Raw genomic sequence first — 72,089 nt, 5'->3', positions numbered from 1 at the left:
TTCTCAATTTATTTTCTAAACCTCACAAACTTAATGACAAAATTTTATCAATTACCAATATATTACCTAATATACACCAAAACTCATTTATTAAATAAAATATTGGCAAATAGAATATATCAAAAGAATAATATATTATTATTAAGAGGCTACTCAGAAATTCGAATGTGATTCAGTATCAGTATAATCTATTGTGATATCAATAAATCTAAGAAGAAAAAAGCATGTGATTGTATGTTGTATGTGTGCATGCTCAGTTGTGTCCTGCTCTATGCGACCCCATGACTGTAGCCCGCCAGGCCCCTCTGTCCATGGAATCCTCCAGGCAAGAATACTGGAGTAGGTTGCCATTTCCTCCTTCAAGGGATCGTCCTGACTCAGGGATTGAACCCACATCTCTTGTGTCTCCTGCAAATAGATGCTAAAAGGCATTTAATAAAATACAGCAGTTTTTCCTAATAACTCAAACTAGAAAGGAAACTACTTAAAAGTACTACTAAATTAAAAGCTTCTGCACAATAAAGGAAAATATAAGCAAGGTGAAAAGACAGCCTTCTGAATGGGAGAAAATAATAGCAAATGAAGCAACTGACAAACAACTAATCTCAAAAATATACAAGCAACTTATGTAGCTTAAGTCCAGAAAAATAAACGACCCAATCAAAAAATGAGCCAAAGAACTAAATAGACATTTCTCCAAAGAAGACATACAGATGGCTAACAAACACATGAAAAGATGCTCAACATCACTCATTATTAGAGAAATGCAAATCAAGACCACAATGAGGTACCACTTCACACCAGTCAGAATGGCTGTGATCCAAAAGTCTGCAAGCAATAAATGCTGGAGAGGGTATGGAGAAAAGGGAACCCTCTTACACTGTTGGTGGGAATGCAAACTAGTACAGCCACTATGGAGAACAGTGTGGAGATTCCTTAAAAAACTACAAATAGAACTGCCTTATGACCCAGCAATCCCACTGCTGGGCATACACACTGAGGAAACCAGAATAGAAAGAGACACATGTACCCCAATCTTCATCACAGCACTGTTTATAATAGCCAGGACATGGAAACACCCTAGATGTCCATCAGCAGATGAATGGATAAGAAAGCTGTGGTACATATACACAATGGAGTATTACTCAGCCATTAAAAAGAATACATTTGAATCAGTTCTAATGAGATGGATGAAACTGGAGCCTATTATACAGAGTGAAGTAAGCCAGAAAGAAAAACACCAATACAGTATACTAACACATATATGTGGAATTTAGAAAGATGACAATGATGACCCTGTATGCAAGACAGCAAAAAAGACACAGATGTGTAGAGCGGACTTTTGGACTCTGAGGGAGAGGGAGAGGGTGGGATGATTTGGGAGAATGGCATTGAAACATGTATACTATCATGTAAGAAACGAATCACCAGTCTATGTCCGAGGCAGGATACAGGATGCTTGGGGTTGGTGCATGGGGATGACCCAGAGAGATGATGTGGGGAGGGAGGTGGGAGGGGGGTTCATTTTTGGGAACTCATGTGCACCCGTGGTGGATTCATGTCAATGTATGGCAAAACCAATACAGTATTGTAAAGTAAAATAAAGTAAAAATAAAAATAAAAAGTACCACTAAGTTTTACCATATTCCTATAGCACAACCCACTCTAAACAGCAAAACACTAAAACTTTCAATTAAGTCAAGAAGAAAATAGCTAGCAGTTTTGTAGTGCTCACTATCTGTGAGGATGGCTTTAGGTACTTTACATATAATATTTTCAAAATCATATATGAGAGATATTATTATATTCCCCATGTTAAAGATGGGCAAACTGAGGCATAGAGAGATTAAATAACTTGCCTAGGAACACAAAAACAGCAAGTAGTGAACTTATGATTCAGAGTTAGACAGCTGTGCTCTAGAGACCATGCTCTTAACACTGTGTTAATCTCTAGATAAAGATTCTTATTTTCATTATTACTATTCAATACATTTTGAAGTAGCAGCGACTGTAATACAACAAGAAAATGACAGAAACCTCAGTGTTGGAAGAGATAAGTAGACATTTTGTAGATTGTGTTCAGTGAAAAATCAACATAAGTTACTATTAATATTAATAAGGATATTTGATAAGGTAGCTGGACAAAAAAAATGTTTTCCTCATTCTTGCAATAAAGACCTAGAAATGGAAACAGGGGGAAGTATTTCACTTGCAATAGTCATACATATGAACAGATACACATATACATGAAGGACACTTAAAATCTGGCAAAAGTTGGATAAGGAAACCCCATGATATACAGAGAAAACTATGTACACACTATAACCATATTAAAAGACATACAAAGAAGCTTTGAACAAATGGAAAAAATATTTAACATCTCAATTCTCTGAAATTAATATGTAATGAAATTCCACTAACAAAATTTTCTAGGCATTAGATAAAATCATCTTGAAGTACAGACCAAAAAATAAATACCTCAGAAATAGCCAGGAAAATATATGAAATGAAAAATGATGGGGAAATTTCCTTACCAGGCATTCAGCATACAATAATCAATGTAAGTTCATGGCATCTGGTCCCATCACTCCATGGGAAATAGATGGGGAAACGTGGAAACAGTGTCAGACTTTATTTTGGGGGGCTCCCAAATCACTGCAGATGGTGATTGCAGCCATGAAATTAAAAGACGCTTGCTCCTTGGAAGAAAAGTTCTGGCCAACCTAGACAGCATATTCAAAAGCAGAGACATTACTTTGTCAACAAAGGTCTGTCTAGTCAAGGCTATGGTTTTTCCAGTAGTCATGTATGGATGTGAGAGTTGGACTGTGAAGAAGGCTGAGCACCGAAGAATTGATGCTTTTGAACTGTGGTGTTGGAGAAGACTCTTGAGAGTCCCTTGGACTGCAAGGAGATCCAACCAGTCCATTCTGAAGGAGATCAGCCCTGGGATTTCTTTGGAAGGAATGATGCTAAAGCTGAAACTCCAGTACTTTGGCCACCTCATGTGAAGAGTTGACTCATTGGAAAAGACTCTGATGCTGGGAGGGATTGGGGGCAGAGGATGGGGACAACAGAGGATGAGATGGTTAGATGGCATCATCAACTCAATGGACATGGGTTTGGGTGAACTCTGGGAAGTTGGTGATGGACAGGGAAGCCTGGTGTGCTGCAGTTCATGAGATTCCAGGGAGTCGGACACAACTGAGTGACTGAACTAAACAGAATCAATGTAAATGTAGGGAGAGACAAATATTTTGAAATCTCAGGGTACAACAAAATTTAATATTTTATGAGTAGGGATTCAATTCAGTGGAGAAAGGATGCATCATTCAATAAATGGTAGTGACCCTATTCAACAGGAGTGGAAAATACAGGGCTGTCTTTGATCAAGCAGTTTGTTTTTTTTTTTTTTTTTTCCAAGTGGTAGACCAAATAGCCAGGCCATTGGCAATAGCCCAAGCATTAGTAAAAATAGAAGAAAGTTCATCAAAAGAGATGTTGCCTCAAGTTATGAGAATAGCCTTGCGTTCTATCTGCTAGTGGAGCAACTGTGTTCCTTTTGTGTTTGCATAGCAGCTGTTGAGGTTGAGAAGCTATGCAGCCCAGCAGACACTACTAGATTTCAGCCTATCCATGCCATTAGTGAATTGGGCTCAGGCACTTAAGTCACTTAAGTGACTTCCCTGGTGGCTCAGACAGTAAAGCGTCTGTCTACAATGCGGGAGACCCGGGTTCGATCCCTGGGTTGGGAAGATCCTCTGGAGACGGAAATGGCAATCGACTTCAGTACTATTGCCTGGAAAATCTCATGGACAGAGGAGCTTGGTAAGCTACAGTCCATGGGGTCACAAAGAGTTGGACACGACTGAGCAGTTTCACTTCAGTTCACTTAAGTGAACCTCTGTGAACTGAGAATCCAATGAGCCAGCACTTTCCTTCAGGTGTTAGAATGAGGGGATAAAGTTTTTCCCAGAGAGACAGCTGTAATTTTCTTTCATGTGAAACTGAGGTATCACTCAGGTCATGATAGATACATTCTTGAATATTTCATTTCCACATGACAATCATACTTAAAACTACAGGGGGCACCTTTGGGTGGTGACTGTCTCTCCTTACCAGAGGCTTCAATTGAGAAAGTCATCCATTCCAGAGACTGGTAGCTCAAAAGAGTTACTAGTGCTGTGGGACCACAAACCTTGAGAGCCTGCCACAGCTTACTGGACTGCTTCCCATGCCCCTTGTTGATTTGGACCTCCCACTCACAGAATACTAATCTGTTAGTTAGCTGATATAAATACCAAGCAGAACGCACAAGTGAGATACATACTGTTTCCAACACCAAATTAGAAGTTGATCTTCTTTTTGGTTGCTTCCCACATTGCACTAGTGGTAAAGAACCAGCCTGCCAATGCAGGAGACATGAGATGTGGGTTTGATCCCTGAGTTGGGAAGATAGCCTGGAAGAGGACATGGCAACCTGCTCCAGTATTCTTGCCTGGAAAATTCCAGGGACAGAGGAGCCTGGTGGGCTACAGTCCATGGGGTCGCACAGATTCTGACACAACTGAGCACACCGTTCATTTTGGTGGTGTGTGGCCATCCTTGACTGCTGAAGGGATGAACATTGTGATTCCACCTCCATAGTCCCAAGAAACTTTATTAAGAAAGCAGACTCTGAATTTCATCACAGTTTATCAGCCACCCTGCTGGCTGAAGTGTGATAACACTGCAGTTAGAATAACTGAAACTGCATCTTCTCATTTATTAACCAAAAGTTATCACCTACATAGTAAAAGCTTTGAATGTCAGAGCATAGAGGCATTTTTAATAACCTTGACTCACCAACTAGTGACAAATGGTAGGGAAATTTAAGTCCTTGGGAATAGTGCAACTGCATATTAGAGCCTTTGCTATATGAATGTGAATCGGTTTTGGTCGTAGGGTGCCAGTGTCCAAGACATCATACCAAGTGCCATACTTTTGTACAGTTGTTGTTCAGTTGCTAAGTTGTGTCTGATTCTGTGACCCCATGAACTGCATCATGCCATGCTTCACTGTCTCCCAAAATTTGCTCAAATTTATATTCATTGAGTTGGTGATGCCACCCAATCATCTCATCCTCTGTTGTCCCCTTCTCCTCCAGCATTCAGTCTTTCCCAACATTAGGCTCTTATCCAATGAGTCAGCTCTTTACATCAGGTGGTCCAAGTATTGGAGCTTCAGCTTCAGCATCAGTCCTTCCAATGAATATTCAGGGTTGATTTCCTTTATGACTAACTGGTTTGATCTCCTTGCAGTCCAAGGGACTCTAAAGAGTCTTCTCCAGCACCACAGTTGTGAAGCATCAATTCTTCAGTGCTCAACCTTCTTTATGGTCCAACCCCCTTATCCACACATGACTACTGCAAAAACCATAGGTTTGACTATAGCTTTGACTAGATGGACCTTTGTTGGCAAAGTGATGTCTCTGCTTTTTAATATGCTGTCTAGCTTTGTCATAGCTTGTTTCCCAAGTGTAAAGCATCTTTTAATTTCATGACTGGAGTCACTGCCCACAATGATTTTGGAGCCCGTGAAAATAAAATCTGTCACTGTTTCCATTTTTCCCCTTCTATTTGCCATGAGGTGATGGAACTGGGTGCCATGATCTTAGAGTTTTGAATGTTGAGTTTTAAGCCAGCTTTTTCACTCCCCTCTTTCACTCTTATCAAGAGGCTTCTTTAGTTCCTCTTAGCTTTCTTCCATTAGAGTGGTACCATCTGTATATCTGAGGTTGTTGATAACTTCTCCAGGCAGTCTTGATTCCAGCTTGTGAGTCATCCAGCCCAGCATTTCGCATGATGGACTCTATATATAGGTTAAATAAGCAGGTGACAATATGCAGCCTTGATGTACTCCTTTTCCAATTTTGATCCAGTCCATTGTTGCATGTTGGGTTTTCTACAGTGATTTCAGTTAGAGTCACAACACAAGGGCTTTGGGAACAATTGAATTCAGTACATCTCAAGCTCTCATTAGCCTTTTTTACTGCCCATAAAGTGCAATACATTGAGATATTGCATCTCTTGCTACCCCTCCTACCTCTAAATCAAGGCTTCAGGGCTGTGGTTTCCCTTTTTCCTTCTGGGACACTATACGTTATCTGTTGAACCACCTAGGAGGGGCTGAGGAGATGATTTGAGGACCTATTTACAGATCTCTTTATCACTTCTTTCTTAGGGCACTTCCCAGTTGGGAGACTTCCTTCTGGCATTTATGGATAGGAAAATACATCCATGCATGAGTGCTTGCCAAGTCTCTTCAGTTGTGTCCAGCTCTTCGCAACCCTATGGACTGCCAGGCTCCTCTGTCCATGGAATTCTCCAGGCAACCCAATACTGGAGTGGGTTGCCATGCCTTTCTCCAGGGGGTCTTCCCAACCCAGAGATTGAACCCACATCCCCTGGGGCTCCTGCATTGCAGGTTGACCACTGAGCCACCAAGTACATGTATATAACACCTCAATTCTTACTGTATATTCAGAGGTAGAAGAAATAGTAGTACACTGAATTGGCCTAAGGTTGCCCAGGTGTCACAAAGTCTTTCCCTCCCCAGATTGACTGACAAGGTGACACTGGCCTTGAGGACACTTTGACTTAGCAGCCACCAGCCATACTGATTTTTGGCTAGTGCTGTGGGGTTTTTGTACCCTTTGGTGACTTGTGCTTGACTTACACAATACTTGTTTAGAAAGAACTCCTCTTTAACCTGGATCAATTCCTCTCCCATCATATGATTACACCTCTTAAGTTTTTGCCAGTTTTAACATAAGGACTAGGGGAGCTTTCCAGGTAAGAGGGGCTAACACTAAGAAAATATCTAGAATCCCTTGGTTAGTTTCTCATTCTCCATTGATTCACCTTCATCAGCATCAGCATCAGAGACCCCACCTGGGCCATGAGAGCCTGAATAATAGTGATTCAGTTATGGTTTCCGCTGAGTTTGTCTCTTCCAGGAAAATCTCTCCAAGAGGGTTTAAGGTTCCCCATTGCAGCCAAAGCTCACTGCAAAAACTCTGAAACCTTCTCTTATCATCTCTGAATGTATTTAAATATAGCTGAGTAGGTTAAAAGGGGGCCTCAGAAATAAGATGTCCCTGCTGTGGCCATTCTTCCTTAACAATTGTAGGGTATACACCACCCTCATCTTCCAGATGACCCAGGCAGAGAACTAACAATCAGTCCAGTTTCTGCCCCACTGGTTGCAAATTTGCCTGCTTTCACTCCATATAGAGGCTCATCTCTGTAACTATTGGGATGGAAACTTTTTCATATCCATCATGAGTTGTAATACTTTTATTCACAATATAGAGGATTTAAGGTCAACATCCCAACTGGTTTAAAAAAAAAGAAACAAAAGCCCACCCTGGACAGAGTTAGCAACCGCCGGCAGCTTTCAGGCAACTGTCTTTGAACTGATTTCCCAGTATTCATCCACAACCACCACCTCACTTCTGTCTCATTTACAGGCAGTAAACCAGTGGACCATTCATTGCCTAGTTAACCAATCAATTCAGTCACATAGTCACTATCACTACAAACAAAGCTAGTGGAGGTGATGGAATTCCAGTTGAGCTATTTCAAATCCTAAAAGATGATGCTTTGAAAGTGCTACACTCAATATGTCAGCAAACTTGGAAAATTCAGCAGTGGCCACAGGACTGAAAAAGGTTAGTTTTCATTCTAATCCCAAAGAAAGGCAATGCCAAAGAACATTCAAACTACTGCACAATTGCACTCATCTCACACGCTAGTAAAGTAATGCTCAAAATTCTCCAAGCCAGGCTTCAGTAATACATGAACTGTGAACTTCCAGATGTTCAAGTTGGTTTTAGAAAAGGCAGAGGAACCAGGGATCAAATTGTCAACATCCACTGGATCATGGAAAAAGCAAGAGAGTTTCAGAAAAACATATATTTCTGCTTTATTGGCTACGTCAAAGCCTTTGACTGTGTGGATCACAATAAACTGTGGAAAATTCTGAAGGAGATGGGAATACCAGACCAGCTGACCTGTCTCTTGAGAAATCTGTATGCAGGTCAGGAAGCAACAGTTAGAACTGGACGTGGAACAACAAACTGGTTCCAAATAGGAAAAGGGGTACATCAAGGCTGTATATTGTCATCCTGCTTATTTAACTTCTATGCAGAGTACATCATGAGAAATGCTGGGCTGGAAGAAACACAAGCTGGAATCAAGATTGCCAGGAGAAATATCAATAACCTCAGATATGCAGATGACACCACTCTTATTGCAGAAAGTGAAGACGAACTAAAGAGCCTCTTGATGAAAGTGAAAGTGGAGAGTGCAAAAGTTGGCTTAAAGCTCAACATTCAGAAAACGAAGGTCATGGCATCTAGTCCCTTCACTTCATGGGAAATAGATGGGGAAACAGTGTCAGACTTTATTTTTCTGAGCTCCAAAATCACTGCAGATGGTGATTGCAGCCATGAAATTAAAAGACACTTGCTCCTTGGAAGGAAAGTTATGACCAACCTAGACAGCATATTCAAAAGCAGAGACATTACTTTGTCAACAAAGGTCTGTCTAGTCAAGGCTATGATTTTTCCTGTGGTCATGTATGGATGTGAGAGTTGGACTGTGAAGAAAGCTGAGCACTGAAGCATTGATGCTTTTGAACTGTGGTGTTGGAGAAGACTCTTGAGAGTCCCTTGGACTGCAAGGAGATCCAACCAGTCCATCTGAAAGGAGATCAGTCCTGGGTGTTCATTGGAAGGACTGATGTTGAAGCTGAAACTCCAATACTTTGGCCACCTAATACGAAGAGCTAACTCATTTGAAAAAATCCTGATGTTGGGAAAGATTGAGGGCAGGAGGAGAATGGGACAACAGAGGATGAGATGGTTAGATGGCATCACTGACTCAATGGACATGAGTTTGGGTAAACTCTGGGTGTTAGTGATGGACAGGGACGCCTGATGTGCTGCAGTTCATGGGATCACAGGGAGTTGGACATGACTGAGTGAACTGAACTGATTCACTATCAATATTGTGGACTTCCTTCAAAGGCCTTTAATTGTCCCAAAAGGTCCTCCCTGTTTCTCTTGCACAAAGTCATGCCTCTGTCAATATGCCGTTCTCATCACAGAAGCTGGGAAGAATTGTGACCTTATTTTCAAGCTCATATGTTAGCCTTCTAGAGTTTCATGGATGGTGTCAAAAGACATGAAACTCCTGGGTTAGAGATAAAGGACAGTTTAGCACATGCAGTGATAGTCGTAGCCAGAGAATCAGCATTTTTAGCATTGACTTCTTGAGTCCCATTTACCTTATCTGATGCACAGAGCACCAGCTGATACCTCACAGGCAGTGAGCTGTGTTACAGGAGAGAAGCCTTGACCTCAAGGGACCTGATTCTTTTATAAGGGGGCAGTAAGTAGGCCTGAACTTTGCTCCAGAGGGAAAAACTATCTTTATCTTCTGAGACTGTACACCAGCATGTCCCTTGCTCTAGAGGAGGCATTCTTTCTCTCTTCCCAGGCTGTTTGCTCTATAAGCATACTTTAAAAGACAGTCTAGAACAAAACAGTCAGTCTGAAGTCATGCAGTAATGTGTGAGGTCCATGGAGAATAGTCTACTAACAATGAATGTATACTCTTCTGCCAGAATGGAATAAAACTGAGGAAGACTAAAATGTTGCAGCATCTAACTCAAGGGAAACTTTAAGGAATCGTAAAATTAGACAATTGTGAAAACCATTAAAATTGACAGTCAATTGAAAATGTGAAAATTTTCAAATACATAAACTGTGAATAAATTTTGTGCATCTTGAAGAATTCCAGGCAATTTCATGGCAAAGAAGTTATGCGATATTGAATTTTTAAAGAAAAATATTAATAATGTAGTATTTGAAAAGATATACTCATTATTCTGCTTACATTAGTTGTAATAATCAGAAATATTCAATATAAAGATGTTTTAAGATTTTATTTTTAAATATACATGTCGTTTTTATTTTCAAAATAATTTTAATTCTGAAAACAACTTCTAAGTAGAACCATTTAGAAATCTGCCAATATAATTTAAAAAATGATTTATAGTCAATAAATAAATGCTTTCCAGACAATTTCAGTTACAGAGCCCTCTTTGTACCAAAACTGGTGTTGATAACAAGTTATCTGTTCATCTGACAATGAATGAAAGTTAGCTAATGAGAGGAAGAAATTCTGAGTGATTATAGGAGGCTAATGGGAAGTGAAGAAACTTCAAAAAGCTCCATGAGAAATGTGAAAGTGATATTATATCATATATACATAGAGAAGTTCTGTTTAATTCATTTATATTTTCACTGATCATTCAGAGAATTATTGAACTTTTGAGATAGAAGGAAACTTAGAATTCATCTACTTTAATGTTCAATTTAATGTAATATCTTTTTAAACACCCTTTACAGATTTAAATCTTATTTAAAAGCCTTAATTATATTTTTAAATAATTTAGGGTACAAAAGTAATATGTTGAAAAAGTAATATGTTGGACATATTTTATATAAAAGTATATTCATACTGCTACTACTCAATTGGAAGAATCAGCTGGATTCTCTCCCGGGGTTGATTTTCCTCCTTTTACTGTATAGGTTTATTTGAATCTTTTAATTAAAAAGCTTCTTTAATTTGGGGACATTTTCTACATCTGCAGTATCAGCTACTTGACATCCTCTTCCTTTCTGTAATTGCATTAAATTTTAACACCACTTTTGGCTGCTGAGTAATTTAGTCATGAAGATTAGCAGGATGGGGATATAGCAAGGTGATTAAAACCTGAGCTTCTGGGGTCATTTCAAACCAAGTCTGAACTCTAGTTACAGCACTTCCAAGTCATGTGACTTCAAATTATTTGAGCTCTGTAAACCTCAGCTGCCTTATCAGTAAAATGGGAATAACAGTGACAATACTCGGTGAATTGTGAGAGTTAAATCAGACAGTCCACGTGAAAAAGCTTAGCACAGCGTCTGGCACCTAGTTTGTGGGCATGTGTGCTCAGTTGCTTTAGTCGTCTCCAGCTCTGTGTGATCCTATGGATTGCCAGCCAGGCTCCTCTGTCCATGCGATTCTCCAGGCAGGAACACTGGAGTGGGTTGTCGCGCCCACCTCCAGAGGATCTTCCCAACCCAGGGATCAGACCTGAGTCTCTTACGTCTCCTGCATTGACAGTTGGGTTCTTCAGCACCAGTTAGAACCGGACATGAAACAACAGACTGGTTCCAAATAGGAAAAGGAGTACGTCAAGGCTGTATATTGTCACCCTGCTTATTGAACTTCTATGCAGAGTACATCATGAGAAATGCTGGGCTGGAAGAAGCACAAGCTGGAATCAAGATTGCCGGGAGAAAGATCAGTAACCTCAGATATGCAGATGACACCACCCTTATGGCAGAAAGTGAAGAGGAACTAAAAGCCTCTCGATGGAAGTGAAAGAGGAGAGTGAAAAAGTTGGCTTAAAGCTCAACATTCAGAAAACGAAGATCATGGCATCTGGTCCCATCACTTCATGGGAAGTAGATGGGCAAACAGTGTCAGACTTCATTTTTCTGGGCTCCAAAATCACTGCAGATGGTGACTGCAGCCATGAAATTAAAAGATGCTTACTCCTTGGAAGAAAAGTTATGACCAACCTAGATAGATATTGAAAAGCAGAGACATTACTTTGCCAGCAAAGATCCATCTAGTCAAGGCTATGGTTTTTCCTGTGGTCATGTGTGGATGTGAGAGTCGGACTGTGAAGAAAGCTGAATGCCAAAGAATTGATATTTTTGAACTGTGGTGTTGGAGAAGACTCTTGAGAGTCCCTTGGACTGCAAGGAGATCCAACCAGTCCATTCTGAAGGAGATTTCTTTGGAAGGAATGATGCTAAAGCTGAAACTCCAGTACTTTGGCCACCTCATGCGAAGAGTTGACTCACTGGAAAAGACTTTCATGCTGGGAGGGATTGGGGACAGGAGAAGAAGGGGACGACAGAGGATGAGATGGCTGGATGGCATCATGGACTCAATGGACGTGAGTCTGAGTGAACTCCGGGAGTTGGTGATGGACAGGGAGGCCTGGCGTGCTGCGATTCATGGGGTCGCAAAGAGTCGGACACGACTAAGCAACTGAACTGAACTGAACTGAACCACTAGCGCCACGTGGGAAGCCCCTGGCAACTAGTTTATTGACATTCATAGACATTTATGATGATGACAAAGATGACAGTATTGACATAATATAAAAACGAGAATAAAATTGTTAGTGAAAAATTCAGTGTACTCTTTAAAAAAAAAAAAAAAACAGGCTATGAGTATCAGAATCTAATTAAAACTTTATACTAGGTATTAAGGGCTTCCCAGGTGGCACAGTGGTAAGAAACTGCCTGCCAGTGCAAGAGATGTGGGTCTGATCCCTGGACTAAGATCCCCTGGAGAAGGAAATGAAAACTCACTCTAGTATTCTTGCTAGGGAAATCCCATGGACAGAGGAGCCTGGCAGGCTACAGTCCATGGGGTCAAAGAGTCAGACACGACTGAGTGTGCACATATACCCAGTGGCGCTAGGTAATAAATTATGTATTGCTTCACATTTCATGAGCTTATTTCAGAAGGAGTGCCTGGTGATATCTACCATTAGTTCATTTTCTCACCCAAGAGGCTCTGAAATGTGGGAGAAGGAAATGAATGATTTGAATGGGAAAGGGTAGTATGTGTAAGGATGTGCAGAATAAATATATCTTTTGCTTACTGTGATTTTTGCAGCCTGATGACTTTTTTTGCAAGCAGTTTTGCAAAGCTAGGATAACTAATCTGAACCATAGCCTTATTAGTAAAGTCAATATTTTGGTCCTTGTTTTACAGATAGAGGAACTGAGCCAAGACACAGTAAATGTCTCTGTCAAGGTTACGTAGACACTCAGGGGCAAAAGTACACATTTATTTCAGGGTCCTGATTCCAAGCCATAGGCTGTTTAATTCTGGTGATATACAAAACAGCTGAAAACACACTGTATGTAGTAGTTGTTTCTAAAATAGAATAATGCAAATATCATTTTCAGAATCTCCAAATCAAGGTCACACCTGTGTAATCACATATCTCTAACATTATTATTTATGCTGGCAGTAGTTGAAGCATGCAAGAAATGTATTTGTGAAAAGAAACTACCAGTTATATTGATAAAGCAGCCTTTGGAATGGAACTGGTGCTAGAGGGAGAAATAAGAAGGAAATAACTTAATACACTGAACAAATTTTTACCTGGTACATTTTAATATTGAACTGAAATTCATGGAAGAAAAAAAAAAAGTATGGCTGGTATTTCCCACTGACATGTTGGTGGTTCTGCATTTCTTCTTCGTTCTGCAGCCCCAGCTCATCTGGATGTCTGTGACTGAGTCAAAGAAAGAGCCAGCCAGCAAGAGTGAATTCATCACAAAATATCCTAAACCTTGGACAGCAGAAAAGAACTATTTATTGCTTCTGTAAAGTAGGGGCGTGTTTCGGCACTTTAATTAGAAGCAGATTTAGATGTAGGAAATAACTATATTTCCATTTTCTATTTTAGCCTTCAGTCTCTGGCTGAACTGTGTGATCAAGCAGCTCCTGGAAACCATTTGAAATTGGCATAGATGGATCTGCCTTGACTAAATTTAGCAGGAGAGTCAAAATTTTAGTAGTCTGTCTCTCCCACTCTGAGTTAATTTACCAGTTAGCATTTGTGGCCGCGAACTGGCTGCTGTTTGTGTGGAAGTGTACGGGTCTGCTTTCCAGAAGAAAAGAGTTGATGGTGGGGTGTAGTCAGTCCTGAAACTGTTGTGATTCCAGGATTAGACATTATTTTCCTCTTCCAGGGGAAGATAAGCGGGACATGTCCAGACGTGCCTTCTATAAAAGGCTGGCTCAGAAAAGCCCTCCATAGAACATATTCACTTTCACGATTGCTATTTCAGGTAGATTGCATCCCTAAGTACTTTACATAAAAATCTTCCAGTTGCTAAATTTGGTTGAAAAGTAATGTTTCATTTGGATGATAGATAAACTGGTATCATCCTTGTGACATCTGATATAATTTTAAAAAATAGTCTGCTGTGGATTTAGAGTCTCACAGCTAAAGAAAGAAAAACCTATCATGCTTTGGGGCTAGTTTCGTATACTGCTTTTGTGCTAAACAATAGCCATATCAACAAGCCTGGTTCTACCACCACCTGCAGTAAGAATTGGACATGTACATGGCCGGCAAGTCTACTGTGGCTGTTGTTTATTACATCGGCGTCCATTCAGTGCACTGATCTTTTTTTCCCATTAACAGATGATTTAATGGCATGAGAACTACCCGAACCCCAGCTCCATTACCAGACTCCCGCACAGTCTGGATCTGACCTCCCCATCAGCATCCACCTTCCACAGCTGTGTTTATCACGCCCTCTGCTGCAGCTCACAAGTGAATCTCATCACATCTGCCTTTGCAAGAGCCTGGAAAGGAGCTTTCTTCCTTCCTCTGAGAAAATTCCTTTGGTCAGATCTCTGGGCTGCATCCTCATAGCCCCTGTTTCCACCCTGGCTCCTTTTTATCTGTGTGTCCTTATATCCTCTTTGGTAGGAGGATATAATGATATTTGATGACTTTCCTCCCTGCCCCTGCCCATGACTATAATCTCTTTAAAAGCAGAAACTATCATAGTATACCCACCACTTATTTCAGTGTCTAACAGCTACAAAGAGGAAACTCAATAAGGATTTGTTGAATGAATGATATGAGTAAATGAATGTTAGGAGAACTTCCTCCAAATGAAGTAAATGGAACGTAGAGGAGCTGGCCATATCTGAGGCAAGGATTAGTGGCCTCACTGAGATAATGTGAAACATAGAACAAGATAAAACCTTGGAGACAGACTTTTCCAACCTTGCAATTTTTCTGGAGGGTTCACTCTGTTACTGAGTGGCCTGGTGCCCTGGAACAAGTTTACATCATTAGTGTCAGATGTTGAAAACCCCGATATATAAAAGAACTGTTTCCACAGGAACTTCTCAGATAATGGAAGTAATTTTTTTTTTTTTCCAGGAGTGCTTGATAAACTTGACTACAACCCTGAGTTAGAATTGAAAGGAGACTCAAGAGAAAAATTGCTGGAAATAGAGTGGGGTGTGAGAAGATGGTCACATCCCAGGTTATGTCCCTGGGATGGCTGCCAAGTGTGGGTTCTTGGCTTCACACAGGAGAGGATTCAAGAGGGAGCCACAGTAAAGTGAAGGAAGCTTTATTCAGAGAGGAAACACATTCTATACGCAGAGCGTTGGCCATCTCAGAAGGCAAGAGAGGCACCAGGGTTTGGGGATTGTCAGTTTTTATAGGGGTGAGTAATTTCATGGGCTTAGTGGGAGGAGTATTCCAGCTCTTATGGGAGAAGGGTGGGATTTCCAGGAATTCGGCCACTGCCACTTTTTGACCTTTATGATGGGCCTGGGAACTGTCAAGGTGCCTGTGGGTGTGCCATTTAGGTTGTTGATATGTTACAGTGAGCATATATTGAGGTTCAAGACCCAGTGGAAGTCAACTAGTCTGCCGTCTTGGACCTAGTCTTTTCTAATCAGTTTATGTCATGTCCTCGGGCTATATCATTCTTTTAAAGGTTGTGCCTTGCCCCTTTCCTGACTCAGAAGCACAGCCACATAGAAATAACTTTGAAACATCCATGAATGCATAAATGAGACTTGAATTCCAGAGTCACAGCTTCAGAGGATGCCTGTTCTGATAGACGGGGGCCTAGGTAGGCTTCCTGTTCCCTCCCTCTTCTCCATTTGTGTGATGACTGGAGTCCAGTATGAGTAGACATCTTTGGTCCCAGACCTCTGCCAACCAAAGCAGAGGCAGCAGTGGTTGAATCCCATGCAGAAGACAGGTGAAGATATTCAGCAGGAAGGTGACCCCACTGGCAAAACATGGATAGTTCTTGGTAGCTGTGTTTTTCAAGGTGTCATCCTAGGAGTCCTGGCATCAGATTCATATGTGTGCTTTTTAAAAATTCAGATTTGTGCCTGCCCAGCCCCAACTAAATCAGTATTTTCTATTGGTTGGGAGGGTGGGTGGGGGTGACTGGGGACTTGTGTTAGTTGACTCAGGCTGCAAAATACTTCAGACTGTGTGACTTGAACAACAGAAATGGTCTATTCTAGTCATTCTGGGGTCTAGAAGTCCAAGGTGATGGTGCTGGCAGGTCTGGCTTCTTTTGAGGCCTCTCTCCTTGACTTGTAGATGGCTGCACTTTTGCTCACTCTCCACAGGGTCCTCCCTCCATACTCCTGAGCCCCTCATGTCTCTCAGTATGTCCTAATTTTTTCTGATAAGACCACACAGTCTGACTGAGTAGGACCCACCATGTGGGGCCTTCAGTTCAACTCAGTCGCTCCGTCATGTCAGATTCTTTGTGACCGCAAGGACAGCAGCACGCCAGGCTTCCCTGTCTATCACCAACTCCCCGAGCTTGCTCAAACTCATGTCCATCGAGTCAGTGATGCCATCCAACCATCTCATCCTCTGTCATCCCCTTTTCCTCCTTCCTTCAATCTTTCCCAGCATCAGGGTCTTTTCCAATAAGTTAGCTTTTCCCGTCAAGTGGCCAAAGTATTGGCGTTTCAGCTTTAGCATCGGTCCTTCCAGTGAATATTCAGGACTGATTTCCTTTAGGATGGACTGGTTAGATCTCCTTTCAGTCCAGGGACTCCCAAGAGTTTTCTCCAACACCACAGTTTTGAAGCATCAATTCTTCAGTGCTCAGCCTTCTTTATGGGCCAACTCTCACATCCATACACGACTACTGGAAAAACCATAGCTTTGACTAGACAGCGCTTTGTTGGCAAAGTGATGTCTCTGCTTTTTATTATGCTGTCTAGTTTGGTAATAGTGTGGGGCCTTATTTTAACTTAATCACCTCTTTAGAGGTCCTATCTCCAAATTCAGCCATATTCTGAGGTATTGGTGGTTATGGCTTCAGCATATGAATCTTTCACACAATTCAGTACATTAAAGTACATTCATTAAAAAAAAAATTTAAAAACCAGATGATTCAGAAGCACAAATTTAAAAAGCAGTGATTGTTCTTCCCTCCTTCCCTTACAGAGAACTGTAGGGCTGTAGCTAGTCCTTGGCAAGACCAATAGCTTTCTGACTCTTGCTGCTCTAAACTCATTAGGCACATCTGTGAGCATCATAACCATCAAGGCCGAGGAATGCTATGTACTTTTTAACCTAATGTGATGACTCTTTCCTTCTAAACTGAACTGTCCTCATTAGGAACTCTCAGGACATTAAAAACAATTTACCTCTTAGGCTAAGGAGTATGTGTAAGCATAAGTTTTATTTTGCCAGGCTCAACAGACATTGTTTTTATGAATAACAACCTCTAATGGGAACATCAACCTGCATCCATTCATTAACCCAGTCCACTGAGCTGCCATATGCTAAGCTTATATGCGAAGTCATATGCTAAGAGCTTGAATAACTTGTCATCAGCACAGCCTGGCAACCAGTTAGCCCAGCAGCCATGACACACAGGACGCAGTGTGCCTGTCAAACTTTGCAATTATGGGAGATTTGTCTGTACCTACTAATGTCATCTACCAAATTATATTATATCATGCCTTTTTTTTGCCAGCTGGTAAGTTTCTTGAGAGTGGAGGCAAGCATTATACCTTATCCAGCTTTATTTCTCTAAAATAGTGCCAGGCATAAATATTTTTTGAATGAATGTGAATAATGAATTTACTTAAATGCCTTTAGGTATGAGATTTGCCTGAAGAGGTAGGGGCAGACCGTTGCAGATGCTGCATTTTTATTTTATTTTATTTTACAAGTTGAAGGTTTATAGCAATCCTGCATCAAGCAAGTCTACTGGGGCCATTTCTCCAATAGCATTTGCTCACTTCCTGTCTCTGTGTCACACTGCGGTAATTCTCACAATATCTCAAACTTCTTCTATATATAATCATGTTTATTATGGTGACCAGTGATCTTTGATGTTACTACTACAACTCACGGAAGGCTCAGATGATTGTTAGTGTTTTTTGGGGGGGCCAATAGAATATTTTTAAATTAAGGTAGGTACATTTTTTTAGACATAATGCTATTGAACACTAAATAGACTATAGAACAGTGTAAATGTAACTTTTCTATTTACTGGGGAACCAAAAAATTCGTGCTTTATTGCAGTTGTCTGGAACTGAACCCACCACCTGTCTGAGGTCTGCCTGCCTGTACTTCCTTTAACCCTCATCAAATTTCACAAAATTAAACATACTTGTTATTTTAAATCTTTGCCTATGGAAGTGAAAGAAAACCTCAATATTTCTCTGTATAACCTCAAGAACAACAATGCCAAAAAAAGAGTAAAATTCAAATATATATCTTTAATAGAAAAATTTAATAATATGCCAGTAAGTGATGAACGAAGGAGTAATTCTGTTATAGAAAGCACATTATGGTGGTATTGTGCGTTTACCTTGTTGCTCTGGGCTGAGCAGAAATAAAGTGGCCCTGGAATGAAATGAATCAGGTCTTTGAGAGAGAGGATGCAAAACTCTCCCCCTCGTCCCCTCTGCCCCCTGCCACGCACGAACGCACGCACGCACGCACGCAGCAGCAGCAGCAGCAGCAGCAGCATGATTTGTGTGTAAAGAGAGGACTGCTCCTAGAAAAGTCCCTTAAAAAAAAAAAAAGCATCTGTCACAAGTGCTATGGCTAAGATCTGGTTCCTGAGCATTTCCAGGCCATAAGCATGGTCTTTCCCTGAGCTGCCAAGAAGAACCAAGTGTTCATTTAGGACTTAGACTTTTTCTTGCTTTCTGAGAGTTTGTCCTTTGATTCATTAGAGTAGGACGAAAGTGGTAATTGGGTATATTATTTGCATGAGGGAGAATCTTTAAAAAATCATTTCATTATTCTCTCAAAACAATGCCATTTGTTAAAACATTTCTAGCTTAAGACTAAAATGTGAGGTGTTTACTGGAGAGAGAAAAATATTACCAAGAGCAGGCAGGTGAGGAGGTGGCAATAACTCAAAAGAGACTTATGAAAAGATGGCCTTTGTGACATCCTAATTGGAACTCCCTTGATGAAGTGTTTTGATAATTCAGAGAGACTTGAGCCTGAAAATAACTTCTCTGCTTCTGTAGGAACACAAATCTTTTCTTTATTAAGTAAGCAGGTAGTGTTAAGTGTAACAGTTCAAAAAGGATACATAAAAAACCTATTTGAGGAGTCCACCACTTTCAAGTACCTTAGCATCACTAACCTACATAATAGAGTGTAATGTTTCTTTTATTCTCCCCCCTCCTCATTATCAGTGGTGACATTTTTTAGAAAAATAATGCCTCCGGTCATGCCTTGAGAAGTGATGGATATTGGCAAAAACAAGGTCTGCTTTGTCTGTCAATACTCACTATAAACAATGAAGAATCTACACCCTACACTTGCTCTCCCGGGATGGATCCAGGAATGCCTTCCCACGGCTTCGATGACCATGAGCAGTAGCTGCAAAAAGCCGAGTTTCTCTGGGAAGATTGAGGGGAAGATAGATTTTGGGGTGCCTATCCCTGGATAATGCTGAAGACAGGAACCCAGAGAAGACAATGAAGGGACATTGTGACGGTCTTTTGGATTTGGGAAGTTTGAAATGGGTTGCTTCTAAAATCATGCTCTTTCTAACTGTGGACTTACTGGTATGCCTTTCCAGAGAAGGGAGTCATTTTGGCAGAGTTGCATGTACTTCACTGCTAACGGTGTTCTTTACTACATAATTCTCTTTACTCACAATATTCACAAACGATACTAATTCGTTTCTATAAACATATTTTAGAAATCAGACTTTTAATTATTCTTTGCTGGCCTTCCTTCTAGTTAGCCCATCTCTGACCTCCTGTTGTCCTGCTATGTCTGAACAGCTGAGTTGTTTAGTTTTCCACATCTTCTTAACATGCGCTGGCTTGGCTGTTAGCTTGTGGTTAAGTTACTGCACAGCAGTGGGACCTTGTTTTACTTTCTTCTTATAATATCCAAGAGCAGAATATAACATAGGACCATACGAATATTCTATAAAATTGCAGTGCTTGTTTGAACTTTTATTTTTTAATTTATTTGTTGACTGCACCACTCATGTGGGATCTCCCCAACAAGGGATCAAACCCATGCTCCCTGCAGTGGAAGCGCAGATCCTTAACCACTGGACTCCCAGGGAAGTCCCTGGAATTTTAATAATGTGATTGCATAAGTCAAACAAGGTTCTTCTGATTTCATCTCAGTATCTTTTTAGCTTATCGTAAATCTCTTAATTTAAAAGTTTTAAGAAAAAGATGTTTTATTTGCTACCAATTTCTTTAAAAAAAAAAAAGAAAGAAATCAAAGTCAGAAGAAAACAATGTGCCTTCCCTTTTCTGCCAGAAACTGAAGGGTTACAAATACTAACTCACTGAACCCTCCCACCCCCATTACTCAGTAGACCCTTGTTCTCAAGTAGTCACGGCTGTGCTCTAGGGCTGTTCACTTGATTAAATAGATGACATATTTTGTGTCAGATACAACTACTCAACAGACTTTCATCCAGTGTGGCTTCCTGCTGCAGATCAGCCAGCCCCTCACAACCACCATCTGAGAACCTTTGTAATAATTACCACCTACAGATCTTTTCCATTCATTACCTACAGTACAGCTTCAAGAGTGGTCGCTCACATTTCAAGAGAAGAAATAGGAAGCTGTTTTCCTTTCCCTTCTCCATACTTGGTGCTCCCAAAGGGCTAGCCCACCGCTGATTATCAAGCTTCCTAATGGGGAAGCGCAGCAGTGCCTCTGTTACATTCTTCCATCATCAGCCCCATGTCTGATGAATGTACTTGAATATGTACACCACTGCTCTCAAGAGGAATATAATGGGCCTGCTTAAAAATAACCACCCCTTCCCATGCTGTGCTCATTCATTCTCGGTAAGCATTCTACATTAGAAAAGATATTTTGCTCTTGTGGTGATTGTGTGAGGAAAGAGTTGACCAACACTGAAGATTGAGTATTATCAAGAAAAAATATAAATATTAACTGAGATTTTTTATTTCTTTTCTTATCCAGTTATTATCTAGATAGGGACTGAATTGAAATAATAGTAAGATTACTGGGCTGCTTATTGATAAATTAGACCTTTGTTAATCCCAATATTCTTTTTTTGTTTTGTTTTGTTTATACTTTATTTTACTTTTGTTCCATAAATATATATATAGTTTTATAACTAGAATAAAGTTAAATTTTTGAGAAGAATTTTTAATTCTTATTTTTAATTGTAGAATAATTGTTTTGCAATGTTGTATTAGTTTCTGCTGTACAGCAACATGAATCAGCTTTAAGTATACATATATCCCCTCCCTCTTGAATCTCCCTCCCACTCCCTCCTGCTAATATTCTTAGGGTTTTTTGCTTGAGATAAATTTCTTGATAGATTCATGTCATGGAATCACAAAATCCTGGAAGTAAACTTATAAACTCTCTGATCCAATCTTTCAATTCTAGCTTGAGAAAGGCTTTTCTATTTTTTTAATTAAAAAAAATTAACAAGAGTAAATATCTTAATATACTGCACTTCTTTTCCTTTTCAAAATTAAAAAATAAATAAACTTACAATTTTAGAATATAGATTTACAAAAAGTTGTAAAGATGATAATTCCTATACATCCAAAAATAGTTTCCCCTGTTATTCTGGAGAAGGAAATGGCAATCCACTCCAGCACTCTTGCCTGGAAAATCCCATGGACGGAGAAGCCTGATAGGCTACAGTCCATGGAGTCGCAGAGTCGGACACGACTGAGTGACTTCACTTTCACTTTAACATCTTAAATTAGTATGGTACATTTAACGCAATTAATGAACCTGATACATTATTCTTCACTGAAGTCAATATTTTATTCAGATGTCCCCCATTTCAGTTCAGTCGCTCAGTCGTGTCCGACTCTTTGCGACCCAATGAATTGCAGCAGGCCAGGCCTCCTTGTCCATCACCAACTCCCAGAGTTCACTCAAGCTCACGTCCATCGAGCGGTGATGCCATCCAGCCATCTCATCCTCTGTCCTTAGTTTTTATCTAATGACTGCCCTTTTTCTGTACCAAGATCCCATGCAGGATGTGTCGTGTGCTGTTGTTTCCTCAGTCGTGTGTGACACTTTGCAGCCCTGTGTACTGTTGGGTTCCTCTGTCCATGGGATTTCCCAGGTAAGAATACTGGAGTGGGTTGCCATTTCCTCCTCCAGGCATCTTCTCGACCCAGGCATCAAACCCACATCTCCTACACTGGCAGGAGGATTCTTTACCACTAGTACCACCTCAGAACCCCCCATGCAGGATACCACATTACATTCAGTGATCAAATCTACTAAGGCCCTTTTTTAACTGTGTTAGTGTTTCAGACTTTCCTTGTTTTTGATGACCTTAATGGTTTGGGGGAATACTGGTCAACTATTTTATAGAATGGCCCTACAAATGGATTTGTCTGATGTTTTCTTTATGATTAGGCTGGTGTTATGAGCTTTGAGGAAGGCATGGAAGTGAATTGCCATTTTCATCGCATTGTCTGAAAAATGTATGCTATCAACATGACTCAATACTGCTGATGTTAACGCTGACCACTAGGCTCAGGTAGTGTTTGTAATGTTTCTCCCCTATAGTTACTCATTTTTCCCTTTCCATATTGCTCTCTTCATAAGGAAGTCCCTATAAAGAAGGGATCAGGAGCTAGGCTGACCTTCTTTGAGGATGAAGTGTCTACATGGATTATTTGTAATTCTGCGTGGGAGATTTGTCTCTTCTCCCCCATTTGTTATTAATTCAGTCACTTACTTATAATCATATGGACTCATGAACATTTATTTCATACTTTGTAATATAATTCAGTGCTTTATTTTGTTATTTAAATTGTTTCAGCTTTGACCATTGGGAGCTCTTTTCGTTGACACCTGTCTTCTTAACATAATCCCATCACTGCAGGTTTGGTCTTTCTTTTTTAAGGGTTTTTTGGTGGTGGTTGTTGTTTTTGTTTTGTTTTAACATTTTCTAACTATAAGCACTACAAGATACTCCAGGCTTGTCCTGCATATTTCTCACCCCAGACATGGAATGAGCCATTTCTCCATCTTGGTTTGTTTCTTTGGAGAAAACTATTAGAAACTGAGATCTGGGCACCCATTTTTTCTATTGCTGCTGGAGTACTGTTGCATCCAGGCATTCTTGGCTAACAGAGCAAGGGAATATATGTGTGTATACTAATTCATGTATATTCACATATCCATAAATATTTCTGTATGTCACTAACTGCAACTTGACCTTATATGTTAAACATAAGTTCAACTGATGTCTCCAACTTTAGTACATTGTAGACTCCTCCTCTTGCTTACCTATAACCTCACACTCCAACAGTGAGATACCTGGCTCCCAGCATCTGCTATCCTTTTACTTAGTTATTCAATTCCTTATAGACTGATTTTAGAATTATTTGCCTGTATTCCTGGGGGAAATAGCTTTATCAACTGTAGAACAGTGCTCTGGTACAATCCCTTCTGCCTTTACCCTTATTTTTTAATATTACACAAGTAAGTGACTTTTTCCCCTTCGGTGATTTCATATATTTGTAGCGTGTGTGTGTGCATGCATGTTCAAGTCATGTCTGACTCTTTACAACCCCATGGACTGTAGCCTGCCAGGCTCCTCTGTCCATGGAATTTTCCAGGCAAGAATACTGGGGTGGGTTGTCATTTTCTACTCGAGAGTATCTTCCTGACTCCGAGATCAAACCCATATCTCCTGCATCTCCTGGACTGGCAGGCAGATTTTTTACCACTGAAGCACGTAGTTAGATTCTTTTACTCACAGTCTGCATTCCATCCTGTGACCCTCTGACCTCTTAAATTATTTCTTTTAATTTGCATATAATAAGGCTCACTCTTTGTAATAAGATTCTGTGGGTTTTCACAAATACAGGTGTCTTTACAGTATCATACAGAATAGTTTCATTGCCCTAAAAAAGTCTCCTATGCTTCACCTGTTTAATCCTTCCCCAACCTATCCCTTCTGGAACCTCTGGAAGCCGGTGATCTGTTTACCATCTCTGTAGTTCTGCCTTTTTCAGAAGGTCATAAATGGAATGGTAGAGACTGACCTTTTCAGACTGGCTTCACTTAGCAATATATACTTGATATTCATCCATGTCTTTGCATGGTTTGATAGCTCATAATTTTTTATTGCTGAATGGTATTCCACTGTGTTGAGATAGCACAGTTTATTTACCTACTTACTCATTAAAGAACATCTTTGTTGCTTCCAGTTTGGCAGGATTATAAATAAGGCTGCCATAAAAATTCTTGCGTGGTCCACTGTGTGTTGGAGAAAAATGGGGTAGGGGATACTCTTCTCCATTCTTTCCTTCAAGGACCCAGGTTGATAAAGTATTTTCCATGTTTAGTGTGGAACTCTATAAAATGTATTCTAGTTGTTGACATCCAAGTAGCAATGGTGGGGGAGAGAGAAAGTAGAAAATCATGCTATAGATTTTATGGGCAAGGCCTGGATGTGGTATATACATCAATTTCTGTCCATATTCCTTTAGTTGGAACTCAGCTGAATGACCCTATTGATTGAGGGAGGCTGGACTGTGTGCCCAGGAAGAGAAGGAAATACGTTTAGTGAACACATGGCATTGTCTTTGCCTTAATGCCCCATTTGATCACCAATATCTATTTACTCTTCCTCCTAAACTTGGGTCACACTTACACACTCCCCCAAGGGTACACGGTCCAGAGTCCCATCCAGCCACTGCATCCACTGAAAGTCTAGGACCTCAGGCTGGTGTGGTGGTCTGGGGTGACTTTTGACACTAAAGACACCATACAATGGTGGGGCAGGGGGAGGGTGGCCACAAGAAACACTTACTCTGAAAAGGGGATGAAGACGACATAGCAGTTACTGATGCAGAGCAGTGATGGAATCCCCTGGGGCTGGCGTTATGAAGTTCTTCTGTCCTGGCAATAGAAGAGGTCCCTCGTTATCCTGTGACTGAACTTTACTTTGCTCTTTGGGAGGAAGTCCATGGCCTCTGGATCCATTTCCTAAGGGATTCTCCCTTTTTCTTTCTCTCCCTTATCCACATCTGAAAGGGGCATTTGGTACCCTCTATTAGAAGTTATAGCATTCCCTGCATTTGGATGATTAAATGTCCAAGGATTATTTTAAGTCACAAAAAGTCAGAGATTTTATGCTTGTATGTTCTTGGTTTCTTTGGTAATAAAATTCCCGTAGAAACTTAATCAACTCCTGATCCATTATCCTTCAGTCATTCCACATTCCAGTAAGCTCATGACAAATTCTTTAGTTGGTATGATCCCCAAATTTATATTATTTCTTGGCTTCCCCTTTATCCTTCCCCAGACTCATCTCCTGCACCTAAATGATGAATTTTTGAAGCTATTAATCTCAAGAGGGAAGGTCATATTCTTAATGTGACTTTGTTGTGAGATGAAGTTTTAGTGGTCTCTTTGGTTCAAAGACACTTTTATTCTTAAATTCTCAAATCTTAAAATGGGTTGTAGAGGCAGTTGACTTTTTCACCATTGACCAAATTGCTAGAAACTGTCCAATTCTCTCTCCTATGTACATCTTTTTCTTTTCTGCCATGCCAAACTCAGCCAAGGTCACCAGCACGCACTAATCCATTCTTTTTTTTCAACCAGTTTCTCCAGCAGGGCCACTTCAGTGGGTGCATGGTTTGTCTTCCATGTTACTACAAAATTTCCCCAAATGTTTTCCCCACAGTATAACATCAGTTTCCATCCCTCTGACATCTGATATTAGTTTCCATTTTATATATATATATATATATATATATATATATATATTCCATATATATATATTCCATATATATAATGCCATATATTTTAGGTTTGTGTTACAGTAGCACCCTGCATCAAGGTATTGATTTCTATATTAGACAGGAGAATTGACACCTCTGGTGATTTTCAGTAAGAATCCCAACATGAAAATCTCAATGACTTAAAGCACTGAAAGTACATTATTGTTCTCATCACATTCCAATGTGGTCTTCAGGGAGATCTTGTCCACATAGCCGTTTAGAGAACCAGAATGACGGTTGCATCTCCACCTCCAACATGTGGCTCACAAGGTCATTTTAAGCACCAACATCCAGAAAAACAATGGGAGGAGAGACCCTATTATTTCTGCCTTAATTCCCCTGGCCAGAACTTACTTGTGTGGTCTCAATTATAATTGCAAGGCAGGTAAGAAGTATAATCTATCTCTGAGTGTATATGACCAAGAGAAAACAGAAATAGGCTTGGTTATCAAAGCATTGATTTTGTCACAGTCTCATTGAGCTTCTGTCACCTCATTAATAAAATGGAACCATTGATAGCTTACCTCATAGGGTATTGTGTATAACTTCTATAACTTATGTAAGCAACATTTGAGTTCCTGATACATTTTCTCATATTTGAAAGATGGGAGTAATCCAACCTGCCCTCTGCCTTCTATTTGTCTTCCTTCTTCCCACCCCCACCTTTTTTTTAAAAGTAACTTCAACTGTGCCCTTCAAATTAATGAAGGTGGAACTAGCTCTATTACTGTGATCATATGATCAGTGGCATGAGAATATGTCCCATCTCCTAGAGTAATGGAAATAAAAGCAAAAATAAACAAATGGGACCTAATTAAACTTAAAAGCTTTTGCGCAACAAAGGAAACTATAAGCAAGGTGAAAAGACAGCCTTCAGAATGGGAGAAAATAATAGCAAATGAAGCAACTGACAAAGAATTAATCTCAAAAATATACAAGCAGCTCATGCAGCTCAATTCCCAAAAAATAAACGACCCAATCAAAAACTGGGCCAAAGAACTAAACAGATATTCCTCCAAAGAAGACATACGGATGGCTAACAACACGAAAAGATGCTCACCATCACTCATTTATCAGAGAAATGCAAAGCAAAACCACAATGAGGTACCATCACATGCCAGTCAGAATGACTACTATCAAAAAGTCTACAAACAATAAATGCTGGAGAGGGTGCAGAGAAAAGGTATCCCTTTTATATTGTTGATGGGAATGGAAACTAGTACAGCCACTATGGAGAACAGTGTGGAGATTCCTTAAAAAACTACAAATAGAACTGCCATACGACCAGCAATCCCACTGCTGGGCATATACACCGAGGAAACCAGAATTGAAAGAGACAGGTGTACCCCAATGTTCATCACAGCACTGTTTATAATAGCCAGGACATGAAAGCAACCGAGATGTCCACTGGCAGACGAATGGAAAAGAAAGCTATGGTACGTATACACAATGGAATATTACTCAGTTATTAAAAAGAATGCATTTGAATTAGTTCTAATGAGGTGGATGAAACTGGAGCCTATTTATAGAGTGAAGTAAGTCAGAAAGAAAAACACCAATAAAGTATATATATACGGAATTTAGAAAGATGGTAGCAACAACCCTATACACAAGACAGCAAAAGAGACACAGATGTAAAGAACAGACTTTTGGACTCTGTGGGAGAAGGCGAGGGTGGGATGATTTGAGAGAATAGCATTGAAACACGTATATTACCATATGTGAAATAGATGACCAGCCCACGTTCAATGCAGGGCACTCAAAGCCGGTGCACTGGGGCAATCTAGAGGGATGGGATAGGGAGGGTGCTTCAGGATGGGGGACACACGTACACCCACGGCTGATTCATGTCAATGTGTGGCAAAACCCACTACAATATTATAAAGTAATTAGCCTCCAATTAAAATAATTAATTTTAAAAATAAAAAGCAGCTGATTGTAACTCAAATACTCAGATTTGGTTCTGCTGCTCTCTTGGTGTCTGTCTCTCTTCCTTGGGCTACACTTAATCCAAAAATCTTGTTAACTTCCATCAAGTAGCTAGGCTTCACATGCTTACTGCTGCCTTTTGACATATGGACACTAGAGATGGTCTTGTTCTTAGATTTTCGTCCTCATCCGAAATTATTAGATTCCTGGAACACAAACTGTGTATAATTGAATTCACCAAGACATTTATTAATTTATAAGCCAAACACCAAAGATAATGATCATATCTAGATCATCCCTCCAAGTGTGTCAGGCAGCTCATGGTGATAGGCTGCAAGAAATAACTGTCTTTTCCCAGGATAGGTACCAACATGCCAAGCTCCTTAATCTAATACATCATGGTAATCAGTGTTTTTAAAAATACTGAATCCTGCATAATGAAGACACAGAGACACTGAGAAGTCTCAGCAATGCTTTACCCTAATTGTCACATAGCTGAAAGCCTGGGATCCCCCAACGGTTGGAAGCTGCTGCCATGGAAACCTTAATGTTCCATCATCTCAGAGATTAAAAATTGAGACTATTAATGGCCCTGACAACAGTTTGCATGTTTCATTAGTTTAAAGAAAAAAAAGAGGCCATTATTCTAAGGTTCAAGGGAATTGGGTTTTTGAATGATGTTTTTTATTCTCTATTAAAATAGTCCAACCATAATTTGGTTGGTATAATGGAAGAAAGAAAACAACTGAAGAGAAATTAGGGCATTTCAGCAGATCAGTTCTTCCTTTTCTCCTTGACCTTTCCCTGCTGTTTGTTTAAGTGAGCACGGGTGGGGGTTGAAGGATGCCCAGGAAACGAGGGAGAAGCCAACGACAGCCTTTCTATTCCAGTGTAGATCCTTTATGAATCCCAGGCTCCTCTGTTTATGAAGCAGCATAATTAGTGGAGTGTTTGGAAAACTGAGGGCACAACCTATTTACTGAGTCATAAAATAAATTCACTGAGTCTCAACCAGCATTTATTAAAAGCAGACTGAAATAAAATTAAAAGGGAAAATACTGAGAGGTGTTCCCCATTGTTGGGGTAGGTACTCTTTCTACTGGTTTACAATGTAACGTTACTTCCTAGTGCTTGTTGAGGTTCAGCCTGGTAGAATAGGAAGACTCTTAGCTCCTGTCCTCCCATGGACACACACAATACTTACAGAAAAGCTATCTCTAAGAACAACCTGAAGACAAGCGGAACAGATTTTCCACAACTACAGAAATAAAGGACAATAGCAAGACAAGCAGGAAGGACAGAGATGTAGTCTAGTTGGAAGACACACCCCTGGTGCGGTGACCCACAAGTGGGAGGGATCACAGCTACAAGCGTCCCTTAAGGAGCAAGGGCTCTGACCCCCATGTTGGGCTCCCAAGCTCCCAGAGAACCTGAAACAGGAAGATGAACCCCCATCCCATCTGATTTTGAGACCCAGCATGGAGTTTGTCTGGAAAAGAGGGGAGGCTGTGGGAAGCCAAAATTCTGCCCTTGAAAGGCTCATGCAAAAACACACTCACTCAGAGTCCCAGCACAGAGGCAGTGACTTGACTCAGTGTCCAGGTCATACGAGAAGGAGAGTCACTGACTAATTTCAGGGTGTGTGCCAGAGTGGCCGGGTCTGATGGAGCTTTCCCCAGGAATGGAGGTGCTGGCAGGCCCTATTTTTCTTTCATTCTTTTCACCTAGCTGGTCTAGCACTGGCAAGCACCTTTCTGTCACCTTCTAGCAACCTGGCTAACACCGTGCACACCACCCAGGCATTCCCCCTGAGTATCAGCCCCACCCAACTCACCTGCCCTGCTCCTCCAAAGCAGCTCTTGCCTACCCCAGCCAGCAGATGGCCCCAGCTGGCACCAGTGCCTCTCCAAAGCCACTCCCACTCCTGGCGACTAGCCCTGCACACCAACATATCCATCAGTAGCCACAGCTAGTCCTCTCAGCTGGGTCGGGGACCAGCTCTGCCAACCAGCACATCTGTAGCAATCTCCACAGAACCACAACAAGAGGGCACGTGCAGCCCACACAAGGGACACCCCTGGAGCACCTGTCTCCAGAGACCAGAGGGGACTGCACCACTGGCCACTCACCCCCGGGGCACCATCTACATGAGGCCATTTGAAATACCTTCCACATGAAAGGACAAGACAACACCCTTGAAAAAGAACTCAACAAAAGGGAGACGAGCAATTTCCCAGATAAAAAGTTCAAAATACCAGGTATAAAAATGCTCGCTGAACTCAAGAGGAAAAACAGATGAACTCAGGGAGAATACCAACAGAAAGATAGAAAATATTAAGAAGAACCAACTAGCACTGAATAATACATTAACAGAAATGAAAAATACACTAAAGGAGCCCATAGTGGGTTAGAGGATACAGCAGAACAGGTGAGCAATCTGGAAGACAGGGTAGTGGAAATCTCCTGATCAGGACAGCAAAACAAAGAAGTTTTAAAAATGAGGATAGCTTAAGGGCCTGTCTAGGACAACATCAAGCACACTAGCATTTGCACTACAAGCATTCCAGAAGAGAGACAGAAAGGGACAGAAAATCTATTTGAAGAAATAATGGTGGAAAACTTTCCTAACCTAGCAAAAGAAACAGACATCCAAGTCCAAGAAGCACAGAAAGTCCCAAACAAGAGGAACCTGAACGGAATCACACCAAACACACTATAGCTAAAACGTTAGATCCAAAGATAAAGAATCTTAAAAGCAGCAAGAGCAAAGCAACTAGTTACATGAAGAGTGAAAGTTACTTTGTCATGTCTGACTCTTTGCAACAGGATGGACTGTAGCCTGCCAGGCTCCTCTGTCCATGGAATTCTCCAGGCGAGAATACTGCAGTGGGTTGCTGTTCCCTCTCCAAGGGATCTTCCTGACCCAGGGATCAAACCCAGGTCTTCCGCATTGCAGGAGGATTCTTTACCATCTGAGCCACCAGGGAAGCCCAGTTACATACAAGAGAACCTCCAGAACACTATCAGCTGATTTTTCGGCAGAAATTTTACAAGTCAGAAGGGACTGGCAGGCTATATTCAAAGTGCTGAGAGAGAGAGAGAGAGAAAAAACAACGTTATTACCAAGTATACTCTACCTGGCAAAGTTATCATTCAGAGCTGAGCGAGAGAGAGTTTCCAGGACAAGCAAAAGCTAAAGGAGTTCATCACTACTAAACTGGCCTTACAAGAAATGATAAAGGGACTTCTTTAAACAGGGAAAAAATAAAACATAACTAAAGCAATGGCACCCCACTCCAGTATTCTTGCCTGGAAAATCCCATGGACGGAAGAGCCTGGTGGGCTGCAGTCCATGGGGTCGCTAGGAGTCGGACACGACTGAGTGACTTCACTTTGACTTTTCACTTTCCTGCATTGGAGAAGGAAATGGCAACCCACTCCAGTGTTCTTGCCTGGAGAATCCCAGCGATGGGGGAGCCTGGTGGTCTGCCGTCTCTGGGGTCGCACAGAGTCGGACACAACTGAAGCGACTTAGCAGCAGCAGCAGCAGAAACAAGAATATTATGAGGGGAAAAAAAATCTCATTGGTAAAGACAAACATATAGTAAAGGTAGTGAATAAACCAACTAAAATGTTAGTATGAAGACTAAAAGACAAAATTAGTAAAATCATCTATCGAAAATAGTTAAGTGATACAAAAAAGAAGATACAGAATATAATGTCAAAAATGTAAAATGTGGGAGGATAGTAAAAACATAATGATTTTAAGATATACTTGAACTTAAGTACCTCAACTTAAATATATATATATATACATACACACAGATACACAAAAAATAAAGAGAAGAAACATAAACAATGAAAGAAAGCCATCAAACCACAGTGGAAAAGAAAAAAGAGAAGAAGAAAGAAACAGAGAATAACTAAAATCAGCCAGAGGGCTTCCCTGGTGGTCCAGTGGGTAAGAATCCACTTTGTAAGGCAGGGGACCGTGGGTTTGATTGCTGGTCCAGGGAGATCCCACATGCCTTGGGGCAACTAAGCCCTTGAACCACAGCTGCTTTGCCCAGGCTCCAGAGCCCATGCTCAGCAACTACTGAGCCTGCCTGCCACGACTCCTGAAGCCCGAGCGCCCTAGAGCCTGTGCTCCACAGCAAGGAAAGCCACTGCAGTGAGAAGCCTACACACTACAACAAAGGGTGGCCCCTGCTTGCCACAACTAGAGAAAGCCTGTGCGCAGCAACGAAGACCCAGCACAGGCAAAGATAACCAGAACCAACTGCATAAATAAATGATTGCTTTAAAGTCAAGGAGAAGCATAATGAGAAAAGGCATATAGATTGGAAAGACATAAAATGATTTTCAGGAAACGATAATGAAAAGGCAATAGATTACTATCAGTACCTATTAATAATTACTTTAACATGTGGTGTGTGTATATACACACACACAACTAGGCCATAAAAAAGAATGAAATCTTGCCATTTGCAAAGACATGGGTGGACCTTGAAAGTACCATACTGAGTGAGATAAGTCAGAGAGAGAGAGAGAAACACCATATGATCACACTTGTATGTGGAATCTGAAAAAAAAAAAAAAAAAAAAGAAAGGACCAGACAAAAGAAACAGTCATAGATACCGAGAATGAACTGGTGGTTGCCTGATGGGAGAGGGGCACTGGACTGAGTTGAATAGGTGAAGGAGATTAAGAAGTACAGACTTTCAGTTATGAAACAGACAAGTCAGGGGGATGTAACGTACAGCACAGGGAACATAGTCAATAATAGTGCAATATCTTTGTGTAGTGACAGATGGTAACTAGACTTACTGTGGTGATCATTTTGTAATGTATATAAATATCGAATCGCTACGTTGGGCACCTGAAACAAATATCTCAACTCCACTTCAAAAAAGAGAAAATGATAATAAAATTACTTCCTATGGTGAAGCATAACCATACATGTTTGAAAAGCATGGTTACAGTGCATGTTTTTAAACGTTTACTTTTGGCGGTGCTGGGTCTTTATTGCTGCGTGCATATGTTCTCCAGTTGCTGAGAGTAGCGGTTACTCTGGTCACGGTGTGTGGGCTTATCACCACGATGTTTTCTCTTATTGTGGGGCACAGGCTCAGTGGCTGTGGCTCGCAGACTCGAGTGGGGGCTCAGTAGTCATGGTGCACGGGCTTAGTTGCCCCGAGGCATGTGGGATCTTCCCAGACCAGGGATCAAGCCTGTGTCCCCTACATTGGCAGGCAGATTCTTTACCCCCGGACCACTTGGGAAGCCCTATAGTGCATGATTAAGAGCTCAGGATACTACATTCCAGCTGTAGCAGTCAGTCACTTAACCTGTCTATGGATCTGTGTGCTTATCTGTAACACAGGAATGATACCTAGTAGGACCATGACAGTGTTGTTAAGAGAAAATAATTAAACCATATAAAGCACTCAGAATATGCCCGGCACATGTGAAGTGATCCAATGAGTCAGCTTTTGAAAATACATCATCAATTACTTGGAGGAATTACTTGGAGTGATCTTTAGATTACTGGACATGTCTATCTTTTCATATTTATGTTGGTAAAATACGGCCAAATCTTGGCAGTTTAGAAAAGCATCATTACAAATCATCCTGTTAGACCACATGGTATAGCACATCCCTTAGATACCTCTTCAGACCATTATGCAAGTTTTAGTCCTGTCTCTTGAAACCAGAATCATAATGGCATTCTATGCATCACGAAGTCCTCAGAGAAATATTTTTATAGACAAATGCAAGTGGTAGGGCTCTTTATTTTTTCCCTAAGAAACAACGAAGTTTTTAGCGCAATTTCTCCTTAAAGGCTGCATCCTATCTGAATGGACCGTTGGAGTACCACTTAGTACATCAAAACATTAATCCACTCAGTAGTGTCTGAAAGGTTAATGCAGGCTCTGCAAATGACTGACCTGCTCGAGGCCAGTCCTGAGAGAACTGAGTTCCAAGTCAGATGTGGGGCATTGCCCTGGGAAAACCAGTCAGAGGAGAGCAATGTGAGGTCACAGATACAGACATGCAGGGTCTACTGGTTTATGGCACTTTGGGAATCTAAATCTAGGGGTTGCCTTATTTCTTTAAAGTAAAATGTTAAAATGATTCACAGTGTAATATTTCAACTAAAACTTTACTCAATGGAACTCATTGGGGTCAGAGATGTTCTGAAGACTAAAATGTGATGATTGTTCCATGTGTTTAAAATTCTTTATCTTCACCCATTCCCCAGAACAGGGGAGAACTGACTCAAAAGCACAATTGCCTTGTAACTTCCATAGGTATTGCAGTTAATCCAGGGAACTGAGGGCCAGAGAATTTGAAAGAAGGAGGGGCTTCCCTGGTGGTTCAGAGGATAAAGCATCTGCCTGCAATGCAGGAGACCCAGGTTTGATCCCTGGGTTGGGAAGATCCCCTGGAGAAGGAAATGGCAACCCACTCCAGTATTCTTGCCTGGAGAATCCCATGGACAGAGGAGCCTGGTGGGCTACAGTCCATGGGGTCACAAATAGTTGGACACGACTAAGCGACTTCACTTTAGACAACTTCTATACTGAGCTTACCAGGTGGTGCTAGCAGTAAAGAACCCACCTGTCAATTCAGGAGACATAAGAGATGCAGGTTCGATCCCTGGGTTGGGAAGATCCCCTGGAGGAGGACATGGCAACCCATTGTAGTATTCTTGCCTGAAGAATCCCATGGGGGGAGGAACCTGGCAGGCTATAGTCCATAGGGTTGCAAAGAGTCATACATGACTGAAGTGACTTAGCATGCATGCCTGTATACTGAGCACCTATTAGGTACCAGGTACCGTGCTGAATGCTTCATACACATGAATGGATTGAATTCCAATCATAGCTCTGTAATGTGGACATTATTACTCTTATTTTCCCAGATCAGGAAATTGAGGCTTTGAAAACTTAGTGACTAATTTACCAAGGGTTCTAAAGCTGGTCATTATTCTAACACTTTCACTGTGAGGACTGATAACAGAGACCTGCAATTCACTGACTGTTGCCTTTTCCCTGTCCAGCACCCACCTACCTGTATCCTCAGTTCTCTCTGAAGAGTCTAGGCCAGCTTTAAAAAAAAAAAAAATGACCCTTACAAATGTTCCTGCTCTCCCTCCAACATATTTACCTGAGGAAATTCCAGCTTTGGTTCAACACAACTTGCTGCCTGCTCTGAGGCTGTGTTTGAGCAGCTGTCCATCATCCCTTACATCCAGTTCTTATGTATCCTCTCTATCAACCCTATGCGGGATACAAGCAGCATTTGTCCCCTTCCTTGCTGTCACTGCCCCATGATCCTAAGCCTCCAGCACCTCTGCAGTGACTATCATCTCCTTGCTTCCCCTCTTGTTCCCTACATTATTCCCTGAACAGCAATCAGAACAATCTTTTAAACTCTTGCTCTGGTCATGTCCTCCCTGTACTTCGAGCCCTCCAGTATTGAATAAAACCATGGATTACTGAATAAAACCCAAGGCACCTGCATGGTTTTTAATCTGAGGTCAGGTCGCACCCTGCATTGTTCACTATGCCCGAGTTCCACTGGCCTTCTGTTGTTCCCTGGACACTCAGAGCTTGCACCTGTCTCAGGACCTTTGCAATTCTCTTTCCTCTTCCTGACAGCTCTTTCCTCAGATCATTTCACACTGGCTCCCTCTTGTCTCTCAAGTCTCAGCTCAGGTCTCACCTCCTCTGAGAAGCCTGCCCTAGAGACTCAGTTTCAGGGGCTTTTCACATGAGAAAGAAGTGAGAGCCGGTGGCCGAGTTGAGGCCAGATGAGGTTTTCTAGCTCCATTTGCCATGGTCTTCCCATCCCCTGGTGCTAGCTCTGAGCTTTATTTTTTTCCTGAAATGTAGTTAATTTGGACCAGATCTTTCAAGTCATCAGTTTGATCAGGAATTATAAAATTCCAGTAGCCCAAGGGCAGAATTTCCTCCTGCAACCTCTCTGCTGTGTCTGGTGCTGCTGACGATTCCCCAGAGGAAGATCAGCGCTCAGCCGGCTTTCACTCCTATGACAGGCCGGCAGCTCCGCAGGCCAGCTGTACAAACACATGTAAATACTGTCCCTGGTGCTGTGTGCAGGGGAAACTTCATGCCCCACTGATAAGTCTGGATTGTTTATATTCACAAAGTCAACTGTTGAGTCATAATGACCAGTTGCGCACTTGATGTGTGTGTGTACACAATTGAAGGTAAATGCTACCTTTTACTGAAAGTCTGTTCTGTGCTGAGTGATTTTACATATATTATCCCTAAGGTTCAGAGAAATGAAGAGACATATTTACGTTCCCATCTGAGTGATGCCAGAGCCTGTGTTCTTTCTGGAACATCATGTTGCCTGTAAAATAATATATGAAATACTTGGAATGCACACTCACTAAAAATAATCTTTGTTTGCATAAGTTATTCATAATACACTGTAATATAAAAAGATGTGTTGTATGAAAGTTTCTGTCAATGTATATTTTGCATATGGAAAGTATGTAAGGATATACAATAAGATGTTTAAAGAGGTATAAAATAAATACATATATAAATATGTATTCGATGATCTGCTCTTTAGGTATAATTTGTAAGTAAAACTTTCCACCCCTGTTCTATTACTTTTCTCTTTCAGCATTCCTGACATAAACCACCCCCTTGGGTTTCTTCAATTAATATGTAAACCTCACATACTGTGGCCCACTCTAAAGTATTGGGTGGTTGAGAAGAGGGGTAGCAGGTTTTATTTTCTTAGGGAAGTAAGAGTGGAGATTCCATAAGGGCTGCACCATAATGTCCCTCAAATAAATTTGTGTCCCCACCACAGCAATGGCCAACTGCTTCTGCTTAGGTGCTTACTAAGTCCTTTTCAGCTCATGTTCCTGTATCCTTGTCTATATCCTGTTATATCCAGTGGCACCTGAACCATCGGATAGTATTCCTCATGGGAAAATAACTAGCCCTATTAAGGGTTTGTTTTTTTGGCTTGTTTTTTGAACATTGAAAGGTTTGGTTTTTGTGGGTTTTTTTTTTTTTTTTTGCAGTGATAAGAAAAATATAAATATTGGTGGAACATAGTGTTGTAGAACAAATGATATTCATACTAAATCAAGACATTTATAGACTAGGAATGTTCTTGGAGGTGGTTCAGTGTACACAATTAATAACCATGTTGTTCTATCAACTGAATGACAAGCTGTAGTTGTAAAAATGAAATCATGTTATACGTGCTCAAACGAAACTACAAAAATTTTGTGACAAAGCTGATTTTGAATACAGGATACAACTTCAGCATGATAATATAGACTTTCCCCTTTGGCTGCCTATCACTAATCAGATTTGGGGAATTTCTGAACTTTTTTAAAAAAACATTATTGGAGTATAGTTGCTTGACAATGTTGTGTTAGTTTCTGCTGTACAGCAAAGTGAATCAGCCATGCTGCTGCTGCTGCTGCTGCTAAGTCGCTCCAGTCGTGTCTGACTCTGTGCAGCCCCATAGACGGCAGCCCACCAGGCTCCCCCGTCCCTGGGATTCTCCAGGCAAGAACACTCGAGTGGGTTGCCATTGCCTTCTCCAATGCAAGAAAGTGAAAAGTGAAAGTGAAGTCACTGAGTCGTGTCCAACTCTCAGCGACCCCGTGGACTGCAGCCCCTCTTTTTGGATTTGCTTCTCATTTAGGTCACCACAGAATGCTGAGGTAGGTGCCTGTGCTATTACAGTAGGTTCTCATTAGTTATGTATTTTATGTATAGTATCAATAGCGCCTGTGCATCAGTCCCACTCTCCCGATTCATCCCACCCCTCCCTTCCCCACTCAGTGACCATACGTTTGTCCTCTATCATTGTGACTCTCTTTCTGCTTTCCTGTTAAGGATTAACTCTGTCTCTTAGTTTCATTAACTCAGATTCTAACTAAAAGTAGCCACTTCAGATCTAATATCAGTTAACAACGTTGATGTGTCTTGTAGCTGTTAGACATCTGAATAAATGTTCTCCTTACATTATTTCTTAGTGCCTTTTGAGTACAAAAAATTATTTAGAGCTGGCTAGGAAAGTCCATGACTTTCTGTCTTTCCTAACTGCACTGCCTCGCCACCTGGTCATGCTTTCCAAAGGCTGCTTTCTGTATCTTTTGGGTGATAATCATTACCCATTACCATTTTCTTGGCATGGCTTTTGTTTTCTGGGGAAGCTATTCAGAAGCTTCCACACCCTCTTTGGTGACCCAGATAAGTACGAGAATACCCACATTTCTTCAGGGCTCAAGGCCAAAACAGAGATCGTGTGGCATTGATTAGTAGGACAGATAGAGTGGCATTTTAAAATTCAACTCCAAGTATTAGAATCTTTTCACTTTAAAACACTTTTTAAACCCTCTTTTAAAAAAAATGGTCTGCAGAAACTTCTAGTAGACTCCATGGTAGTGTTTGTGCCAGGATAAACATGAAGCTTAACTCTTAACAAAATCAACTATCAAAGCAACCAAAGATGGTCAGGAAAAGGAACATTTCCATTTTTATCTTCCAGCTTGAATTAAATTATCCTGATGACTCTCCAGTTCTAATTTAATAATAGAGTTGAGTGTGTTTTGTTTTCTGTGTTTTTTACCTATGGTCTCAGTTCCATACCTGCCCATCTCTGCCCTGCTCTGTACTGCTGGGGCTGGCTGTCTGCAAACTACATTTCCCAGGCTCCCTTGCTACATGGCTTCCCTACAGGTTCTGCCAATAGGAGGCACTGGTGGGAGATAAGAAGGGAGCAAGAGAGAGACTTCTACCTTTGGCACCAACCTCATGGCTGGGAGTGCCAGTTGTTGGCAGTGGTGGTTTTAATATCAGCAGTATTTCCATACAAACAGTACAATTTTTTGCTCCAATTCTGTGGAAGATGCCATTGGTAATTTGATATGAGTTGCACTGAATCTGTAGATTGTTTTGAGTAGTACAGTTATTTTTACAGTATTGATTCTTCCAGTCCAAGAACATGGTATATCTCTCCATCTGTTTGTGTCATCTTTGATTTCTTTCATCAGTATCGTATAGTTTTCTGAGTACAGGTCTTTTGCCTCTTTAGATAGGTTTACTCCTAGGTATTTTATTCTTTTTGTTGCAATGGTAAATGGGATTATATACTTAATTTCTCTTTCTGATGTTTTGTCGTTAGCCTGTAGGAATGTAAGAGGTGGTGGCATCAAGGTAGCAGGTGCAAGCTGGTGGGCGCCAGGAGCTTTGTGGTCTCCAGATAGCCCTCTTCTTCCTTTTCCCTCCTCTAATCCTGCCCATACCTTTGCAGTCAATTCCTTCTACTTGTAATATATTGTGTAGTTTTTGTTTTCCTGATGAGATTCTAAAGGATACATTTCTAAACAAAGTTCTTCAACCTTGAAGTATCATTACATTGATTCTGAATTTTAAAGATTCAAAGGTCTTTTGTTTCTAATCATCATATAATGGGACTTCCATTTAAACATTTGTAGTAGAAAATAATAACAAGTAAATGATAACAAAAATGGCTAACCTTTACTTATCATTTTCTGTGTGCAAAATGCTGATCACAGGACTTCCCTATAGCTCAAGTGGTAGAGAATCTGTCGGCAATGCAGAAGACCAAGGTTTGATCCCTGGGTTGGGAAGATCCTCTGGTGAAGAGTATGGAAACCCACTCCAGTATTCTTGCCTGGAGAATTTCCACGGACAGAGGAGCCTGGCAGGCTACAGTCCATGGGGTCGCAAAGAGTTGGACACAACTGAGCGATGAACACACAAATGCTGTTCTCAGCCCTTCACGTCTTTTTTAGTCTGCACAATAACTCCATGAGTTACTTAGGACTATTTTTATCCCCTTTGCCACTGAGGAAAATGAGGCACAGGGAAGTCAAGTGGATTGTCAGTGTTCACCACTGCCCCATAAGGAGGCCCGGCTTTGATCCAGGGCCTCTTGAATCTGTAGTCTGAGCCCTTGCGTTTTACACGCTCAGTCGTGTCCAACCCTGCAGCCCCATGGACTGTAGCCTGCCAGGCTCCTCTATCCATGGGATTTCCCAGGCAAGAATATGGGAGCGGCTTGCCATTTCCTCCTCGAACCTGCATCTCCTCATTTGCAAGTGGATTCTTTACCGCTGAGCCACCTGGGAAGGCCCAGTCTGAGATCTTACTCATTATGGAATATTGCCTCCAGCAGCTCTGTATTCTACCCAAATGTACTGAACTGAGTATTGTAAAGCAGGAAGCCTTTGCCAACAGCAGTTTTTATGAGAGGTTTTGCAGATGTGCTCCCTGAAGTCACTTCAGGAGGTGGGTAGTTCTAGAAGTAATGTGATGTCAGCTCTAGTCACTTACAGATCGTAAGCTCCTTGAGGCCAGAAACAACTTCCTGCTGTGTTCATCCTGTATCCCCAGTACCTAGAATCGTTTCTTCCACATTTGAAGCTCTATTAACATGTTTATATGATAAATTGTATACATAAAACAAATTGTACAAACAATTTACAGTAAATCAGTAAATGTGAGCTTGCATGGACTTGGAGAGGGTTAACATTCCACAGCCAGATAACTTTTTTTGCTGCTAAGTACTTTTACTTGGAAAGAGATTCAGGCAACAGATAGACACAGAAAGTTTTGAGGGTTTTTTTCTTTTTTTTCCCAGCCAGAATACATCAGAACCTAGGCTCAGGGGAGTACATTTTCATAAAGGCAAAGATATGGCCTGAGAACAGCAGGGAGGAAAGGTGGGCCATTATGTCATGACTAAGGACCATACTTAATGATTTCTCATAAATGCAATAAGAGGTGTATAGACAAATTTAAGGAGAGGAAACAATGCTAAAATATCATAGAAATATGACAGGTCCTTAGGGTAGAAGAGGCAATAAGAGTACACTTGAGCCCCATCTAATTTTTGGAAGGAGACTGTACAACGTCAAGAGCAAGCAGGTACAGTGAAGGCTTGAGCCTTTGCATCTTAGGTTCAACAATATCATGAAAGAAGTAAGATACCTTTGGGGAGTGAGCCGCTGACACTACCTTGGGGGAGAGAGAGTGGATGGAATGGACACAGGACACTAAACGTGATGTCCTGCTGAGATGGCCATCCAGGCTCAAGGATTCAGGCTCCGTTCTGAGAACTCTGCTAACAAAGGGACATGTGTAGGTCCTGAGTAAGGCAAGTTTGTGCAGTAGACATCTGTGGGGGGGGGGGGGGGTGGGGAAGTAGAGGGAATGTTTAAGATTACAGGAAGAACATGAATCCATCAAGACTGCAATTCAACTTCATCGAATTAGAAGAAGCAGCATATCAAAGTTGGGTCAGTGGGTCAGTCTACCCCAGATATAGGCATAAGGGGTGCATTGTGTATAGGGAGGAAAAAAACAATAATAAATCCTTTTGAAAGTTGGTCTGATATTTACTATCACTTGTGAGCCTGCAAGTCTAAACACCCTCAGTAGAAAAACACACCTTCCTGATAAAATCTTTTGTTGGTTTAAGATTGAAACAAGTACAGCAGTTACTATTACGCTTAAATAATATTTACAGATATATTATTTAAATAATACATATATATTGCATGATATACATATATATTATTTAAATATATATTCACATAAAAGTATATTAAAGTAATCATAATTAAAGTATGTATACTTTAATATTATTTAATATATATATACATATTATATATATATTATTTGAAGTATGTATACATAGGATTGGGAAGATCCCCTGGAGAAGGAAATGGCAACCCACTCCAGTATTCTTGCCTGGATGGAGAATCTCATGGACAGAGAAACCTGGTGGGCTACAGTCCATAGGGTTGTAAAGAGTCAACCTGACTGAACACACGTGCATATATATACATAATGTGTACACACACGTGCACACACACTTTGAATTAGCTCCTTTTAAAACGGCATTCTTCAGAGAGCATTGTATTCATTGGAAGTCAGCATACAGAATGACAGATGTGAGTTTGCCCCTGACCTAGGTGAGTTGGCCACATGTAATTGTTCCAAGCATTAGTCTGAAATAATTCTGAGTCACTGCAGCTCCCTCCTGCTGTAGTTTGTATCTTTACATATTACTGTGTTTAAACTGTAGATGTTAACTCATAGTTGTAAATACAATGAAAAAGACCTTGAGTCAGTTTAATTCTGCCATTTTATGTGACCGCTTGGAGTTTTTGTGCTTATAGTTTTAATAAGCTTTTAGGAGCTAAAGCTCAAAAAAAACTTTGCTGTTAATGCCCCTTGACTGTGATAAACCAACATTGGTATTTTTTTCCTTTCTTTTCCAAAATGTATCTTGAGCATGTTGAGAAAGTTAAGCCATTAATGTTTCCCTTTCTAGTTTTTGAGATTTATTTATTTATTCATCTGTTCATTTCTGGTAGAATTATGTCTATTAAGGTCAATAAAGAAAAAATTTATAGTCTGCTTTTCTTTTATGGACATTATTAGTTTCATGTCATAGTTATTACTGAAAATAATTCTGTCATATAGAGGAAGACCATTCTTCTCTATCGGCCATACTAAAGATGTCACTGATTGGATGTATATGAATTGCTGTGAATGCATGTGTGGCAAATTTCTTCAAATTATTATTGCAAATGGAATTCATTAGTCTCTGGGTTAAGTGAAATGCTATCAGTTATGTTAATCAAAGGCTTTCCTTATGGCTCAAACAGTAAACAATATTTCTGCAATGCAGGAGACCCGGGTTTGATCCCTGTGTTGGGAAGATCTCCTGGAGAAGGGAATGGCTGCCCACTACAGTGTTTTTGTCTGGAGAATCCCATGGACAGAAGAGTCTGCCAGACTACAGCCCATGGGGTCACAAAGAGTCAGATACAGCTAAGCAACTAACACTTTCCTATTTGTTAACTGACTCTTTAATAAGCAGGGAAGGAGAATAGTACTGACTTGTATCTTGGACCTTCCTCCATGTCTCATGAACTTCTTAATGATTTATCTGCTTACAATATTCTGGTGAATCCTTTTAGGTTTCCTATATGGTTTATAGTATTTCATCCAAAGTGACTTTGTCCAGATGGATATGATGTATGCTAGTAGTATGGTCCTTTTTAGTTTTTAGACCCAGTGAGTTAAGGGCTACCAGTGAAGATTTTCTTTGGTTGGATACTTTGCTAGAAGCTAATAATATATTTATTATTCATCTACACTTTCCAATGCCAGGAAGATATGCTGTGCTTAGTTGCTCAGTTGTGTCCAGCTCTTTGTAACCCCATAGACTGTAGTCCATCAGGCTCCTTTGTCCATGGGGAATTCTCCAGGCAAGAATACTGGAGTGGGCTGCCATGCCCTCCTCCATGGGATCTTCCCAACCCAAGGATCGATCCCAGGTCTCCCGCATTGCTGGCGGACTCTTTACCATCTGAGCCACCAGGGCTAGGGAGATAATGCTGAACTAAAAAGGTTTCCTTTAGTCAAGTAAACATTGGCATAGTAACCGACAGACTCCATATTTATCTTCTCTTCAAGATTTAAGTATCAGTATCAGTTTAGTTGCTCAGTCGTGTCCAACTCTTTGCCATCCCATGGACTGTAGCATTCCAGGCTTCCCTGTCCATCACCAACTCCTGGAGCTTGCTCAAACTCATGTCCATCAAGTCAGTGATGCCATCCAACCATCTCATCCTCTATTGTCTTCCTCTCTTCCTGCCTTCAATCTTTCCCTGCATTGGCGTCTTTTCCAGTGAGTCAATTCTTCCCATCAGGTGGCCAAAGGTGGAGCTCCAGCTTCAGCCGTGCTTCCAACGAATATTCAGGACTGATTTCCTTTAGGATTGACTGGTTTGATCTCCCTGCAGTCCAATGGACTCTTAAGAGTCTTCTCCAACACCACAGTTCAAAAGCATCAAGATTTAAACTTCCAGATAAGAGTGCTTATATTTTATTGTGGAATAAAGCAAGGTTAATAAAAATGAATTTGCAACATACAGCTTTTTCAGGAAACTGGAAAAATATAAGCACATCATTATCTGACACCAGATTCAGAGTTTGGCAAATATGAGGGAAATAAAATTTAATATCAGAATCAGAGCTTCTAAGAATGTGAGCAGTCTCTGCTGGTCACTGGTCATGCTGCGGTCCTCCCTGTAGGCAAGTGACATGGCATCACATTGGTAAGTGATTCCAGTGTGTAGTGACACAGGCCTCAGAGCTATTGCAGGAGCTCCTCTCAACAGGAGGAAGTCAGCAGGACTTAGTTAACAGACTGATCTGGCCCACTCCCTCCTCCCTGGACACTGTTCAGGTGGGCACTGCCAAGACGTGACTCTGTGATTCTTGTTTTTCAAGCTTTTGTGGCCAAACAGCCTCTCTTCTGAGTGATGCCATCTTTCCTTTAAAGTGACTGTCCTGTTGATTCTGGAATTTTTCCCCACTAAAGACTGTCTGAATCTGAGTCATTTTGTACTGATTGTATAATTTCACCCTCAGAGGACAATGCTATAATCATTATTTTATGGCAACTTATTATTACATAGCAGCTATAGAGATCAGAAGGAAGTTTACCAATCAACTGAGGTTTTTCTCAATCTCTTTTCAGTGCATTCACTTTTGAATTTATAGACAAGCATGAAGAATTGGAATGGGTTCAGGGAAAAGCCATGAAGATAAATAATGAATTTGAGAATGCCTCATGAGGAAAGATCAAAAGTACCGAGGGAGAGAAAGCTGAAGGTGAATTTAATAATAGTATCCAAAAATACTGAGCTACCAGGGGAGCCCCTATTAAACATAAGAGAACAAATTATTTTACAACATGAGGGAGTTAGGCTTGACAGAAAGAAGAACTTCCTTATGGTGAGAAATGTGAACATAGGAGCATTGGCTCCTACAAAAAAGTTGGAAATCTGCTCCACAGAGTTTGAAAAATGGATCTATTTCCCCTTATTATAGACTTTAATCCTTTCTGAAGGCAGAGAAATGGGCCACATAACTTTTCAATTTTTCTTCCAGATCTAAGATTCATGGATTAACTTGCACAGGAAGAGAATAATGAATCCTTCCATGGTTAAGTGAACCAGGAACTTCAGGTTGTGATCAAGGTTAAATCTCAAGGAAATTCCTTTTTTGTGCACTGGTTTTAACTTCCTTTAGTAGAAGAATTCTTTGAACACCATACTTTTACACACAATTCTCAGGGAGTCATTGGCTCCCCATGACATATACAAGGAGACCTTTAAGAGCCTAGGGAGTCAAGTTAAAAAATCTCTTTCTAGAGTAAATTTATTGTTATCCCAGACATTGTCACTCCCATTTTTCTCTTTATAGAAAAATTTGTTCTGGAGTCTTCTCAATATCATATATTACCTTCACACCACAGGGAATGTATGGCTTGCCTACCTTTTTTCTTTCTCTTTGTCTTCTTTTTCTGATTCTCTCTTCTAAATTTTTCTCTTCCTCTGACTGTTTCACACCCTTTCCCAACCTTGTTCCTTCCTCTTGGTCAAGCTTTATTAGTGGCCCCAGGACATAAGCTAACAACTTTAAAAGGTTGTCAATTAAACCCCAGAAGCATGCCTGCATGCTCAGTTGTATCCAACTCTGTGACCTCATGGACTGCAGCCTGCCAGGCTCCTCTGTCCATGGGATTCTCCAGGCAAGAATACTGGAGTGGGTTGCCATTTCCTCCTTCAGAGGATTCTTCTGACCCAGGGATTGAATCCCCATCTCTCGCATCTCCTGCATTGGCAGGCAGATTCTTTACCACTATGCCACCTGGATAAAAATTAACATACAAGTTAAACAAAGATTCCTTAATTGCACTTGCATTAGTTGCTCAAGGTCCAAACGTCACTTACACTTTATAGTTACTTAGGAAGGGAGAGTTAATGGTAAGTACAGACTGTAGAGTGTGGAAATGATTGTTGTGCTCCTGAGTTTTCATTTAGAAAAATCTGGAAAGTCCCCTTTTATGGTTGGGGACAGAGGCACTTAGGGAAAGCAGATTTCTCAAACCTCTTGGCATGATGGTAATCAATTTCCCCTGAAAGGGGTTTCAGTGAACACTAACTTATGGTGACCAAAGGGAGTGGAGAGGGATAAATTAGGAGTTTGGGATTAACAAATATACATTACTATACATAAAGTAGACAAACAACAAGGACCTACTGTATAGCACAGGAAACTATATTTGATATCCTGTAATAAAACTAAAGTGGAAGAAAATCTGAAAGAGAATATATCACTTTGATGTACACTTCAAATTAACACAACATTGTAAATCAACTATCAGTTCAGTTCAATTGCTCAGTCGTGTCTGACTCTTTGCAACCCCATGAATCTCAGCACGCCAGGCCTCCTTGTCTATCACCAACTCCCGGAGTTCACTCAGACTCATGTCCATCGAGTCACGTCCATCCAGCCATCTCATCCTCTGTCGTCCCCTTTTCCTCTTGCCCCCAATCCCTCCCAGCATCAGAGTCTTTTCCAATGAGTCAACTCTTCATATGAGGTGGCCAAAGTACTGGAGTTTCAGCTTTAGCATCATTCCTTCACCTGGGTGAGGAAAATCCCCTGGAGAAGGAAATAGCAACCCACTCCAGTACTCTTGCCTGGAGAATCCCATGGAGGGAGGAGCCTGGTAGGCTACATTCCATGGGGTCGCAGAGTCGGACACGACTGAGTGACTTCACTTTCACTTTTCAAAGAACACCCAGGGCTGATCTCCTTTAAAATGGACTGGTTGGATCTCCTTGTGGTCCAAGGGACTCTCAAGAGTCTTCTCCAACACCACAGTTCAAAAGCATCAATTCTTTGACGCTCAGCCTCCTTCATAGTCCAACTCTCACATCCATACACGACCACTGGAAAAACCATAGCCTTGACTAGACGGACCTTTGTTGGCAAAGTAATGTCTCTGCTTTTCAATATGCTATCTAGGTTGGTCATAACTTTCCTTCCAAGGAGTAAGCGTCTTTTAATTTCATGCTGCAATCACCATCTGCAGTGGTTTTGGAGCCCCCCAAAATAAAGTCTGACACTGTTTCCACTGTTTCCCCATCTATTTCCCATGAAGTGATGGGACCAGATGCTATGATCTTCGTTTTCTGAATGTTGAGCTTTAAGCCAACCTTTTCGCTCTCCTCTTTCACTTTCATCAAGAGGCTTTTTAGTTCCTGTTCACTTTCTGCCATAAGGGTGATGTCATCTGCATATCTTAGGTTACTGATATTTCTCCCGGCAATCTTGATTCCAGCTTGTGCTTCTTCCAGCCCAGCATTTCTCATGATGTACTCTGCATAGAAGTTAAATAAGCAGGGTGACAATATACAGCCTTGACGTACTCCTTTTCCTATTTGGAACCAGTCTGTTGTTCCATGTCCAGTTCTAACTGTTGCTTCCTGACCTGCATATAGGTATACTTCAGTTTAAAAAACAGGATTCTAGGAGAAGTCAAGGGGAGATTAGAATTGATCCTCACTATCCTTAGTACTTTTTTCAACCTTTCCCAAGAATGAAATAATGTGAGGGATAAATGTGTCTCCTCATGTTACTTTGTAAAATTTCCACTTGTATGCAGCCCTTTCTCCTCTGCTGATTTCTCTTTGAGGATCTGTTGTAGAAGCCATTCCCTGGGAATAACAGACTATGCACTTATTTAGTTCTTAATCAGAAGATTTTTCATGGAACTCATCTTTCCTAATTTTATAACATTCTAGTGTTGCCAGGCCAAAATGTTCTCAGTCCTGGGATTCAGTTTAAAGAAAATCTTGCCATAAAATAAACTCTCCAGAAATCTGAGTATTCATGTATGAGATATAAAACAGAAAATAAGACATGTTTGGAAGATTTTCTCCTACTTTCAACTAAAAATCATCACCAAAAAGTCAAAGATTTAAATTTGAAGTTCCCACCAAGCTTCTGTTTTAAACCATAAGAAACAAACATAAAAAATGAACTATGCTTTCTTCTAAGCAGAGAGTTTGATTTACACAGGAACCTTTCTCTGAATGTGTACTCAGGTAATTTAATCTTAAGGTGACAAAGTCAACAGAACAGCATTTCTTAATGGCAGAATTCTACTTACTGAGATACTGCACTACATTTTAAAAGTATTTTATGATCCTTTACAATTGAACTATACTTGGCATATAACATTATATTGGGTGGGCTTCCCAGGTGGTTCAGTGGTAAAGAACCCACCTGCCAATGCAGGAGGATTTGATCCCTGAGCCAGCATCAGGTTTGGTCCCTGGGTCAGGAAGATCCCCTGAAAAAGGAAATGACAACCCACTCCAGAATTCTTGCCTAAAATAATCCCACAGACAGAGGAGCCTGGCAGGCTACAGTTTGTGGGGCCCAAAGAGTTAGATATGTGTGAGTGTCTGAGCAGGTGCACGTGCACACACACACACACACACACACACACACACACACACACTATTGGATTGGAGAAAAAGTTCATTCAGATTTTTCATAACATCTTACAGAAAAACCTGAACAAACTTTATGGCCAACCTAATACCAGTTTCAGGTATATAGTAAAATGATTCAGTATTCATGTATATTGTTAAATGATCACCATAATAAGTCTAACATGCATCACCGTATGGCCACACTGCATTTCTATTAAAGGGAACATCAGGTCAACTGGGGCTTGAGCTATCCCACTTGTTAAGTATTTTCTCTGTGTCCTCTGGTTATGGACATCATGAATTCCATCGCTGACTATACTCCACTTCTAGCTGAGGCTCCCACTGAGGAGTCTGGTACTTACTGTGTGGTTCCCTTTCTCCTGTGCAGAATCTTGAGACACACATCTCTGTGAACTAACTCTCCTGAGTTTGTTTTTTTTTTTCCTTCCTATCAACTTTGCTCTGATTTCTTTATCCTCAGAAAAATTTTATTGTGCAATATTTAAGTGCATAAACTACCTTACATCTGTTTTATACTAAGGTAGGGCATTAAGGATAGCAATTTTCTAATGGTATAATCTCAAACTTAAAATTCAGGAAGAAATCAACACCTTTGAAAAGTGGGAAAGTTGATAAGTTCTGTTTCAGAAAGAGTTTTTCTGCTCTGATTCAAACTCAATTGGACCAACCTAATGTTTCTGCCTACCTCCTCCGCAATTAAGACCACAGCAAAGACAAGCTCTAAAATAAAAAAAATATTTTGCCAAGTCCAGATTTATGTCACACCTACAGGTATGTTTGGCAGAATATCATCTGTAAGTCAGTTATCCAGAGTCGGTGACAAAATCCCATGTTTTCTCATTTCTCAGGATTTTTAGCTGAATGGTCTAAAAAATATGGAAGCAGTTTGACATATGCTAAATCTTAAATATTGCCCTACAGAAATGAGTGAAGTAAGTCGGAAAGAAAAACACCAATACAGTATACTATATATGGAATTTAGAAAGATGGTAACAATAACCCTATATGCGAGAGAGCAAAAGAGAGACAGATATAAAGAACAGTCTTTTGGACTCTGGGAGAAGGCGAAGGTGGGATGATTTGAGAGAATGGCATCGGAACATGTATAGTATCATATGTGAAACAGATCGCCAGTCCAGGTTTGATGCATGAGACAGGGTGCTCAGGGCTGGTGCACTGGGATGACCCTGAGGGATGGGATGGGGCGGGGGTTACAGGATGGGGAACACATGTACACCCATGGCTGATTCATGTCAGTGTATGGCAAAAACCACACAATATTGTAAAGTAATTAGCCTTCAGTTGAAATAAATAAATTTTTTAAAAAAATTGCAGAGTTCTTTTTGGACGCACTTTAGTATTCTAATTGACATTTGTGATTGAGCTCTCCAGGTTCTTGGAACCACTGCTCTTTTTCTGGGAAGTCTGGACAATCTCTAGGAGAAAACACAGTGGGATGGTTGAGAGAGGCCCGCTACACAGCTGTGGGTTGAAAACTGCAGTACAGGGCACCCCACAGTTTAGGAACGAGGAGCCTTATTTGTTGTGAAGGAAAATTTGGGAAGAAGGGATTTTTACTGAACAAGATATCCAGCTCTTCCAAGCATGGCACTTTTTTCTGATGTCTACATTTGGCTGTTTATTTATGTGTCTTTCTTGAACTTAAATGGTTTTCAACTTTGAATTTCTCCTCTGTAATCTTCAAATTGAGGAAATGACTCTGGATATAGTCACTTGACGTTTCCTGGTGGGTTTCATGGTTTCTAGAAAGTGACAGAGGAAAGGGAGGTTGGGAGGTGAGGGTTGACACAAGCAGAGAAACTGAGCCTCTTGCAGTCTTGTACTTCTTCAGAATCCAGCATTTTAGGGATTCCTCAGATTATAGTTAAAGCAATTTTAAGTTTGCAGACGGTTGTTGTTTAGTCACCCAGTAGTGTCTGACTCTTTTGAGACCCCACAGGCTCCTCTGTCTAGGGGATAATCCTGGCAAGAATACTGGAGTGGGTTGCCATTCCCTTCTGCAGGAAATCTTCCTGACCCAGGGGTTGAACCCTTGTCTCCTGCATTGGCAGGTCGACTATTTACCCCTGAACCACCAGAGAAGCCCCAACTTTGTTATTATTCCCTTTGCAGTTCATAAGTATATATAGATAATGCACGTGTGCAGCTCAGTTGTGTCCGACTCTTTGCGACCCCATGGAATGTAGCCCATCAGGCTCCTCTGTTCATGGAATTTCCCAGGCAAGAATACTGGAGTTTGCTGCCATTCCCTTCTCCAGGGGACATTCCCAACACCGGAATCAAAGTCTTTTGTGTTTCCTGCATTGTCCAGCAAATTCTTTACCACTGCGCTGCCTGGGAAGCCCAAGTATGTACAAGGGAGATACTTTGAGACTGCAAATATCCTGCTGCACGTCTAAGTTTTCCCTGCTAAAATTAGCATCCGGCAGTGATTCTTGCCCACAACAGTTATTTCTGTAGTATCTGTCAATTATCGTTAGCTATTCCCATTTCATTGGTCCTTTCGTATTATCAAAATTTTACTGTGAAGAAGAGTGGCCCCTTCTCCCCCATTTATTTATTTATTTATTTTAAGTATTTACTTATATCAATATGGACTAATAGACATTTTATTTATTCCATAGACTATAATCCATTACTATTATTACTATTTATTTTTCAGTAAATAATCGAGCTCCCTCAGGAAGGTGCCTCTGTGCTTTTAACATAGCCTCTACTTTTAAAAAAAATGTACTTCCTTACTTTTTGGTGCTCATAATATCCCTACCTTAGCTTTGAAGTCAGTTTTCCCCCAAAGCCCTGATTTCTTTTATTTGGGTGATGTTTAGAAACCAGGATCTAGATGTCATTACTTCTAGACCTGCCTATATATCTTTAGCTATATAGCTATGAAGTGAAGTGAAGTGAAATGAAGTTGCTCAGTCGTGTCTAACTCTTTGCGACCCCATGGGCTGTAGCCTACCACGCTCCTCTGTCCGTGGGATTTTCCAGGCAATAGTCCTGGAATGGATTGCCATTTCCTTCTCCAGGGGATCTTCCCAACCCAGGGATCGAACCCGGGTCTCCTGCATTGTAGACAGACGCTTTACTGTCTGAGCCACCAGGGAAGTCTAAACTAATTTTTTTTTTATTCTTATCCAACACCTTAGACAGCTTCCTCATTCTTATTTTAACTTCTGTCTCTATGAGAAATCAAGATTTACATTAACCATGCATAAACTTTGTTTCAGGTGTACTAACCTACCTCTGTGAAAACCAAATTTCATAGAGGATGGTATTTGTGTCCTTTTTTATTTTAACTATATATACATAATAAACTATTGTTTTCCAGAGTTCCTTAGGCTAGTCATTTTCTTTCCCTACTCCTTCACTGTGGTTCTATTATTCATTGGTAATGCAGTTACCCCTCTTTGAACTCCGTTCTGGGCTCCTCTGATGTCCTGGTTGACTTTGTTTTTAGTTGTATGAAACCTCAAGGTTCTAAAAATTAGAAATACACAAAAAGGTTATAGTTTCCCCATTCTTTCCACTTAGACAATGTGGATAACCACCCCCGTTCATGTTTCTGGTTTGTTCTTCCAATATTTCTTTATGTATACTTTCTTATTTCCCTCCATTTCTTAAGGAAGATAACACACTATAGATTATCTTTTGTACTTTGCTTCTTGTACTTAGCAATATATCCTAGAAGACATTCTGTATCAGTTCACAGTGATTGTCCTATTCTTCATACGGTTGCTTGCTACTTCACTGTGTGGAGATGCTGTAGTTTATTCAGACCCACTTTTAATATATATATGGGTAAGTGTGTTATGCTTCATTACATTTTTCCAAATTCCCCATCCAGAAGATCTGTTCCAGTTTGCATTCTTAGCCATGTTAGAGAATGCCTATTTCTTCAGAGCCTGACCAAAAGCATGTGTCATCATACTTTTAGACTTTCTCCAATCTGATAGATGAGAAATGGTAACTCAGATTTGCTTTAATTTGCATTTCTTTAGCTATGAGTGAGTTTAAGCATCTTTATATGTGTTTAAGGGCCACATATTTAAGGGCCATTTCTATATATTTCTGTGAATTTTCTATTCATATCTTTTTTTTGCCATTTTTCCTTTGGGCTTTGATCCTTTGTCCCTCAGTTTTTAAGAGTTCTTGTATATTTTAGCTTTTTGTTTGGGATACATATTGCAAATGTGTTCTTAGTTTGTTAGTTGCCTTTTAAGTTACGGTGTTTGCCATCCAATTTTTTTTATTTCAATTTTTATTAATAGAAACTCTTTTGTTGCTTAAAAAAGAGTTGACCATCATCTAAGCCTTCAGCAAGTCACCATCATTTTGCTGGTGGCAAGTCTTGCCTCAGCATTGATGGCTGCTGACTGGTCATTGGGGTGGTGGTTGCTGAAGGTTGGGGCAATGTTTTAAATAAGAAAGCAATTAAGCTTGATGTGTCAGTAGACTCTTCCCCTCACTTGAACACTTAGAGGTCCTTTTAGGGTTATTAATTGGCCTAGTTTCAATATTGTTGTGTCTCAGAGAACAGAGAAACCTGAGGAGAGTGAGAGATGGGAATCTCTGATCAGTGGAGCCCTGAGAACACAGAACACACAGAGAAAGTGTTGATTGGGTTCATCAGGTCATATGGTATGGTTCCTGGCGCCTGAAAGCAATAACAATAATATCATCAAAGGCTGCCGATCTCAGATCACCAGAACAAATAATGAAAAATTTGAAATATGGTAAGATAGCATATTGAAAAGCAGGGACATTACTTTGCCAACAAAGGTCCGTCTAGTCAAGGCTATAGTTTTTCCTGTGGTCATGTATGGATGTGAGAGTTGGACTGTGAAGAAGGCTGAGCGCCAAAGAATTGATGCTTTTGAACTGTGGTGTTGGAGAAGACTCTTGCGAGTCCCTTGGACTGCAAGGAGATCCAACCAGTCCATTCTGAAGGAGATCAGCCCTGGGATTTCTTTGGAGGGAAAGATACTAAAGCTGAAACTCCAGTACTTTGGCCACCTCATGTGAAGAGTTGACTCTTTGGAAAAGACTCTGATGCTGGGAGGGATTGGGGGCAGGAGGAGAAGGGGACGACCCAGGATGAGATGGCTGGATGGCATCACTGACTCAATGGACGTGAGTCTGAGTGAACTCCAGGAGTTGGTGATAGACAGGGAGGCCTGGCGTGCTGCGATTCATGGAGTTGCAAAGAGTCGGACACAACTGAGCGACTGAACTGAACTGAACTGAAGATACCAAAATGTGGCACAGAGACATGAAGTGAGCAGATGCTGGTGGAAAGATGGCACTGAGAGACCAGCGCCATGTGGAGTTGTCACAGACCCTTCAGTTTGTAAAACAATAAAAAAAAAAAAACTGTCTGTGAAGTGCAGTAACATATGCCTGTATTTTGTTTTATCGCCTCTAAATTTTGAATCATAGTTTGAAAGCCTTTTTAAGCATTGAGATTATAGAAGAATTCACCCATTTCCCCCCTAATACTTCTATGGTTTCATGTATTATATTAAGATTCATTATCTATTTGGAGTTTATTCTGTGTCCCTAGTGAGGTATGGATCTAATTTTATCTTTTGCTAAAGGGCTACCATTTTCCTAAAATGTTGATATTTACACCAGTGATTCCAGATCCACTCTTGTACTAAATTTCCTTTTGCCTTTGGGTCTGTTTTTATTCTTTTCCTTTGGTCTCTTTGTCTAATCATGCGCCACAATGTTTCAATCATGGAAACTTTACAATATAGTATGTTTTAGGTAGGGCTAGATCCCCCTCACCATTTTTCAGTGTTTTCCTGGTTATCCTTGCATGTTTGTTTTCCATATGAACTTTCATATCAACCTGTCTAACTCCATAAAAAAGCTGGCAGGTATTTTATTGAGATTGTAAATGTATCAGTTAATGTTGAAGAGAGCTGACATCTTTATAACGTTGAGTCATTCTATTCAAGAACAGGGGAAACTCTGCATTTGTTCAAGTCGACTTTTGTGTCTCAGGAGAGTGCCATTAATGTTTTAATCCAAAGAAAAGATTGATAACGAAAGGTTTGGGGTCCAAGGAGTCTCAGGGCACCATCAGTAAACATGGCAGGATGGTGGTTGCCTCCCCATTATTATCTGTTTGGCTAATTTTTACTGAGCACTTACCTACCAGATGGTAGACTCTGTGCTGGGTCCTGTGGATACAAAAGCAAAACACCTGGTCCCTGCCCAGAAAGTGCTCTCAGTCTAGAGAAGGAGACAGATTATTAAACTGACAGCAGCAGTTACCCTTTCCTTCCCAAGGATAGCCCAGTCTTTTCACTGAGGAGGAGACCTAGAGTCAGTGTCTGTGAGCCATCAGAGAGGATGTTGACATCAGTTGTATGAAGCCTAGCTGGAAATTTGTTCCTCGAGGTTATGTATGCACTCAATCACTTTTGCCTGGAACTGTGTCTTAGACGACAACTTAAAAGTCTATTTCTGAAGTGTTGGAGCCCTTTGTTTTCATGCCTGGGTATCACATGAGGTATCAAGTGAAATGTTGTGATGAGTTGACACCAGCAGCAGTTAGGGCACAGCAAGCTTCTCTTCTCAAATCATTTTACTTTCCCTTAGCCATTAATAATTTGCCTAAAAAGGAAGCAAATCCTCAAAGACTTTTATTGTTCTTTCCCAATTTTTCTACCAATTCTTGCAATGTAACATGTACCTAACACTTCTTTGGTGGGTAATGACAGTGTTAGACCTCATGTTTACATGTTTTAAACAAAAGATAGTTGCTGCCTAAATGGAGTTAATGACTCCTTAAAGCTTAATTCAATCTTATTTTGAGAGTTAAGCAGTATCTTAAGTCAAGTGTGATCCTGTGGAAGTTAATTAACCCTTTCAGGATTATTGATGTTCCAAGTTGTTCAGTCTCTCAGTTGTATCCAACTCATTGAGCCCCCATGGACTGCACCACGCCAGGCTTCCCTGTCCTTTACCGTTTCCCAGAGCTTGCTCAAACTCGTGTCCGTTGAGTCAGTGATGCCATCCAACCATCTGTCCTCTGTCATCCCCGTCTCCTCCTGGCTTCAATCTTTTGAGGCATCAGAGTCTTTTCTAATGAGTCTACTCTTCCCATCAGGAGGCCAAAGTATTGGAGCTTCAGCGCCAGCATCTATCCTTCCAATGAATATTCCAGATGGATTTCCTTTAGGATAGACTGGTTTAATCTCCTTGTAGTCCAAGGGTCTCTCAAGAGTTTTCTCCAACACCAAAAAGAGACAATTGACCTTGTGAACTGCCCTCTGGCCAAATATCAAATTCCCCGTCTTACATTCTCTCATTAGGACAGAATTTTAAGTTTCACAGTGGAGCCCTGATAATGATAGGACTCTGATGTGGATATATGCTGCTCACTGCAGAATTCAAGGTGGTGATGCTGATACCAGGACAAGGGACAGGGTGGGAGAAGGGAAGGAATCCTAATCCTTTCCATTCCTTCTCATCTCAGCTTGAAAGTAAAAGGAACACTTTCAATGCAGCTTTTCAAAAAGTGAAGACTGTTTCTTTAGAGAGCCTTAGAGTCCAGAAGGGAAAGTGATGAAACATAGTCTTAGAAGCCTTTCAGAATGAGAATCAAGCAGCTATTATTCAAACAAGCTGAAAATAACCTTACATGAAACTTGCTCAGGAGTAACTCCTAGAGTTTAACCAGTGGGTTTTTTTTTTCCTTGTTAATTTCCTCCCTCCTCTTTTCTGCACAGAACTGTAGTCATTCAGTTGCATCCATTCATACCCCTAAAGACAGCTCAGTTTTTTTCACTGAGGAGGGGAACTAGAGTCAGCGTCCCTATCCTCCACACTCACCCTCTCTCCAACCCCTTTCTCCACCCTCACTCATACTTTTCTTCTTTCATTTTCATTCTAAAGTGGTGCACCAGGCGGATTATATAGTCTCCAAGGCTTTGTGACTCAACACCATCCTCAATAATCTACAAAGCTACTTTTTTTTTCTGATTCTTATACCCTTTTACCCAAGAAAATGTTATGTCCAAAAATCACCTAAAATCGCTGGTCAGGTCAGTTAATATCACCAGGTTTCTTTCAGTCATTCTTCCATCAAACAAGAGTACTTATCTCAAAATAATAGCTAACATTTATAGAGTGACACAAGTTATAATCAGAAAATGTCAGAAACGTAGGAAAGGGAGGCCAGAATGCCCAGGGGTCATTAAAGATTGACAAGCTAAGAAGTGTGAAGTATGGAATGGAGGATGAATTTTCCCACTTAGTTTCATTATAGTTATATAAGAGGGAAACACATTTGCTCTTTCCTCTTTCCTGTAGCCTTTTTTTCATCTGAGTGTTTGACACAGGGCCAGTTGGAGATGCTACAGTAACTTCCCAAGAGTAACTGCTTCCCTTCCACTCCTGCCAGCATAGATATAACACCCCCCACTGTATGTGAAGTTTCTAACAACAGGAGCCTCTCACCACTGTTTTTAATGTTCTTGGCTGACCTAGTGGTAATGTCTAAGTGTAACCCCAGGAAACCACATCCATCCATGCACTTCATAGATGAATTTCTGCTTCTTAACAGCCTCTCCATATCTAGTTGATTTCATCTCATTACGTATTAAGGTTTGGCAGAATAAGTTACGAAAAGGAGCATTTCCAGATTTACTTGCTATATCACTGCTCCTTTCCCTTCTGTAGTTTCAGTCTTGTATTTTACAGCATGGAGAGCAAAGAAATGAATTATTTATAAACTAAGTAAATGAAATGTTTATGTTTTAGCTTGCGTCCTCCCCCTTAACCCCACTTCCCTGGAGATTCAGAATTTGTGTTTTAGTATGTTTGGACTAAAAATAGAACTATGCAGTTGTTATAACTGTGTGGGACTTACTGGCTTGTGGTCTTCCTTGGATTTGACGGTTACTACACCTTGAGTCTTAGAGCAAGCTCACTCTGACTTAGTTATTGTAATTCAGGACCAGCCATGCTTCACACTGACAGCCCTGCCCACAGACCCACACCAGTTCCTGCCCTGGGGTAGGTGGAGGGCAGAGAGCATTTGAAATGGACACCTTGTCACTAGGAAAAACCTACTTCAAAATTTTTTCCTGACCCACTTTCTCTCCTACTGGGTCTCCAGTTATATTTGACTATTTGATATCATCTCACAGTTACAGATGTTCTGTTGATTTCAAAACATTCTTTTCTTTTTATTTCAGCTTCAGTCATTTTTATTGACTTGTTCAAAGTGCACTCATCCCTTTCTCTGCAGTATCCAATCTGCTATTTGCCCATCTAATAAATGTCAACTTCTGATATCACAGTTTGAAGCTTTAAAATTTCCATTTGGTTATTTCATGTTGTTCCTATTTTTCATAGAAAATTCTATTTCTTTACTCATAATATACATTTTCTTATAAATTCCTTGATAATGTATAATAATTATTTTAAAGTTCCTGTCTACTAATTTCAGCAGCTATCTCTGGGTCTGTTTCTATGTCATCTAAATTTTCTCTTGATTATCACATTCCTGCTTCCCCACATTTTTCATCGATAGTTGTATCTATATTTTTATTTTTATCATATATTGAGAAAAAGAGAGGGAGGGAAGCAGGGAACAGAGAGAGAGACACAGAGAGAGTTCCAAACATTGGGAATAAAGGACATTGGAGGCTTTATGATCTTGTTGGTATTTGAACTGGGAGGGGTTACTTCATTTCCAGACATATTAGATTCCCCTTGACCTTGTAGTCCAATCACAGTGAAAATGCCCAGGACCCATGCGGTTGCCCTTTGGTCACCAGCCCCTCGCCCACTGTTTCTTTCTCTATTGGGGGGAAGGCTGGGTGAATAGATTCCTGGAACTGAGACCCTCAATTATGTCCCCCAGTCAGTCATCCAGAGAAGGGCTGACTCTTCCCCTTATCCCTGGGCAAGGTCTTTCCATCTCTGGCAGCTCACCTGAACCCTGAATTCAAGTAAAGAAGCCACTGCCATTCTCTGTTGACCTACGATGGGTTCATCTCTTTCTGGAAGGTAGTTTATCCAGTCGTCTTGCTGCCAGCGTTCTCCACTAGCCTCATAGAACAGTATGGAGTCATCTTGCTGCCAGCGTTCTCCACTAGCCTCATAGAACAGTATGGTTTTATTTTGTCCGGGTCTTTTCTTGTAGCGTCTGTGAGAGCAAAAGTATTCTACGTCTTCCTGCATCCTCACTGAAAAAAGCAGAAGTCCGAACTACTTCTTTGGTTCAACAATTCTACGCCCTGGCAAAAGCCACAGGACATTGAGGAATGTTCATCAAGTCCCCAGAGAACCTCTGTGGCATCAATGGCTTTTTGTTACAAAGTAGAAAAAAGATGAATAATGAAATTTCCTGAGAAGATATGATTTGTAATTGTATTTTCCAAATGAGATGACAAGCAGAGGGTCATTAAGGACTGCCTCATCACAGAATCAGACACCATGAAGAAACCACACAGCCACAGTCACAGTGTTTCAGAGCTGGTAGAACACCTTGGTGTTGTTCAGTCACCCAGTCATGTCCAACTCTTTGCGACCCCATGGACTGCAGCGTGCCAGGCCTCCCTGTCCCTCACCATCTCCCACAGTTTGCCCAAGTTCATGTCCATTGCATCGGTGATGCCATCCTCTGATGCCCTCTTCTCCTTTTGCTCACATTCTTTAGAACATCTTAGGTGGTCTAAAGTCCAAATTCCTTATTTTATGGGCATTGATACTCATTTAGGTTCATTTGATAGATTGAATTTCTTTTTCCTTTTCTAGTGCCTGGGGAAATCCTATGAGTAAACATCTGCATGTTTTCATCAGACCTGTAATGAAGGCTGGTCTTTCCTTTTTTATTCCTTATAATCAAAAATACCAGAAAGTGGTTATCTTTTCCTAAGTTCTGAACTTGAAATCTTAAAAAAAAAAGAAGAAGCTTCAAACTTAGACCTCACAGCATAGGGGAAAATCACACCATCTCTGCATAAAGGAAAACAGGTAATGGTGAGTGGTGTGGTCATCTTTTGACAGAAAATAACACCTCAACTTAGTGTATCTGAGGCAGAGCAGATCTGGAGGGTCATGGGCATTTTAGAATGCATAGGAATCCTTCTAGATCAGTAGGATATCATAGAAAAATACGCTAATGAAGAGTACACCTCAAACTCTTCAGTACTGACTCATAGGCTCAGGGACTAAATATCCATGCTTTGGACATGTAAAAGCTAAAAGTAGAACTTGTGGCGGTTGAACTGTTCTTTCCACGGTCTAAATTGATATCCCTAATGATTTGTGTTGAGATGTGCTCCACTGCTTGTTTGCTTTTCTATTTAAGCTGAGGCTTGTGACCTTACTTTCCCATGTAGTGTTTCTTAAAAGTTCTCGGAAAAGGTGCTTGAGAGTCACCTTCACACTTTAACAAGAGATCAATAGTTATTTCCTATGGGAACTTTAGAGTTCCAAAGAGCTTAAAAAATTGAACCAGAAATAGCCAAGGAAAGAAAGAAAAACAGTGACCCCAGTGATAAATACCCTGTTAAGTAAGCTTACAATCCAAGAGAAAACAGGAAATTTGGGAGGCCTATACATCTTTAGGAAGGAAAAGAGGGAAGTTTGTGGTTGATACAAGAGCATGGTCTGTGACTGGTTCCATCAGTTGGGACATAGAGAAGCATTTGATCTTTCAGAGAATAATTGATTTGTTTAATATGGTCAATGTCTTCTCTGGAATTCACGGCAATGCTATAAACTAAACATAAGTGAACATCTTTTCTCAGTCTTTCACGGGAAAAAGGTGATTTTTATTATTGGAAGATTTTTTTTTTTTTTTCCCAAATAGAGATTAAACTCTGTTGGCTTTATGGTAGCTCCCAATAGATACACTTTGGTAAGAAGATTCAGAAATAATTGTGATTGTTACCTCCAGCCATCTCCAAGATTCTTAAGGACACTTTATGGTTTGCAAACAAAAGGTATTAAATGTAAAAATTTTGTCAGTAAATTATATTCTTTGTGCAGGTTATGCTTTGCAGGTTCCTTTTTTCTGTTTTACTCATTTATTACTTTTTAATATAAAGAATGTATTACCTTAGCTCTTCTCTGGTACTGTTTCAGAGAACACGGACCATAATGCAGAAGTGGGAAAAAATAGAGAAGATTTATGAAAAATGGGAAGATTACAATGCTGAAGTTTGTGCTTCGGCAACTTGAGGTACAGAGGATGAAGGGGAAATAGCCTCCAGTTCCTCTTACCCCTGCCCACCAGTGCCCTCACTGACCAAACCCAGACAGAGACCATATGACCCAGAGGTCTTTGAAATATAATCTACAAAGATCGCACCCCACCCTCACCTCCCTGAAACAGAGCAGAGTGAGGAACAGGCAGGGAATGACGGAAGGAAACCAGACCCAGGATCAGCTGAGCCCTAAGGGGTCCCGTCGTGGAGGAGCAGGATGGCACCTGTAGGAATATCATGCAATGTGGCTTAGCTGGCAGGAGCCAAGAGCTCTTGCTATCCGTCACTTCACATCCAATACTGAGGGGGATTTATTTTAAATGGAAAGACTGATTTATAAGCAAGGGTTTTCCTTGTAGCTAGGCCAACAGGATTTAAAAAAAAAAGATAACTGAAGATTAGGAGCCATCATTGTTTTGTAATGTTTAGACCCCCTTCAAATTGTAAACACCATCAGCAGCATAAATTGAGAAGGTGTGCATGAGTGCTAAATGGCTTCAGTCGTGTCCAACTCTTTGTGACCCCATCGACTGTAGCCTGCCAGGCTCCTCTGTCCATGGGATTCTCCAGGCAAGAATACTGGAGTGGGGTGCCATGCCCTCCTCCAGGGGATCTTCCCCACCAGGGACTGAACTCACATCTCTTGCGGCTCCTGCATTGCAAGCAGATTCTTTACTGCTGAGCTACTGAGGACGCCCCAGATTGAGAATGCTGCCAGGTAAACTCCATAATTTAGGGACTTAGACAAAAGCTTGGTTAATATTCCATGGCAATTCACAAAAAGTGAAATCTCCCTAATCATCCACTCACCCTAAATTACAGCGGTATCAGAGAAAACAAAAAGAATATATCAAAATATTATTTTACTTTACAATATTGTTTTCATCCAAACTGGGAACTAAGAAACCCTTCACTGGTGTAATTTTTGTTGTTGTTGTATGCCTACTGCATTTTAAGCATATTTATTTTTATCAAAGTATAGTTGCTACACAGTACTATCTGTTACAGCTGTACAATATAGTAATTCGCAGTTTTTAAAGCTTATACTCCATTTATAATTATTATAAAATATTGGCTACATGTGAATTCTCCATGTTGTACAATATATCCTTGTACAAGGATATATATGTGTGTATATGCATATGTGTGTGTATTTTATATATATATACATATATATGCCACGCCTTCTTTACTCATTCATCTGCTGATGTCCATTAGATTGCTTCTGTATCTTGGCATTAAGTAATGCTGCTATGAACACTGGGATGCATGTATCTTTTAGAATTAGTGTTTTCATTTTTTTTTCAGATATATACCCGAGAGTGGAATAGCTTTGTCACATGGTAGTTCAATTTTTAGTTTTTTTGAGAAACTTCCACACTGTTTCCCACAGTAGCTGCACCAATTTACATTCCCATCAGTAGTGTGCAAGGATTCCCTTTTCTCTGCATCCCCGCCAGCATCTATTATTTTCATTCTTTTGGATGACAGAGATTCTGACAGGTGTGAGGTGGTAATCTCCTTATGGTTTTGATTTGCATTTCCCTGGTGATTAGCAGTATTGAGCATCTTTTCATGTGCCTGTTGGCCATCTGTATTCCTCTTTGGAAAAATGTCTATTCAGTTCTTCTGCCCATTTTTTAAATTGGGTTGTTTGTTTTTCTGATGTTCAGTTTTATGAACTGTTTATATATGTTAGATATTAATCCCTTATCAATCATACCATTTGCAAATATTTTCTCCCATTCAGAAGTTTGTCTTTTCATTTCACTAATGTTTCCTTTGCTGTGCAAAAGCTTTTAAGTTTAATTAGGTTTCATTTGTTTATCTCTGCTTTTATTTCCTTTGCTTTAGGAAACAGGTCCAAAAATAATATTGCTGCAATTTGTGTGTTCTGCCTGTATTTTTATCTAGGAGTTTTATAGTAGCTGGCCTCACATTTAGCTCTTTAATCTATTCTGAGTTTATTTTTGAATATGGTGTTAGAGGATTTTTCATTTTATTCTTTTACATGTAGCAGTTGTAACTGTCTTGTTTTCCTGGCACCATTTATTGAAGAGATTACCTTCCCTCCAATGTATATTCTTGCCTCCTTTGTTGTAGATTAACTGACCACAAGTCATGAGTTTGTTTCTGGGCTGTCCATCATGTTCCCTTGATCTGTGTGTCTGTTCCATACTGTTTCGAGGGGGCTTCCCAGCTGGTGCAGTGGTAAAGAATGTGCCCACCAATGCAGGAGACCCAGGAGATGTGAGTTTGATCCCTGGTTCGAGAAGATCCCCTAGAGTAGGAGATAGCAACCCATTGCAATATTCTTGCCTGGAAAATTCCATGGACAGAGGAACCTGGCAGGCTACAGTCCCAGGCTTAAAAAAAGAGCTGGACATGATGTGCACACAAGGGCACCCACACATTGTTTCGATGGCTGCAGCTTTGTAGTGTAGCCTGACAACAAGGAGGGTGATTCCTCCAGCTTTGCTCCTCTTTCTCAAGATTGATTTGTCTGCTTGGGGTCTTTTGTGTATCCATAGAAAATTTAAGGTTATTTGTTCTAGTTCTGTGAAAAATGCTGTTGGTGTTTTGATAAGGATTGCATTGAATCTGTACGTTGCCTTAGTTGTACCACACTTTTGATAGCCAAATTGAAAAATGTGAGTGTGGGCGCCTGTGTATGCTTTTTCAAGTCACATTAAATTGAAGGGCTATACCACAGGTGCGCCTCCATGTAAAGGTCAGCCCATGATTCTACAGGTTCCAGAGTTACTAGGCTTCCAGATTTGAAAATCTTATTCTGTCTCTAAAGAAATAGATATTGATCTTTTAACGAATAATAAAACAATCTGTGACAGGAAAACTCCTTGGTTTCAAGGCCATGTGCTAAACAATTGTTCCCCTAAGAGATGCCCGAACCTCCTAAAGTAATTCATCTTGGCAGGTGGATCATCTGCTCTTACCATCTCAGCACCCTTGGCAGAAAGCAGCTTTTTGGAAGTCTCCCTGTTGAACCCTAAGAGTGGCAACTAAAGAATAATCTGGTTTTTCCTGTTAGAAGATTTGATTGAAAATGCATAATGTCTCCTGCATAAGATAAAAAGTGTAACCTCATACCTGCTATATTTTAGTTTAGCTTTTTATACTTTACTATATTCATTGGATTTCTCCAGAGAAATAGAACCAATAAAGTATGTGTGTGTGTCTATGTCATATATTCATTCATATATATATATGAGATTTTAAAGAATTGGCTTATGCAGTTATGGATGGTAGCAACTCAGAAATCTGCAGGGTGGGCTGGCAGGGCCTAGGGACCCTGAGGAGAGCTTATGCTGCCGTTCAAATCTACCGTCTTCTGCAGAATTCCTTCTTGTTCAGGAAACATCAGTCTTTTCTTCTACTCAAGCCTTCAGCTGATTGGAAGAACTTTACCCATTTTGTAAGAAGATCTGCTTTATTCAAAGGCCATCAATTTAAATGTAAAACTTATCTAGAAACACCCTCACAAAAGCATCCGAAACAGCGTTTGGCCAAATATTTTGGCATCATAACCCAGCCAACTTGACACAGAGAATTAACCCATTACTCTTAGTTATTTTATTTTAAGAACATGTGCCCCAACACCCCCTTCACTCAATGTTAACATCGTCTGCCCAAGGGCTGGGACCCTGTACCACACACTCCACACTGTATCCGCAGCACCCAGCTCCAGAGATGAATGAGTGACCGTGTGCTTCTAACAGCAAACCTCTTTTGTTTCTCCCAGTCCAGTGGCATTTTAGGCAGCATCTGACCTGACAAAAGCCTTCAGCGCCTCTTTGTCTAACCCTCACCACACACATAGAACACCTCACTTAGAGGCCATAGGAGCATATACTAAAAATAAATCACCCTAAATACATAATGCATAAATTAATTTCTAATCATGATATTGGCCAAATATTACCCTATATTGTCACAGGAGGAGGGAACTGTGTTTGCTACAAGGGTTCTCTGCTTCCCTGAGCAAGCGTAAGCTTTTTCATACTTTTTTTCTTCTTGTCACTGTCCTTCACACACAGTCTCACATCCTCTGTCCTCTCTATTCTCTTTTTTTTTGCAGAACTTTTCTGTGTGTTAGTATTTTCCCCACGTGTGCAAGGGAAATAGTGTTAATTCTAGGATTCCAACAGCTTTGTGTGAAGCACGCTTGTCTCCAGTGAGGACTGTCCCTTGTTCTTTTGCCCTCTTACCTTTCCTTTTACTTCTCACGCAGGGGCAACTCATTGCACTATTCACACTCATGGACTTCACATTCAGGCGTGTGGCAGTTGTGACGCTTGCGCAGCTTTGAAAATGAACAACAGGGTTGGTGCCCAGAACCTAACTGCAAAGAGGCAGTAGACCCGGAGGTCACTAACGTGCCTTGTCCCTACTGCTGACTTCCTTTTGGCTGGTATTTAGGTCAGTATTTACAGATGGAATCTGAACGTGCAGAACAGCTGATTTTGTTCTTGAACAAGAAATGGATTAAATTGTAAAGAAAAAAATCATACCTGATGAACAATTTTTCAACATTTTTTGAGTCTAATGATTTTGGAAAATATGTTCATACTTCATTCTGTCTTGTATTTTCTTCCCCATGGAAATAGTGTAATGTGTAGGAAATTCAAACGGCAACAAGCCTGTAAATGCATAGTTTTGAATGAAGGCTGTTTACCCGGTTTTCTTACTCTGTGCAATAGAATCCTGACTAGACAAATAATGTATGACCTGCTCGGTTCAGCTTTTTATCCAAAATACTGATACATTACCTTTTTTTATAGTCAAGATCTCTTTGAAAGTCTAAAAAATACTATAGACCGCTTACCTTACCTAATTCACATGTAGATGTGAAACTTTGCAAAGATCTTTAGTCTTGATCCAGAGATCCTGGCAAATCTATCCCTGGGACTCTAGGTAAAAGCCTTTGATCTGTGGCAAGGAATTTTGCTCACTCTGGACTTTTTACAGGATTAATTGAAATTGAACCCCCTCATGTTATGTAAAGTACCGTATATTTCACTAAATTGTTAACCTAACAATGAACCTCAAATGAAAGCCAGGGACATTTGCTGTAATTGTCTCATTGCTTCTCACAGAGACCGGGTGAGACCAGGGATGATCTGTGCCCGGGAGCAGCCTGGGTTCCATATCTCTCCAGCTGTGCCCTCCTTCAGGGCATTTGTTAGATCCACACTGGGATATATACATTTTCATCTTTAGGAACTAAGCTTCCCTCTTTACTTATGCACATGTGCTCTTTTCTAAGTACAAACTCCCTCAACTGTATTGCTAAGGATTTCTTTCTCTCTCTTAAAAAAAAAAATGTTACTGTTACCAGTAAGGACTTTTCTTTCTGTTTGCAGGAAGCTGCACTTTACGTATGACCTCTCTCTGGACAGAGTTTATTCCATCACTCTTTGTTCCGTAGTCTTTGCTGTCCTTTGGAATTGGAAGAAGTTTTGAAACACCTTTGGGTTGAAAGAGTGTCTTTGTAGGTGGGGTGTGAGCTAAAAGTAGATCCCTCACCACCAATAGGGTAGAAATACGAAAGCCATGACATCTCCTGTCTCTCTGCCCTCTTACCTCCAGCGAAGCATCTGAGGGTGTGCTCCCATAACCGCATCACAATCAGTAGGTTGCAGCAGTTAAGCAGAGTATAAGCAGAAAATAAACTTACTCCATCTCACAGTTCTCCAGTATTATCTCATACCTTTTAATCAAGCTACTCTTAAACGTTTGCTTCAGGCCGAAGCCTTAAAGTGGAAGATTTATGTTCTGAAACATTTTGAACCCTAAAACCAAGCAAATAAAATCCTAGAAGGCAAAAATTATTTCTAAGTCCTATAAGCTTAAAGGCAATTCATATGTTCATTCATCCTTTAATCTATTCATTGATACATGATATGAGTAAATATGAGGTAAGCTTTCTGCCTTCTCAGAAGCTATTGGATGGTAAAAGTAAAGATTTTAGATGAGAAGTCAACCATTTGCTTTGGATGGAATCTACAGAACAGAGCTCCTGGAACCAATTGTTAATTTCAGGCTTCCAGTGATTGAAAAATCATATCTCTGGAGCTGGCGGAAGCTGACTCCAGCACATCATTTATCAAGAGCCCATCTATGGGCTCTCTATTCTGTTTCATTGGTCTATTTATCTACTTCTAACTTAATTTATGGGCTTCCCTGCTGGCTCTGCCTTGGCTACCCACTCCAATATCCTTGCCTGGAGAGTCTGGGACAGAGGAGCCTGGCAGGCTATAGTCCATGGGATCACAAAGAGTCCAACATGACTGAGTGACTAACACACACACACACACACACACACAACTAAACTGATGCATATGAGTAATAAGTATTCAATAGGCTGAGTCTTCCCATTATATTATTTTAGAGGGGGGGTACTGGGTATTTGCAGGGTTTTGTTTTTCCCTAAAGAAGAGCTGCTTAGAATCTATTGTTCAAGTTCCACCAAATGTCTGTTAGTTTGCAGTCACCTGGTGGAACTGGTCCTCTGGAGGGTAAAAAGTCTGGAAGGAAAGAAGTAATCACTTTCCCAAAGAATAGCTTAAATCACTGCATTGCTGTTCAGCGCCTCCTCTGACCTCCAGTACTGGCAGTAGAGTTTGGTACGATGTTTCTTGACACTTTCAAAGAGACAAGGAGGAGGAAAAGTGCTTTTGAGATGTGTTTGTTAGATCTTAAAGGTTATATTTCCATGGTGATTTCTAAAGTTGTAACTAGGGGGTGGAGGGAAGGAATTAAGTTGTTCTGAATTGTGAACTCATCTTGGTAAGTAGTGTGTGAATAACAGTGGAAGATGGTTTCAAGTTGAAGTAACGGGTCCACGACTTTCACAAAGGTCGTTTCTCAGGTTACCTACATTTCTTCTTCTCTCTGTATACCTAAAACCATCATGCTGCTTAGAGTTAGAAACAGCTTCACCCTAACAAAATTGTACCAGTTTTCTTTGGATTTCCTATGTATAAATATACATAGAAATTTTTCCTCAGTAGGCATGTGCAAGTAAATCTAAACTTTTCGGTGCATTCGGTTACTGTAGTTTTGATCATTTAGGGGGGAAATGTCAATAAATTAGGAAAGTACAGTCCTTTGAACACTGAGTTGTGTGCTTTAAATGGTGTGTATCATTGGTTCAGTGTCTCTGGAGACCCCAGACTAATAGAACCAGAAACCATCAAAGTTACCTCGTGTTTTCTAAGGACATATATACAGCTATGATGACGCATTTCCACTTTGTAACGTGTCTATTGTTGTGTTTTTGATGCCTAAGGTATAATCCTGATTGGGTACCCACTGGCAGGAATCAGACGTTACTGCAACAAAGACAACTAAGGAAAAAAAAATGTTAATTTTATACTTGTTGAAAAAGGAAAAGTTGATTTAAATTCTGCCCCTAAAGCTTAACACTTGGTAAAACTGGCACATACCTAGAGAAATTGGCAGTATACATAGTCATATATATTTGGAGAGCAGTTTAGCAACAAATATCAAGATATATGAGAGTGTTTATATCTTTTGACTCAGTCATCCCACGCCTAGGTATTCTCATGAAAAGTTATCTGGAAAATTAGAAAAACATTGTGTACATATACATATATTACATACACACCTAGGGACATGAATATATGGTCTATTGTTGTTGTTCAATCACTTAGTCATGTCCGACTCTTTGTGACCCCATGGACTGCAGCACACCAGGCTTCCCTGTCCTTCACCATCTCCTAGAGCTTGCTCAAACTCATTGTGTCAGTGATGCCATCCAACCATCTCATCCTCTGTCACCCCTCCCTCTTCTGCTCTGGCCTTCAATTTTTCCCAGCATCAGGGTCTTTTCCAGTGAGTCAGTTCTTTGCATCAGGTGGCCAAACTATTGGAGCTTCAGCTTCAGCATCAGTCCTTCCAATGAATATTCAGGACAGATTTCCTTTAGGATTGACTGGTTGGATCTCCTTGCAGTCCAAGGGACTCTCAAGTGTCTTCTCCAGCACTACATATAGTTAGTTATAAAATGCATGGCTATATAGTTAGTTCTGAGATAAATTATGTCTTCCCAAAATTCATATGTTGAAATCCTAACCTCCAGAACCTCAGAATTAACTCTATTTGGAGGTAGTCTTTAAAGAGGTGATGAAGTTAAAATTAAGACTTTTGGGTGGTCCCTAACCCAATATGAGTGAGGTCCCTATAAGAGGAAATTTGGACACAGACATGACACAGAGGGAACCATGTGAAGACAGAGATGGAAGATGCCCGTCTGCATGCCAAAGAGAAACTGTAGGAGAAATCAACCCTGCCAGCACCTTGATCTTAGACTTCTAGCCTCTACAACTGCAAGGAGGCTAATCGTTGTTGCTTAAGCTACCCACTCTGTGGTACTTTGCTATGCCAGCCCTAGAAAACAAATTTATGTCTAATTCCATGTTCTTATACAAGACTAATTTGTTGTCATTGTTATTTAGTCACTAAGTCATGTCCAGCTCTTTGCGACCCCATGGACTGTAGGCCCATCAGGCTCCTCTGGTCATGGAATTTCCCAAGCAAGAATACTGGAGTGGGCTGCCATTTCGTTCTCCATGGGATCTTCCTGACCCAGGGATCAAACCCACATTTCCTGCATTGCAGGCAGATTCTTTACCACTGAGCTATCAGGGAAGCACATACAGACTAATTACAACACTTAAAAAGACCTAAATAAGCAATAGTAGGAACATACTTAAATTTAAATTGATGAATCAATATGTTGGACTCTATACTATAGTCATTGAAATGAAAATTATGATCATTTTATTGAAAAAGATTACAATAGGATATAAGCAAACAATGGAATACTATTCAGCAGTCAAAAGAAATAATAACTAAGTATATTAATGTGCAGAATTCTCTAAGACATAATGTTGAGTGGCTTTTTCAAAAGCTGAATGTGATGTATAGCTCGATACCATTAATATAAATGTTAAAACACACTTCCAGTAAACAGTATATTTTATTCAGGGATAGATGTGCACATTAATAGAGGCAGAGAATCTATATTGGAAGGAAACGCTTTAAATGTACAAGCCTGGGTGTCTGTGGTGGAGCAAAGCACAAGGATCTGAAAGGAAGGGAACTAACCAAGAATCTAAACTTCATAAGGAGGGACCATGGATTAACTGATGAAGGTGATGTTCCCCAAGGCAGCCGAAGATGATTGATGGTATCAATCCAACTCTGTGCATCTGAAATGCAGCTGGAAACACACGGATGGTAGATGAAAGACCATAACGCGTCTCTTCTATAGTTTCACTTCTATTAATGTATTTGCATGTATAAACAACAAATCAAGTAGCAGAAAAAACTGTTAAGTCATGGTGGTGAAGTTGAGGGTGCATTTTTGTGTTTTAAACTCTGGTCTTTATTTTCATTTTGATGAGTTTTTTGTTTGGTATTTTGTCCTACGAGTCAAATTTCTGGGGGAGAATAAAAGGATGAAAGGCTGCCTTTAGTCCAGGATCTTCATTGTGGTATTCTGTTCTTTCCAGAGGAAAAAACCTCGTCTGTTCCTGTCATCAGCAAAACAGAAAACAGACATAATTATCCAGAAATACAGGCAAAAACTCTGCTGTTCCCTAAGTTATGTGGGCATTTGAAGCCGAGTTTGCCCCTGGAGATCTGACTTCAGCTGAGCTTCGTGTTTCTCATTCTTATTCTCTTTGTGTTTTCTTATTCTCAGATGTGCTCTCCCTCTTAACAAACACCTAAAATAAGCTTTGTGACTGCTAAGCTTTTCCTAGTACCCTGCTGTCAAATGCAGTAAAAAGAACAAAGAAAAACCTATGTGGTCTGACTGCTCTGAGACTTTCAAGTCATCCCAGTCACTCGAGGGGGAAGAGACATCCTACCTACAGAGGCAAGTCACCCTGTCCCAAGTTGACTGGGCAACGCCTGGAGCTGCCACTCAAGCAAAATGACAGGAGGTGCTCTCTGTGGTGGGAGGAGATCCCTCCAGGTGGAGTGGAGTGGTTACTTCCCGTGTTCTGTTTTTGAGATCAGATCAGACTTCAAGCCTTTTCATCATCATCAGCTGTGATTTTTTGTTTGTTTGTTTGTTTTTCTCCTCAAGGTGAAAAGCTTCCATGCTAGGCAGCTGTTCTTAACTCCCACCCCACGTTCTAATCACTTGAGGCTGTTTTAATACATACCCAGGTCTGCTTTGCCAACTCAGACTGAAAAGACTCCGAATCCCTGGGAAGGGGAGGAGGGGGTCTTGGGCATTGGTCAGTCAAAGGTACAGCCAGGGCCGTGAACCACTGGATGAGAATCTTCATTAATCTGCTCTGGCTCTTCTGCAATAAATAGAGTCCATGGTTTAGGGTTCCTGTCAGCCGTCTAACTGTATATAACAGATGTCTGGAGACTCTTCCCTGTTTCTAATGAGACTAGCTTATCTGTCAGCTCTGACACTAAAAAAGAGGAGCATAGTGATGGGATTATTTCTGTTTTAGAATAAGACCTTATTCTTCTGTTGTTAATATGATTTAATATGGAAATAGGTGAGTCTTTCTTGCACAAAACACTCTTTGACTTTGTATTTCTAATTAAAAGTGGAAGAAAAAATGCCATTTTCTCCACATACATTTCTTATTTAGAAACAAAGCAGATCAGGATTTTTGAAAAAATTGGTTTCTTTAGATCCCTTTGAGAGATGTAAGAAAGTCAGTAATAGGGGTATAAACAATATTCATTTCAGATTTTAACTCAGAAAGGATGTTAAGTTTTGATATCAATTGTATCCTTCTTCCCCAGTTGCATTAAGTAATTCATTTAGAGAGTAGGGAAAAGAACCTAAGAACGGAGACTGATTACCCTTCTTTACTGAGTATAAATATGCAGTATCTCCTATTTAAATACACACACACACACATACACACACATCACAAAACCTCTCATGGTTCCCATATCCTTTCCCAGCTGACATTCCCATGTCTGCATCCCTTTAAAGAGTAGTTTATAATTGCTGGTTTCCATCTTCATTTTCATTTCTCCACTCAGTCTGTCTTTAACTCTTTCAAACCAGAATTTTGTCCTCATATTCCACTGAATCATCTTCTGTAAAGGTCACTAATGATGGTCTAGTTTCCAGGTACAATATCTTACTCTGCCCATATCTTACTCGTCTCTTCAGAATTTCACAAAGTTGTTACTGCCTTTGTATGAAACCCTCCCTTCCTTTGGAGTCTTGGGTGCTTTTTTGTCTTGGTTCCCAGCCTGTCTCCTGACTGTTCTTCCTCCTTTGTTCAGCTGGTTCATCCTCATCTCTCTGATTCTTCTCATGGGATTGCCCCAGCATTCTGTCTTTCCTCCCAGCTCTCCCAACCATACCTTTACTCTGGAGCCTAGGAGACTTCATACATCCTAAAATTCCATGTGTATGTTAAAGTCTCCTTATTTACATTTCTGTCTTTCCTTTTCCCTCACTTCTCACCATCTCCTCTTACATGTTAGTA

This window comes from Budorcas taxicolor, chromosome 9, assembly GCF_023091745.1.
Source record: "Budorcas taxicolor isolate Tak-1 chromosome 9, Takin1.1, whole genome shotgun sequence".
NCBI lineage: Eukaryota > Metazoa > Chordata > Mammalia > Artiodactyla > Bovidae > Budorcas > Budorcas taxicolor.
Note: the sequence above shows the minus strand (reverse complement) of the source record.